A 62,262-nucleotide genomic window follows, 5' to 3' on the forward strand; every position below is an offset into this window, starting at 1 on the left:
GCAGGTGATAGTACCTACTTTTGCTGCAGAAGAGAAGGCAGTGTAACCACTCTCTGGAGTGAGTATCCCACGAGAACACCTATCTTCTTGGGGCTGGGGGCTCAGACGTAGCCCCAGGCCAGCGGTAGCGTGTCCGTGCAGGATTTCCAGCTTCTGTTTGACAGTCTAGGTGACCTTTAGTGCTCCTGCTATGCCTGTGCAAGCAAAGCTCCCCACTCTGAACTTTCTTTGATCCACACATTGCTAGGAAGAGGGAAGATGTTGTAGGTAAAGCATCGAGAAATGGGTGCAAAGGAGAAAGGGTCTGTGGCTCTGCCACCAAGTTCTTGTGCAGTCTTGTGCAAATCATTTCTCACATCTGTGCATCCATTTCCAATCTGTGATGTGAAAATAGCTGTACTTCATCTGACCCATGCGCTGTTGTCCTAAATTATAAAATCTTCCAAGGAAAAACTGCATATTCCCAGGTTAATATACAGAGTCTGGCCCCCTAGGGTGCTTTTTCTCCTACCCGTTTCCTCATGTTGTGTCTGGGTTTTGCAATGACTGTTGTGTAGGGTAAACCGTGACATCTTTGTGTTACGTGCATTTGTGTCCAGCCTCGAAACGTTATTTCATTCCCCGAGGTGTGTGCTGTTATCAGACAAATGAAATGTCCCAGTCCCCTGGTAATTATTCATTAGGTAAGATTTAATGCGTGCGTGCGTGCAAGGCTGGCAGCTACAAGTGGATCCCACAGCAAAGGTCTGTGAGCCAAGCTTATGTCAGCTTTAGGGTAGGGAAGGGAGAGTAACTGGAGTAAAAATAACAAAATGGTAAGATCAGTAGCAGTTTGCCCAAAACTTAACCTAAAACCTTTTCTTTTCATCCCGAGGCCAAACTTACTGTTCAGATCAGAAGGCTATGAGACTTGGGGTGGATTTGTACCCACATCTAGAACAAATCACAGATCTGCACTGAGGCAAAGCAACGTTTGAGACCCAAATCCAGCTCCCACCTGTGACTGTTTGTTCTACCCATACTTCCCCAAGGACTGAAAAATATTTTTAGCTTCTTGTGTTTCTCACACACCTGTTCCCTGTTTGGTACCAGGATTACTGTTTTCCTGTTCAGAAGACTGCCTCTGCAGTATTTTCTGGCTGAGTAAGGGTGGCAGCCTTGGTCACGCCAGTTTTGACCAGAGAGCATCTGGAAGTCCAGGTGAATATAGGCACAAGCTAAGGAATAGTACGCAAACACATGGTGGACATTATACCAAAGAAATCAAGTGAGTAGAAAGATATTACTTGGCTGACAGTTAGGAGTGGGGGATTGATGAGACGCACAAATCTCAGTCAAAACCCTGTTCCTCTGGGAGTCCAGGCCTAAGACTGGACTGGTGGTTGTCCAGATAGCTGTCCTAAGCTGGTTGGTGTAAGAACTTGACAATGGTGGGATAGGCTGGACTTGGAGGCTTATTTCAAATGAGTCAAATACAGCACAGATGCAGAAAAGAGCTGCTTGGGAGTTGTGGGGAGCAAACCTTTTCTTGCAGGCTCCAGTGGTGGGGACATAACAAACGGGAAGAGCACTAGCGACATTACAGCTCTCAGGGCTCTGGAAATTCTGCCCATTTGGCTTCTCTTGGTTTCCACCATCTTTTGTTCTCTCTGACTCAGTTGTTCACCCACATAATTACATAAGATATCACCAGCTAAAACTGTATCTGTCTCCTTAATAGATGCCTCATTATCTAGGGAGGGAAACAGAAAGGACAAAAGCTTTTATGGGCCAACAGCACTACTGAGATGTTCATGTACATTACAGGAGAAGGAAAGGGCGTAACCCATCTGTCCTAATTTACAGCCAGGTGAGCTGAAAGAGTCAAGGTGTAATGAAGGTCAGCATGGCTGGGAATAGGGTGGAGGCAGTGCAATGTTACTCTCTTGCCATAAAAGCAATTAATTCTCCAACAAAGTCCCTCTCTCATGCAGCAGAACAGTGAGACAGTTCTCTCTGTATTTAAAAGAAGTACTCCCACAGTTTTGATCTTTTCCACTTTTCTGGAAATGTAAGCTTGGAAAGAGGGTCTAGCCTCATCTGGGATGATGTATTGGGCCATGTGGTGCTGGCCTTGCAAAGCGGTGTAGGCAAGCCTGCTGTTCTCTGTACTGTGTCATTCTGGAAAAGTCTCCTAGTATTCTGGTTACTGCAGTAACAGCAACACGCTGCTGCAATGCCCGGGTACCCTGCCTGCTCGGAAATGCCATGACATCACTCCTTCTCATAACAATGTGGGTTTTTGTCCAGTTTTGGCCACACACAGGATATTTAGCTATGAGTGAAAATGAAAAAGCAAATGAGAGAGAATAAGGTGTCCTACCAAAACTCCAACTCCAAGGACCTTAAAATGAGGAAGTACGTAACCATACTAGCTTGAAAGCAACCCTTTATCCCTATATACTCTTCAGTGTCAGATATATCCCATTCCAATCAGTATATTGTGGCAACCAAGTGTAGACAGGTTTTTCTTTTATTGATGTTTAAAATAAACACTGGTTTCGAACTCAGGACAGAGCTGTATTGGTGCCAGGTATCAGGCCCGGTTTCAATAGAGCTTGTGGCAGGTATGTACTGATCTAACCATATGATGGTCGGTTTTGTGCTGCTGCCTATGCTGGCAGGAGACCAAAATGTTGCTGTGGGCTCCCCCAGCCATAAAGATCCATGAAGTTTTGTAGTTGTGGTTTCATTTAATTTCACTGTCTGACTAACCTTCTTCTTACTTGATTTTCTTTTATTTCCTCTATACGTTTCCCGCACTAAGATTCCAAGTTGCATTTTGAGAAAGTTTTAAAATTAACTTCTCCATTTATGTGAGATGACTCTGGTTTTTGGTAATAAAATGTGCCGGGGCAGGGGGGAGGGAAAGAGAAGACATCTCAGTAGGGGGTGAGTGCTGATGACTTTAACAAAGCCACAGTGTAATATGCTGTTCTGCTGACTTCTGCCTTCTTTAATTACCTTCTGAATCCTGAGAAGCTGAACCGTGCCTCACCAGCTCATTATGTCCCCCGGGTTTGCTCTCCCCAACAAATAGGTGCTTTCTCTGCAGTCTCTGGAGGCTCTTTGTTGCTGCTCTGATACATCAGATGTGTTTGTTTTGCACATTGATGTTTGTGTTTTCCGCACTGCTTGTGTTTTCCAATTCCTTGGAGCAGTGAGGATGCTGCTGAATTGTCAGAATCGCGGTAGGATGCTGACTTGAGGTTACTGTCAATGGCCTCATTATGTTAACAAGAGATATTTTAAGAAATACAAAAGACGTGGCATTTACTTTCTTGGGAGAGGGAGGGGAGAGAGAGAATGTGTGTGGATGAATGGACTTACACTGCAGGTCCCCCCCACTGTTCAGTTAGAAATGACTGACTGGCTCTCTCCACATCATTTTCTAGCCAGAGCAACAATGGCTCCTGATTTGTATCCCCAGGCTGCTAGCAGTGTGCTTGGCCCTCCCTGTGCATGCAAGGCAATGCGACCCTTCCTCCTGAATAGCTCCTCAGCTCTGTCTTGGGGCATCTGGGTACCTGAAATGGACACTGCCTTAACAGACACAGCAATGAGACATGCAGCATCACAGCATCTTCATGCAGATATAAGTCAGGGCTGCTGCGGTCTTGTTCCCTTCTTCGAGCCATCACTAGCATTGGTGTGGCTGGAAAGCCAGTCGGTTTGGGAAACTGAGCTGGGACAGAAGTAATGCTATGAGGAAAAAGTAATTAATTCCCTATACACTTGCCTTGTGGAGGAACACACCTAGGTGTGGCCAGGGCTAAGGAGAAGATGGCACCCTAGTCTTCTCTGCTCAGATGGGCTTTTTCCGTCCAGATATTCTTGAGGGAGAATATCAAAGAGAGGATATTGCTTGCAAATCTTCTGTCTTAAATGAAATGGACACCTCTGCACAGCCCACACCTCTGAATCAAAGGGAGCAAGTTCATTCCCTTCCTCCCTGTTGTCAGGCCGTTGGGAGGTAGTTGGCATAGCCCTTATCAAAGGAAATGTGGTCCTTTCCTTAAGCTTGTCTGCTCAGTGGTGTTGTGTAAACACAGATCAATAAGGTGACACAAATCCTATCCTATTACTAGTATTCAGCAGCAAATGAAGCACCCTTAAGCTTAGCATATTATCATTTCATGCATTTACAATTAAATACTTATGTAAGATTAATTACTTTCAAGGTGACTCTTTACAATTGTCTCCTTAGAATGGAGTTTGTAACCAGTCCGGTGCAGCATTGTCACTAGAAGAAATCACAGACAGTTTAACAGTTGGATGGAAAAGGTTTATTTAACAGACCTTGTGCTTCTTCTCTTATATTTCCTTTAAGAGAAAAATAACTCCCTAGCAAAGAGCACATCCAACACTGATAGTGAACTTGATAGAGAACTGTCTACAGCTGGGGTTTTTGCTTAATTTTTGTTGCTCCAAGTATAAACATTTTAGCACCCTGTTCTTCCAAAGCCCCTGAGTAGATGAAATGAAGCAATACTACAACAGAAAAGAGCTATACATGCTGGATATAGTGACCAGATTCCAGTACCTATCTCTGACAGCTTTTTTCCATACAAAACGCTGAGGGAAGGGGGAGGAAAGGAGACTCTAAATTCTACCACAAAACATCAGCAGCATATTTATTTATTTGTTACTCTGCCTTATGCCCAGCTGAAAGAGACCCACTCGGTCTAACAAAAGTGCTGGCCCCTCAACTGCTGGAGGGACTGCAAAGCAAAAGCCAGCATGCTGCAAGAAATGAGATACAAATAGAGTTGGATGGGATTTTCCCGGGGAAGATGCCACTGCCTGAGAAAGAGCCCTGTGACTCCTCCTCAGGCAAAGCACTGATCTTAGTATGAGAAGTGGACAGGTTCTCCAGTCTGCTATCATACCTCAACAACAACTTGGCCAGAAAGGTTACATGAATTCTATGGTTGTGCCTGGCCTTACAATATATGGACCAGGAAGCATTATCTTTAGAGGTAGATGCTATTTTATCCCACATGGGACAATCAGTTCTGGTTTTCTTTCCCAAGGCAGCATGCAGGGAGGTTGATTAGTGCTCACTGTAACACTGCTCACTGTGCTTGGGGGTTAAAGCAGAAGCAATAAAAACCCTCTAACTACACCCTCCAGAAACAACAACAAAAAGCTGAGATTTCAGGCTGGATTCTTTTTGATGGGTGGCCTGTTTCTGAATTTTGAGGCTTCCTAATGCCCAGATTTTTCAGTCCTGTGAACTAGAAAGCTGTGCTTTTACTTTTGGTATTAACTCTTGAGAGTCTTAGATATTGCTCTGACTCCCAAGGAGATGGGCTTCCTGGAAAACACCTTATATGACAAGATCTGTGGTAGAAGCCTCCTTGTTTAAGCTACTGAATTGTAATGCAGAAAACCACAGGAGTTAGGTGGGAAATGTGCAACTCCCCCGCAATCCTTTCCCATTTTCTAACGAGCTCTCATTTGCTCCCTAGTTACAAGATCACGAAGCAGTTGTCTTCTCATTTCTGAAATATCAGCAAACCCTCCTCTGCAAAACTGAAAATGTTTTGAATAATAAAATGAAGGGTGAGATTTTTTAAGCTTGGCTGGGGGAACAGAACAACTCATCCCCGCTACAATGAAAAGGGACTGGATCTCTACATCTCCTGGGCAGCCGTGCTTGAGACATCATATCTGGGACTTTTCAGTCTGTCACATGCCAAGAAGTGACAGCAGGAGAGGACCTCCGCTGTGAGTGCTCGCCATGCGCAGATAGAGAAGGATCTGTTTCAAAAACAAATGAGTTCCTGAGCTGGTCTTCTGTTAGTGTCTGACTGCAGCTTGTTCAAATGTAAGTCAGTCACCTTGGTTAACAGCTCTACCTGAGAGGCAGCTGTAGGACTGATCCGTAATAGGACTTTGTAATGCATTGGCAGCATTGTTTTATTGCAGGTTTTATTACACACAGAGTACTCGCATCACATCGAGTTTCCATAGCATGAGGTGTTTATCTCCTGGGTGAGGATTAGCACAACACTGTAGCATGAAGTCTAGTATAGATGAGTATATGGTTTAGTGTAATCCTCCTGAGGAGGACTGCTGTCCTGAAGGAATTCCTGGGAAGGCTCTCTGCTTGTACCAGGCTTTTAGATGACTTTCAGTCAGGTTTTCGAGGGGGCTTTCTGGAGTTGGTGCAGCTTTTCTGTGATGCAGTCTGTCTCCAAGATATCTGGCCAGTGATTGGGTCAGCAAAGACCATCATGCAGAGCTTAAAGACAATTGATATTGCTGTATGAAGAAGACCACACTGAGCCAGATGATCAAAGTATGACTCTGACAAGTGGCCAGCCCAGTACAGAATTCAAACAGGGTCCTGCCTGGACAGTTGTGTTTCCTGTTGGTGTCTGGCATATATAGACATTGATCCTCAACATACTCTTTGTTTTGCATTAAGGCAGCAGCAAATCATGTTCAGCACCGCTCCAGGCGTGCCCTGCTGTAGCAGGGTAAGTGCTGCTGCACTGTCCAGGCACTTGGAAACCTGTTTCCTAGTGTTTAGAATAAAGAGCAAACAGGAGCTCCTCAAAGTCACAGAAATTTGCATCCTATAACCTCTCTTCTTATTTTGTTATTAGCCTCTTGTCGAAATTTTCTGGTCTGGGTTATGTAGGAAATTTGGTCCCAGTTCACACATCTCAAGTGCAGAAAAGACTTTTGAATTAAAGTTACTAAACAAAGTTTTCCAACAGGAAAAGAAAGCCAGCAGTACCACTCTGTCTTAGAGTGACATTTCTAGACTAAGAAGGTCATACACAATGACAAAATAGAAGGTCCTACACAATAACAAAACAGAAATGATAGTAGCTGCAACAGGAGGCTTGACGGTGAGGAGATTCTAGAAAGCATATCCTTGGGGCCCTGGCAAGGATGCAAACTTCTCTCCCACACAACCTCAGTCACTCTTGAAAAGCCAAATTCTGGAATTTTAAAAGGAAAAAATATTATAGCAACAGCAACAACAAACATTAAAATCAGATGTTAAATGATTACTAATGATCTTATTAATATGTTTGTATAATTGGGAGGGAGAGAAGAGAGAAAGAAGCACTCAACATTCTTCAGGTTTATTTTTTAATTATTCAACGATTATCGATGGGACTAAAGCAAACTAACACCAGGGTTTTTCAGAGAGGTTTCACCTTTATAATGGAGAAGGCATTGTGGTGTTTGGGGGAGGAGGGCAAATGGACTCCTGCAGTACAAAAGAAGCCAAAATAAAAATAAAATGCCAAGATCTGTGGAAGGATAGGGCTTTTGCCTGGACAGCTAATTTTAGCTTTTTTTTCAGAGGCCAAATGCCTGGAGACATCTACAGCAGATCAAAATGTGTATTGGTGGGCATCCCAGCATGGTACCCACGGGGTGGTCACACACCCAGGCTGTCCTGCTAGCAGTGCTCCAGTGCAGGTATGTGCCATGTGCTCTGCTGGGGCAAGCAGAGATGTGACAACCACATGAATATGCTGCAGAGTCTGTGTATGTTTAGCTCTCCAATTCAGAAATAATCCAGAGAGATGATTGAACAACTGGGAGACATAATTGCTCTGGCAGCCCAGCTGGGCCACAGGATATTTGTGGGCAATGGGACTGCAGCAGGGAAATTGGGGAGGTTGATGCTTCCCCCTGTGCAAAACAGCCAGGGCACAACTCCCAGCTGTGTGTGTGCAGCACTCCTTTTGCTACTAGAGCAAGCTGTGAAAAGCGCTGGGCCTTGTCAGTCCTCTGTCAGTCATGAACTTCATCCTTCACCTTTCTGAAAAACCCTGTATTTTACTGTTGCATTGGGAACTGTGAAAAATGCAGGTCCCCTTTTCTCACAGCATTGCAAGTCTCCCTGTCGACCATCTGGTCAAACTATTTAACCCCACTCCCAAGTGTTAAGATTTCCAGGCTTTTTCCCTATTGACTCTGCTTTTTGGAAGTCTTAGAAGTGAAAAATGAGTCACTTTTTGGTGAAAATGTGAAGGTTGGCAAAGGTTGCTAGAGTCAAGTAGCAAGAGAATCACTGATTTACTGGGAAAGCCACATGCAGCAACTAAATGCACATAGTTAGGCAGCAATTTAAGCAGTTTTTAGAAATCACGTCACTTTGCTTTGTTGTCTGTGCTCTTCTATGTCTGGCTGGTTTTCTTCTGTTGTTAAGAACAAAACACACCTTATTTGCTGCAGAAAACAAAGACTCGTTTGGGATCATTATGCCTGGTGTTGTGTCCAGGCTGCTGTTTGCCACTGTTTCTTTTGGAGATGAACCTGGTTTGAGAGGGTCTCCCCACCCCGAGCCCTGCTGTCGTCCTGCCCACCAGCTGCTGCATGCTGTCCCCCACCCATGCAGGGCAGCCATGGGTGGGCCTGTGCTGTGACCCCAACCACTGAAATCACTGGAGATGTTTTTTAGGAGGTTATAAAGAGTGGTTTACCCTGGGTTCTCAGAGTGTCCCAGTGAGAGTAATAACCTAGCAAGTCAAAACAGAATGTTTTCTGCTGGATTATGAGCCCCAAAGCCAACAGAAAGCAATAGGAACTTCTCCCAGGAGTGGGGATGGAGACAGAGATGAGCAGGGATGGGAAGAGCAAGAGCATTTCCCGCTTTCAGTTGCAGCAGCTCTACCATGACGTGTCATTTCACCCTCTGTTGTGCCGTTGGGGTTGAAAATAGCCCTGCTAAGAAAAAAAAAAACAGGCTGTGGTTTTGGTTTGGATGGATTTTTATGTACGCAAACCTGGATTAGCTCCAAAGCACGGCCCCACCACCGCTTGCACTGGCCCCAGCAGAGGAAGTGATATGGGGATGGGGGAAGCAATGGGGGAAAGAATGAGCTGGCAAGGGGGCTGCTGAGCCACCGGGAGAGGGAGGGGGATTCCTCAGACCCTCTATCAGTCAATCGTGACATCAGCCGTGTCATACAGACCACTTTCCTGCCACAGAAGTGTGCAGCCTGCCTCGCCCCGCTCTCACCGGGGCCGTGCGTGGTTTCTCTGCGAAGCCGCAGGGTCTGACGCAGTCGGTGTGCTCTCCTGGAGCAGTCACGCTGCTCCGGCCCCGCTGCGGGGTGCTGCGTTCAGGAGCCCTCTGCGCACGCCCGTCTGACGGATCTCCCCTGCTGTTGCTGTGACAAAGACAACGTAGGCGCTGATGTGAGCCAGGCTGCAAAACCCAGCGTGTGACTTCCTCTGGAAAGTAGAGGCAATCGCCTCCTCCTCCTCCACCTCCGGTGACAAATGCGGTGACCTGAGGTAGGCCTTCTCCCCACTTGCATGAAGGGGTCCTGACCTTTGGGACTGGTGGTAGGGTCTCCTTCAGCTGATTAAGCCGAGACTTTCTGGAGGTTGTGCTTTAGTCAGTCTCAAGCTGTAAGGCTTGAGAGGAAACATTGGATGACGCATTAAAGCTTGCACCTTACAGGAGGTCAAACTAAGCGATCTGGTAGTCCCCCGGCCTTCATTTCTAATGTGGGAGCAAGGTCAGTTTTTATTTCACTGCTAGTTGCCATAATGAACTGTCCCCAAAACGTTTCTATCACAGCCCTCATTGCAATCCAGGCCTTGATGTAACTAAACTTTGAAGAAATTTGGCCCTACTTGTACTGTGGCTTATTTTGCTATTAAAAGTAATTTTAATTTGTAATTTGTGATTCGCGTTAGTTCTACCAGTCCCTGGCCCTGGTAGCATCAATGTACATCAGTGCAATATTTGAACATGTTTAGCTTTGCCTTGTGCCTGTGAGAGAGTGGAGTCCTTTTCACCCCGTTTGATGGCTTGAGAAATAGAGGCACAGACAGATCATTTTAGAAACAAGTTGGGCATTAACTAGAGCCCTGGGTTTATATCCCTGCTTGACCACAGACATGCTTTGTCACCTCACTTATATGTGTGTGTTTGGTTTTTAATCTGATCTTAAGCGACTACATATGGTTTAAGGTACCAGACTCTCACTGAGTTAATCTGAGGACATAGGATCCCAGACAGTTTTTAGTGGTATATGGGCACTCTGAACAAAGCATCAGATACTTTTTTGTGTTCTTAGGGGAAAAAATTGAGGTCAGAAACCAAACTTTCTCAGGAAATTAGTGGCCCAAGCAGGAGAGAGGAGCCAGGTTTCCTGAGCTCCAATCATTTAACCTTTCTTCCCCACCCACAAGCCTGTCTGACAGCACGTGCTTGGAAGGGTGCCTGTTTAGATACAGTGAGGACTTTTATTCTTCTCTCCTTGCAAGTGTAAACTTCTAGGAGGTCGTATATGTTTGCCAGGAAAGTCACGTCATTTAATATACCCACTTTGTGTACATAGACAAAACGTGGGGCCCAGGACTGAATGTGTGGGTATGAGGAGAGAAATTCCATCTGTGCAGCGGAGCAGGAGCTCGATTTTGGTTACGATTTCTCCCCACCAGCTGGTCCAGATAATTACATAACGTATCAAGCCAAGTAATCCCGCTTTGTGTAATATGTAAATTACTTTACAACCATCTCTTAAGGCAAAGAAGATATACACTGTGTGTCCTCCTTTAACTGTACTTCTTTTAAGAGTGCAATCAGCAAACTATTAATTAGTTGATTAGCTTAACAGCCTTAGAGGAGGCTGCGCCTGTTTTCCTTCTCCCCAGACCATGCATCCCACTCCTGGGAACTGCTGAGCTCTTGTGTCAGGATGAGATGAGAAGGTAAGGTGAAAAAAGATAAGGTCAAACAACCTCTGCTTCCCCACAGACAGACATCTTAAGTTATGAAGACAAAACCCCAGAAAAGGGAGGACTCCACAAGAGAGGGGCAACAGGTGGAGGAAACATGAAACACATCCCAGCAAATCCATTATGGACAAGAATTAGCACTTCATCTACAGCACATGACATTGTATCACTGTTCCAGCTGCTGAGGCTTTGAACCATCTTGTGAAACTTGTTCAAAACCCTGGAGGAGGATTTAGCTCTTAAAGCTCTCCAACCTGTTTCAGCAGGGGTTTGTGGGCAGTTAACAATTGTTGGCACGACAAGGCTGATGACATAATGCCTGTGCTGGCGTGAAGAAGACAGGCTGAGGTTGTGATTTAGGCCTCTTTTTAGGAACTATTATCAAGGGGCAGCCTGTTTGCCTTTTTCCCTGTAAAATGCAAAGCAAAGATGAAACCAAAGCGCACATACACACACGTGCATGATTGACTCATTTGGCTCTTGGTGCCTTATCCCAGACACCTGCTTCCTTGTCTGTGACACCAGAGGTGCCTTTGGGATTTCACGTACTGCAAAGACATGTCATGTGTTGTGTGGCATCCTCAAAAATCCCCATGCTAAGCAGAGCAAATGCAAAGATAGAGAGCAGGTGGTGTTGGAAATGAAGAGGCCAATGGGGAGGGAAGGGGTGGGGGTAGGGGAAGGGAAGGGAGGGGAAGGGAAGGGAAGGGAAGGGAAGGGAAGGGAAGGGAAGGGAAGGGAAGGGAAGGGAAGGGAAGGGAAGGGAAGGGAAGGGAAGGGAAGGGAAGGGAAGGGAAGGGAAGGGAAGGGCTTTTGAATGCCATTCAAGATAAGATGGCTGGATAGAGACATCATGGGAGTATTTCTCAGAGGGAGAGCAGAGCTAGTGAGAGACCAGAAATGCTGTGACAGGAAGCCAGTGCCGTTTGTGAGCTTGGGGAAGGAAGTATAAGGAGTGCAAGGTCTTGAGCCCAATGGTTCTTCCTTGTGGAAGAGAGTTTCCCTTCCTTAGTGGTACAACACACTCCTTCCTGCCAAGTCCCCAGACTTTAGGCAGTGACTATGCAACTGAGTGACCTTTGCAGGGAGAATTATAGATGGTCCCATCTGATAAGTGCACAGCAAGAGTGAGGCATGTCCTAAGGGTAAGGAGCTGACTGGCCACATTGTGGTTTGGCATCTCCCATGAACCCAAATGCTTCATGTTGAAATGAAATGGGAGCTCATGGGTGGGTTGCTGTGAGAGAGGGGGAGAGAGGAAGCATAGGTGTCCTGCTCTGGGAGGGAAGAGTCCAGATAAGCCTACAAGCGTTGAGTGTGGATAGTTAGCAGAGCAGTGTGGTGCTCCAAACCGCCTGCCGTGAAGTCAGAATATCCCAGCGGATTGCCAGCTGCCGAGAAACGCACTCGCAGTAACACTGGAGTCAGCCAGCCTGTGAATAAAATCTCCAGCTAATCATCCTTCACTGATAGAACTCAGTATGCATATCGTTGGGGGATTCTGTTTGCATAGATCATCTCAGTTGCTTAATCATATTTAATTTCCCAGGTTGACGTGCAACTTAATTTCCTAAAATATGTGCCTGACTATATTCTGCAGGTAACTATTCTTGATGTGCTTTGCTCCCTCAGTTTCTTCTGATGGGATGCTCTAGAGTAGGGACAAAATAAAAACAGATTCCATTCCATTGACATCTGCTTTTGTTTTAAACAACAACAAATTTAATTACAATCTAATTTAAATTTGCTTGTTACAGAAAAAAAAAAAATTGGCAGAATTAAATATTTTGTTTTAATAACTGGAAACATGAAGAGATCAATCACATTAAAAACGTAGGACAGAAGTTTTAAAGCAAAGAGAAATTTAATCTAAATGAAAATGTTGCAACTTAACACTTAAACTTCACTGATACTCACACAGTCTTTCTTTCAGGATATTTTTTTCTCCCATAAAAATTAATTTGACAGGTTTCAAAGTAAGTATTCTCCCTTATTTAAGAAAGTCAGGAAGGGGTGAGAGGGGTGGAGAGACCTTGAAACAGCAGCAGTTCTTCATTCCAGTTTCACTGTTGGCCCCTGCATCTCTACCCTGGATTGAACCAAAATCCCAATTATTTGTAGTGGAGATTCTTGTTGGAGGCAGATCAGGATTTATCCTTCCCAGTAGGAACCTATTTCAAAATCACATTGAAATCTGAGTAGAGGAAACAATCTCTAGTTTCAGCAATGGTCTCGCTTTGCAGGAGAGAGAGAAGAGGTAAAGAGCAAAGGCACTGAGCCAAGGCTCTGAAAAGGTGAGAGAAGGGCCCCTTTGTGTCTCAAGTGGACTTGAGCTCTTCTGAAAATCTGTTTGCAACCTTCGATGGGAGCTGTCAGCTGCTGAAGTAATTGAAAAGCTGTCCTAAGGTGCCAAAACTGCATTTAACATCTCTAATAGAAATGTCTGCTTTTCACATGTGCTGATTTTGCATGATGAACAAAGCCGTGTTTGACATCACCTGGGTTTCTGTAGTGGTGATGGGGGTCCTTATATCAGCATGTTTGTCACAGGACAGATCAGGGCATGAGCAGTGAAGCTCAGGGTCTGGGTGAAAAATATCAAAGGGTTTGTCACGCCCTCTTTGACAGCAGTTGCCTTGTCAGGGTGTGTGTGTCTGATAGAGACGTAGGGTGGCTGGCGAGGCTTGAAGCCTAAGGAGTCAGAACAGCCAAAGGGCAAGGGCTGGCTTACAAACAAGCCTCCAAATGCCTCCAAAGAGGGAACATGTGTCCTCTCTCTCTCTCTCTCTCTCTCTCTCTCCCTCTCCCCCTCCCCCCCTCTCTCCAAGCAGGCTCCTTGCTTTAGCAGCCCCATGCAGCAGCAGCTTGGCCTGAGCCTCAGAGAGGGTCCATCCCTGGCTGCTCAGAATGCTTCCAGGTCTGTGCAGACAAGACACTGAGCAGTCTTGGTCCCCTCTGCAAGTTGTGCTCCATCAGCAAGAGGGGAATGACATCGTGGGCAGAGAACCAAGCAATACAGTGCCTGTGCCATGAGATGGATGTGACCACTTGCTGGGGATTCACAATGTGGTATTCCCTGGGGCTGGAGAGCAGCACAGGTGATGGATCCATGACTCGTTCTCCATGTTATATCTCCTGTGCCTGTTGCACCTTCACTTATCCTTTTCCTCCCCATCCATAAAGCTCAACCCTGTAAATGTGGGTGCCCCAAATTTTTCTACTGCCACAGCAGTACGAGCATGGAGAGCAAGTCAGATTCTTCATGCAAGTAAAAGCGGAGGCTCCATTCTTCTGGGTCTAGATGATTCAGCTGGTGATGTGTCCCCCAGCTGTGCAGAGCGGGAGAGAGAGCAACTAAGAATCTCTGGTGAGCTGAGATTGACTTAGCATACTCTGCCTCCTCATAGCAATATTGGAAAGAAAACATTTAATTTAAGAAAATGTCCACCATCTAAATAATAGCCACTCTGGACTAGTTTAATTTGTGTTGTAGCTTTGTGTTTATTTAACATGTGACTTAATGCTACAGCATTCACTGCGCATGGGTATTGCCACAGCAACAGCAGTAGCACATGCCACATTTTCTGCCTCTTGAAATGCAAAGCCTTGTCTTGCAGAAGCTCAGACATGCCCTGGCTGATGGGAACCGCATCCTTTTGCACGATGGTTTAAAAATAACACACACACACACACAGAGTGGGCTCAGCCACAAGACACGCTTTCCCCTTTTTCTGCAGTTTCCTGAGAGCACAGCCAGATGTTTTGACACCATGTTAGGGATGTCTCAGGGAAAGGAGCCATAGAAGGGGTAGCAGAGGTGGGGCTGATCACAGAAGGTGGAGGAAGAAATTACTAAGCTTCTGTCAATTGCAGGAGGCAGCTCCAGTATCAATTTATTATTGCACATTTGATTGTCTGCTGCAGATTTCTGTGTCATCATTCTGGTGCTGAGTGATTGTATCTTCACTCACTGAAAAAAGATGGCAAGAGGTTATGGTGATTTGAAACCTGACTCAATGTTTTTAAGGCCTGACCAAAGTCAGAAGAAACAAAAGATGGTTACCTGCATCTGAATCATGTATTGCCACGGTTACAACAGGCAGGGCTCTTCTTTTGCGGGGGATGCTTGGGGCCATCTGTAGTTTCAAACATTGGTGACTTGTTCTGACTCTTTCAATCATAATGGTAGAAAATTGGTAGGTCTTTTTAGAGCTTGACCTTCATGAGTGTCACTATCAGAGACCTCATTTGTAGTCTCACAGACATTCTTAGTATTCAGTGCTATATGTGGTAACACAGAATTTACTATGCACAGCCTTAGCAAAATCTGGTTTAAGAAGCATTGATCTATAGTGTATTCCCTCCTGCTTTGTGCACCTGGGGCAAGACATTACCGGCCATGGTCCTCCCTTGACATCCTCGGGGGGTTTCTTCCACAGTCTACCAGATTTGAGAACACAAAAGGACAAAGAAGTGTTTCTCCTGGTCTGTCTGCTTGCCACCTTCTATATTTAAGTCCAGTTTTCTGGTGAGGGCACTGGTCAGGGCCATCCTGGATCATAACACAACCAAAGGAGCCCTGGGGAGCCACTGTCATCTTGGACCTGACTCACTCCTGGAGCCATCTCTCCCCTTGCTGCTGGGATACACCACATGGCTCTTGGCTGTTGAAGGTTTTGGTGTGTCACTTGTTGGCTTACAGCAGAACTGGCAAAGGTAAGAAGAGTGCTCAGAGCAGCTTTTGTACAAAGGGCCAAGTAGGAAAGGTCCGACCAGCTAGGATGGGATTCCAGGACCTGTCACATCTGGGGTGGCACATGGATGGTGATGAGGGAGCAGTTGTTATACTAGGGAGAATCAGACTAAATTATCAGGTAGCAGGTTTTTGAACAAAAAAGATGCTTTTTCACACAATTTGTCTTGCACACAGTGGTGAATGAAAAATCCACTGAGAGCTATTAAATACAGAGATAGTATCTTTTGTCCAGGAAGTCTCTGGTATTTCTGGGGAAGTGTCACTACAGGTTTTCCTGGCATTTATGTCTTCCCTAGGCATCTGTTACGGGCCGCTGTCAGAGACAGGATGCCTGGCTACGACAACGAGACAGGTTGGCTGCCCTAGGAACAGTCTGTCCCTGACATAGGTACAACACCCTGCTTCAGAAATCACCATCTTCCTGCAGCTCATTTGCAGTTTCCAGCTTGGGTGGAAGTTTTCAGTGCAGAATTTTGCTGGTGATGGCAAGGAAGCACATCCCTCGCTGAAATCTTCATGCTGTTAGAGTGGGATGGTTGGGGTTTGGGAAAATTTGCTGGACCACAGTGTGGACTATTTCTGCATGACCTGGTCCTGAGTAGGTACTGGCCAACTAGCCTGGTCCCTAATGTGTGAATGGAGCAATGTTTTGCTAATGTGTCGCTTTTCATATGTTCACACAGCCCTGGAGTCTTTAGACAATGTAAGAAAATGGCCCTACCTGTTTTGTCAAGGGCTGCACAAGAGTTCCCAGGACAGTGTTTGGAATTTTGCTAGATTTTCCAGCAAAACATATAGATTGCTCAGAATGGCAACTTGTCACTTGCATCATCAGTGCCACATGTTACCAATCAGATTGGTTTTCAAAATGAGACTGGTGAAAGAATTCAGAGAACTTGAAATGGCTTGTCTTAGCTGTCCTCCAACTTTTCTGGCCTTACATTATGCAAAAGAGTGTACAGGAAAGGGGAGGAGGCGTAAGAGAAAGCGATGTGACGGGTTTTGATGGTTCTGCGTATCAAACTTGTGTCCAAGATATGATGATACTCCTCAGCTGCTGGTGTCTCTGTCTGGCACTCTAGAAGTGCTGCTGGATCAAGCTCCAGCCTTTCACCACCAACCTTCAGAGCCTGCTCTTTGGAATAGAGTCATAGAATTCTGCAGTTTCATAGAGGCTGCAGCCAAAGGGTTTTCTTGCTGAACAAGAAAAGATCTCCTTTTTCATTAAAGAACAGGTATGTGTATGGGCAGGAGGTTGTAATAGTGCCACAACAGTGTTAGAGGGGATTTCCCATGGGGACTTCTGTTACCTGAAGAATCCTTGAAATTTGTGGTAGTATCTGTGGGCTAAGGACCATGAAGTCTCCGTGTGCCCTCCTTGGTGTCTTGATGTGGGAGTAAAAGAGCATAGCTTGTGCAGAGATGCTGTGGAGCTCTCTCACCTGCTCAGGGGTTCATTTCTTTGCTGTGGCCATGATCTCAGAGGCAAATCCTGACCAGCAGCACAAAAAATAACCAACTGCTTTGGGAATGTCTGGGGTGAACTCGCATTCTGGGGGGAAAGTATTATTTCTACTCTCTCCCATCATATAGGCATCAGAGATGAGTCAACCTCACACAAGATGAGTTGCACAGCCATAAAAATGTGAGCAATTTGGTTTTCATTACAGATGATTACTCTTCCCTAGAGAGCAACATTAGTCCCTTAAAGAACTAAGAACTCTTCTTGATGATATTTTATTTTGATTTCTGCTCCAGGCTCTCAGAGCTGCCGCTCAGGACTGTTGCTCACTTCACAAAAAGTTTATTTCTGGAGCAGCAACAGGACAATAACTAATTCCATAGGTAATCTAGAAATAATTTTCTTTTTACAAAAAGACACATTACAAAGGGAAGACTCAATCACTTGTGCACCCTATGGTATAAACTCAAACCCTCCTGCACCATTATGGTTTTGGATTCAGAGGGAACAGTTTGGTGCACACAAACACAAATTTGGCTCCAGTACCACATCCCTTCTGACACGATCATTTCTCCTGGACTTCTCTAACATCTCTGTTCTTCACAGGCTTTCAAGATGGAATTGACACCCCCAGCCTCCCTCACCAGTCCCCTGCATTTTGGGACTCCTAAAATATGGGCTTTTGAAGAGGAAACAAGCTGCTCCACTGCCAACAGCAGCTTCTGGTATTGCCCAAGGAGCAGCAGCAGGGGAAGAGCTAGCACCAATGAACCACCACTACTTTTAGACCAGCACCTACACAAGGTCCTGCATATGTTACTCTGCCAGTCACAAAACTGCAGTGGTGTCAGTAAAGTTTAAGACAGGTGACATGATACCTCATGAACCAAGGCAATGTTCTGCTGCAAGTGACATCTGCTGACAGCCTTAACTGGCAGCCAGGCTGCATCTCAAGTCATTTATATCTGATTTCCTGGCAGGGTGGAAAAGGTAAACTTTGTTTTCTTTAAAGAGAAAAGGGCTTTTTTTAATTTTTTTTTTTTTTTAATTTAGTTTGACAAGGGGGAAATAAGTGCTACATAGCCAGTGGAAAATCTGCTTTAAATGTCAAAGCATCTACAAACATGAAGTGAACACCTAAAAGCCAAAATGTGTGCTGATGCTCTTTTTCCAGTACACTTGGCCATCAAGCTGACCAGCATCAATTCGCTGACATTCTGCATTCCCAGATATCTCAGAGCTGTTTACGAGTGCCCATGGATGTCCGTTTGATTGACTAGTGAACAGCAGCCAAGCCAGAGAAACTCTGTTGAGTACGAACTGTTCCTTTCTCCTGCTCAGGGCTCCTCGTTAGAGAATTAGTCTTTAAAATGTTCCCTTTCTAAAACCAGAGGGGAGGAGGAGAGGGCTTTGGGGGGCAATGAATGAACAGGAAGCCAGTTTCAGTCATTTCTGTGCAGCATTGATTTGGCTTTTCACCATCATTGCTTGCACAGAGCCTTGGAGCAGATTTCTGGGTGAGCTGAGCATAGATGAGCTGATGGATCATTACTGGCAAATGCCCTGTGTAAATGTGATGGCTGATCAGCACAGGGACGTGTGAGCCAAGGAGGGAGCTGTGAGGGGGTTGCTTTGGACAGTCAAGGACTCCCTTCCCCACAACTTTTGCAAGGGTTTGGGAAATGAGCAGGGTTAAGGTGAGCGTGGCACGGAAAGGTGGCATTGGCAGAGGTGTGGGTTCATGGTGGTGGTAGCAGCATAACCCAAACTGGTGAGTGGGGTGTTTGTCCCACTCTCTTAGTAAGCAGAGGGGCTTGTTCCTCTGACCAGCCAACCATGGTGGGCTGTCAAGTCACACATGCTGCAGCCCATCCTCTGCTGCCAGGCTCATCATACCTGGCGTCCCTCCATCCACAGGTACCTGATACATTGCAAAAAGTCACAGCCCTGTCTCTTCAAAGCCCAACTGGGTGGCTATGGAGGGTAGAGAAGATAGGTCTCCTTCCCCTTCCTCCCATAAGTCACTTTCTGAATGTGCCAACGCAACAGGAAACCTGGCTTTGTCTTTGCAAATGGTGTTGTGCTAAATGATGCCTCTGAGCCCTCCTGCTCTCTGCTCCCCATGCCCCGAGTGCTCTGGGGTGGAAATGCAGGAGCAGTTCGAGCTGCAGCCATGAGCAGCCTGGTGAGACCTCAACAAACTCCCCCTAATTATTTACAGAGGAAACAAGAGGCTCCTTAGGCCTCTATGTGTAAGATGAACTTAAAGTTGTCTAATACCCACCTGCTGCTGTTTAATGCTGCTTTGAGAGAGCCCTTATCCATCATGAAAATGGAAACAAGCACTCAGCTCATCACAGCAGCTCCTGTGTGGAGTCAGCTCTCCCCCAGCATGGTAGGGCATGGTGAGGAGCCAAGCTGGCTTCCTGGCAAGGATGGGGAGGGAGAGGAGGACTGGGTGAGGCAGGGAAGAAGGACAGGCTCAGAGTCCTGCAACATGGCAGGAGTCAGTCTGGCTGGGATGGGGCTTGTGCTCTCCAGAAAGATTTTGGCCTGACAGCACAGTTTGTTGCAGAAATGTAATGGATTTACCTTGTTAAGGAAAGAAACAGGTTTTCTCAGGTCCCTTTTGCCCCTGGCTCTCCCACTCTCAGTGACACAGGAAAAGATGAAGCACTTGGCCACCAGGTAATTTCAGTTTCTGGCAGGTTGGCTGTTGGCTCTCCCACAATGTGTAAGTTCCCTGGGAACGTCACATGTCAGGAACGCATATCAGAGGAAGAAAATATACAAAGCTGGTTGAAAATGCTCCTGCTGCCTGGGTTGGGGTCAAAGCCCATTGCTTTGGTCACACTGATGTTCTCTGTGACTCCCTCCTGTGCTGCTTTCTTTACCACATCGAACACAGACTGCTCAGGCTCATTTTTGAGGCACATCCCCCATCTCCCTCATCTCTGTCTTCTGCCTAGGATGTCAGCTCCTACCTTCTTTGGCTGGTGATCCCATTACTCAGTTGTTAAATCCTTAAACTGTCAGTACATGACTTCTCTCCCAAGGTGCTTCTAATGCTCTACAACTAGTTTAGTGATTCTTACTGATTCCTGATACTGCCCGGGGTGTCTGTCTGCATCCATCTGTTGTCTTTTTGTCCTAAATTGTAAGCCTATTGAGACAGAGGCTTCCTGTTTCTTCTGCACCTGGAAAGCCTTAGGAGCAAAAGGAGAATCCCTTTGAAAGAGCCTGGCTGAAGAGCGAGGACATCAGTCCCACGCCATCGCTGTCAGAGGGTCAGGGAGCCGCCTAAACTCAGAGCACAGAGCTCAGCTCCACAGCAGGTGTTTCACTCCCAGCAGGTGAGAGCAGGCCGAGCAGTGGGGCCACAGCATTGACTTCCTCTGCTCCCCCTTTTCAGCTGCCCAGGCTGCTCCCCACTAGCAAACACCCGACCAAAGGTGCAGCACCACGTTTACCCGCTCTCGGTGTTGCACCGTGTCAGCCCTCCTGCACATCAGGCACGTCTGCATGCCCAGCTCACGTGAGTCACCTCTGTCATGGCTGTGATCTCGGGGTGCCCATGGATCTCAATGGGGCAAGCAGGCTGCTCTCTGTAGAGGTGGCATTGCTACAAGGGCACTAGCCTGGTTTCAGTGTCCTGGTTTTATTTGTTCGTCCAGTGGTTCCACCCTGCACCCCACCCCGACAGTGGTTAGCGCAGCGTTAATTACTAACCATGCCAGTGGGGATTTCGTTAGGCTGAATGACTTATAGATTAGACCGGTGTGGGTCACTCTGCCAGGGCAGGTGAGCTGTGGTTAGTAGGACGCCATGACACACTGCCCCGAGCAGCGGCCGGCAGGATTTGGCATGGCTGCGGGTACTGAGCTGTGCCAGGGCAGTGCTGGCAAAGCTGGGGCATGACCGGAGAGCCTGGCTGAGCGCCGGGTACATGTGCCCCTTACATGGGCCACAGCAAGCAGTACCAGCACAGGCTGCTATAAAATAACTCCCTGGGATGTACTTGTCTAAACAAGCCTCAAGGACATGGCTTTCCTAGAAGCTTCTAAACAAAACCAATCTCCCCTTTCCAAGACAGCCTAACTACGTAATGGTGATGTTTTTGTAGCTAAAGCCCAGGACAGGGGTTCATGCGATGTAGGTGTGGTCCTATCCCTGCCACTGCCTTTTTCTGCACGACCTCAGGCAAACCCCTCAGACTCTCCATGCATTAGTCTCCACACGGGTCTGGTTATGAGGGGGTCAGGAGGCTAGGGAGCCTCTGGGGCTCCCCCAGGGGAAGGTGCCCCATGTGTATGCAGAGGGGTAGCTAGTAGGTGATCCTTATCTGTTTCTTGGCTTTTCTTCTTCAAAATACTGGATTTGGCTGCCCAGTCGTTGCAGCTGGATGCAGCATTGCCCATCTGTGTGAGCTGTGGATCCTTTTCTCAGGGCTTGCCAGCCCAAAGCCCTACCCCTGACCGGGGGTCATTGAGAGGGTGACTCTGGCTTCACAGACTACCACAGGGCAACTGCAAAGCTCTTTCTGTTCTTATGAAAGTTAATGTAAAAAATGATGATAAGCTAAATCTAGATCTGTGCAGCAATTATGTGGGATTCCAGACCTTGCACCTGCAGCATAATACATAACAGAGCCAGATAACTACCTCGTCTAATGATTGCTCTGAACAGCATACAAATCACATTATGCAGGGTGAGCTGAAAGCCATTTTTCAGTCAAAGCTGATGAGCTTGCAAAGACTTTCATTGCCCAGCTCTCTCTGACTGCAGGTTTGTCCTCTTCTCCTTGGAATCCTTCCTGTTATTTTTCTACCTTCCTGTTGCAGGATGCAACGTTCATTACAATAATAGATCAAACTTTGAGTGGAAAAACTCTGCTTTACAGTTGTCTTCAAGATTTCCCAGTTTTGTTCCTGTTTACTGATCTGCAGCCCTGACCTCTCAGCTCACCCCGCCAGGTACAACATTGTAATAACATGGCAAAAACAAACCCAGGGGGCCTGTGTGCATACCCATAATTAGCAGAGAGTTTTCAGAGGATACTTTGATGGGCAAAAGATGGAACATGAAGCTTTTAATCTGCCCAGCACTTTTCAATCATTCTGTGTCTAGCCTTAACATCATTAGGTTTTTATACAGAGGGATATGAAATGATCTTATTCAGTGACCTCATGGTGTCTAAGAATAACCGAAGCAGATCCCCACATGTCAGGGCAGCCCTCTCAGGCGGACATTGACCTATTATGCAATGCGGGGGTCAGACACTGAGACAGGGTCCTGGAGAGGTTGTACAATTGTCTTCGTTACTCAAAACTTGCCTGGAGAAGACCCCAAAATGCAAAATTATGCCTGCTTTGAGTGGGGTTTGAACCTCGAGAGACCTCTTGAGGTGTTCAGAGATGCTCTTGTAGCAGGACTCCCTGCAGAAACCCTTCCTGGTGAGGACCTGCCAGCCTGCCAGTGACCAAGCTGGAGAGAGGAAGCTCAGTGCTGCACGAGCTTCCATACAAGGCATCAGGTGTTTGTGCAGTTTGCTGAAACACACACAGAGCTCCTGGGCAGAACTGGGGAGGGAACATTGCTCTGCTGCTTCCCGTCCCTCGTTGCATTCATAGTTAATACATAGTTAGGGGACTATTTCCAAACGCATCTTAAAACCAAAGTCCTGTTACCTGGAAGCAGACCTGAAGTCCTTAGTATTTAATTCACATCTAAAACACAAATGTGGACACTTAGTAATTAAATTCTTCTCACCTAGTATTAATCACCCAAACAAGTTGTAAACTAGTTGTATAAGTCCTCCTATAGTTAAAGGAGAGAAACGCCTGTAAAAGTCAGTTCCCCTTATCCTCTTAGCTGCTATCTTAAGATGGGATAAGTCATTCTCTGGAGTTACCTTTGCTTAGGGGCTTAGGTAACTGGGAAAGACCAAACTCCTAAATATCAAACAGGCACAGGCAGAAGAGGAACCCTACCCTGATGACATAGCTTCTCTGGGAACTTAACCCAAGCTTAACATTTCTGTATCAATTTCTTAACCTGAAAAAGTCAAGTGCTTTAGAAACCCTGACTACACAGCCTGCTCTGGCTCTCTGCCCCTGAATGCTTTTGAAATCTGGTCAGAGGTGGTCCCAGAAAGTGCTCCAGATTCTCTAGTGAGATATATGGGAGGAAGTTTTGAGGCGGAAGAGCAACATCAGTGCAAATTTGTTTGGAGAGGTTTTTGTTGACTGGATTTCTGTAGGGTTTTTGCTTGTTTGTTTCCTGTTACTCTTATGTTATCAGCATGAAAATATTAAATTATATGACCAATGTAGCCAGTAAGACTAGCCACAACTATTATATAACGTCTGGTTGCAGTAAACAGCTCAACGATTATTTCTTTGATTGCAGTGCAAACATATGCTGTGTACAGTATGTGGGTTACCAGGTAGAGTTATGTCATGACTCAGGATGAGCCAATATCATAAGCAACTGTTAATGAAGGGTGGGATTTGCTTTAGTTTCTCTGTATTGACCTATTTGAGTTCCTACTGAAGGTAGCAGCTGAAGAGGGAGGCCCTCGGGAAGGGAAATCTCAGATGATTTATGGTTACTGGGCACTTTCTCATGTCAGAAGGTGGGGGGGCAGGTGTGAGTGGGCCATTTATCACAGCAGAGGCTGAGCAGCACCTCAAGGGCGGGAGGAGTGGGCCTGCACTCCCATGAAAGGGTCGCCTTCATGCTCTTGCCTCCCTGCACCCCTCATTGCACCAGCCCAGGACCTGCAGGGATATGGGTGCAGGACAAAAAAAGATATCTATCAAGGGTGGTTAGACATAAGCACGGTGTCTTTGGCTCAGGAAACCCTTTGGCCGCAGAAGGGGAGAGCAGAGCGTGCTGGGGAAGCTTTGCTGCCTTTTCAACCTCACGCTTTTCCCTTAAGCATCTGCTGTGGGCAACCACTGGAGACAGGATACCAGGTTAGAGGGCTCTTTGGTCTCTCCCAAGAATGGCTGTTTTCATGTTGTATTCTGTTAGATAGTACGAGACTCCTTCTGTATTAATAATAAAAACCTTCAACTCACATATTTCCTTATGGAAAAAAATAGCTATCTTGGGATCCTGCTTATATAACTGCAATAATTTTTGTTCTCCACCCCACCAAAGAAAAGCAAAAGGCTTTTATGTTGTATAAGATATTAATGAACAGGGTTTCCTCTGAACAGAGGATGTTTGGAGCACTGCTAAAATCTCCACTCAGGAGAGGTTTGGTCCCTTGCTCTGGGGACAAGTGGTTTTACGGAGCCTTTCTGAGCCATTACAAAACCATATCCTTCTGATATTAGTGACAACTTTTACTGACTTATCCTCTCACTGTACCTATTTTATGATATGAAAATAGCACTCAGCTCTCAAAAGAGGAGAATTAAGAGGCTTTATGACATTTTAAAGGGAGGGACATTAAATTGTGCTCCCAGTTCCACCTTTCATTTGAAAAGAGAAAGCAGCAGAACAGTTTCCAGGAGCCACAGCCCAGCCCCATTAAAGAGGCGATAGCATGAGATGATTTAACCCATCTAAAAAGGAAAATTAGGCAAAGGTGGCAGAAACAGACAGGTAAAAAGTGACTTGCTGACGGGAAGGTAAAAATTATACAAAGTCACAAGCAGATTCAGGAACAAAGCACTGATCTCCTGACAGCCAGTCTACCCTCTCTGCAGATATTATTCATCAGGTAACAAAATTATTCTCATGAATCATTGCCTTGTAAGAAATTTTAGAAAGCTCACAGCAGTGATGGAGTGGTTGACTGGATTTTGAGCTTGCCTACTCAATCCTGGAAAAGCCCCACACAAAAAGAGGGAATCAGTACCCAAACACCTGAAATGCCCTGCAAGCAAACAGAGAGCTGAGAGGTGGACAGTACACTGGTCCTGGGATTTTTTTTATACTTTAAGAGATTTTCAAGGGTTCCTCTGCAACTGAGAAGCAGAAGTGGTTTGGATTTCCCTGTTTGAAACCTTCATGTCTATAGTCTAATTTAGGATGTAATTAAGGGATATTTTAAAGAGAGTACACCAAAAAGAACCTAACAAAAACTGATCTCTGGTGTGTCTAATGCTGGAACAACCTCAGGCGATGCCACAGATGAAATAGGAGCTTTCCACCTGCACAGTTTCACTGCTGTACATATTTATGTCTGGTAGGTAGCTGCCTGGTTTACCAGTGTGGCTCACGTACTGCTGGTGTGAACAGGAGCTGGCAGGGGCATGTGGGACACGTCTTTGTCCATCTGCTTCAGTGTGTGGGCTAAGAGGAGCTTGGTTCACTCTGCTCCACTGTGCAGGGGATGGCTTCATATATTCGCTGTGCTGGGACTGGGGGGAAGCAGGTAGCTGTTAAATCAGTGCAGCTTCAAAACTGCCCCTGAGGTGTCCATCTCCTGCACCAGCAGCCTCCTGGGTGGGAAGGATGGCTCCATGCTTAGCTCAGGGCTGGCTGGGACGGTGGGAGGGCAGATATCCTGGCTGAGCATGTTCTGCAAGAGGAAGATGTTGACCAGAGTTTGCTGAAGGGTGACCTAGAGCTATTCTGAGTACCCTGGAGACCCTGGAGTGCATAGCTCCAGCTTGGGAGGGATGCTGGATCCTTCCTACATAGGCATTACAAACTACCATTAGCTTTATCACCCTAAAATTCTTCACTGTACTATGCAAAGTTGATTTGGCGATAGCCCAGAATATTTTCCACATTCACATGTAATTACTAAACCTTCCCTTTGGATTCTTCACTGCTGCATATAAGATTTCTGTTGAGCATCTTAGGTTACAAATACCTTGAGACAGAAATGGTCTTTTGGGTCTGTGTTTATCCAGTATCTGTCTTCCTGCCAGTCTGGCCAAAGGCTAGATTCCCTTAGTACCTCCACATCACAGAGAAAGATTAATCATAACAATCCTCAACTTCTTGCATGTCTAGGTGATGAGTCCTTCCCACACCTCTGTAGTACCAGTGCATGCAGGAGATCCATCGGCAAGGTGTGATTTTACAGTGCCCCAGTACAAATAGTCCACAGACATTTTTTGTGCACATTAAGCACTGGGTATCATGCCACTTCTGAAGTGCAGTAAACTGTCTCCTATGCTGTGCTCGAGCTTTTCACAAGAAGAACTTTGCCAACACAGAGTGGTTTGTGCTCTCATCATCACCGGCCCCTTTGTACAGATGGGGAAACTGAGATGCAGGGTGGTGAGAAGACTATAACCAGCAAAGGACAGAGGAAAAAAAAAAAATCACTGTTCGGACCTTTATTCTCCATTCAGATCATGCTGGCTGCCCTGCAGCTCCCCATCATGGTGTCCTAAGTCCTGGAAGCCTCCCAGGTATAGTTTTGCAAGCTGCCTTGAGCTGGGTGTAACATAGCCCTTATCTGCTGCTGCAAGCGGGCTGGATAGCAGGATGTGTCCTCCTGGAGGTGTCAGGATTGACTCCCCACAGCTGTATTGTCCCAGCTGATAAGACCCCACTGGCAACAGAGGTGTCAATGGCGAGTTTGAGGACTCAAGGAATGAGAGACGAGGTTTGTTGTTGGAAAGTCCTAACACATGGACTGACTTTCTTGTAGGAGGGAGTCCTTGATGTGGGTGTTGCAGAGGAGCTGGGTCTGTTTTGGATTGCTTGAGTCACGAGGGATCAGTGCTTGCAGGAATAAACGTGCCAGTAGTAGCATGAGTGGGTGGGAGGGAAAAAATATTTGGGGTTGGTGCTTTCCACCTCCTGCTCTGGCCCAGTCCTGTCGCCTCCCCCCCACTGTTCCTCCCAACCACAGCAAAGGCTGCTTGGCTGCTGCTAAGGGGGAGCAGTTGGAGGCTTTACCTCAACACATTGCTCATGTGCAAATTAAGCAGCAGCATAAACAGGGAGGCGGCAGTAAATGTGCTTTGTCTGCCAGGACAGAGTCCCACCAAACCGAGTGGGAGCCAGGTGATAAATGCTCGGTCCTCAAGTCCTCGAGTCAGCCGTCTGGCAGCTCTTGCCAAGGAACCCAGCCTGGAATGTGCAACTTGACAGTTTGGGTTAATGGAGTCAGTGTAGTATCAGGCTTAATGCCTGGTTATGGCCTCCCATTTACTATTTCCTACACCTCCTTCTGGGGTGTGTCCGGATGAAGACAAGCAGCAGTGACCACTTTAAGGACTTAGCTGTGGTGTTGATGCATGAAGCTTTTGGTCATCCTGCAGGTCCTTAGAGTGGCTTAATACATTACTGGGCCTGTTTTTTTTGCCATTTCACTCTAGTTCATCTACATCCACCTCTCTCTTCCAGGATCTGGGGGTTTCTGTAGCGTGGGGAGCAGTCACCAGGCGTTGTGTTATGGGATATGGGTAGGAGCCATGGCCAAACCAGTGCAGCTGCAGTAGCTCCCTGTCCACCCTGGTGAGGAGCAGCTCCTATCTTTACATAAGGATGTGGGTGTCACTGGAAAATCAAAGGTCATCCCCTATTTTAGGAGGTGGAGGCTTGAATGGAGGAAGAAGCAGCTTACAGCCAACACCTGACTCTGCCTGTGTTTAATTATCTAATGTGTCAATGCACAAATATCAGTTCTGCCGACCTCAAACATGCAAAAATCCTGAGTCAACTCACTTCCCCTTGTCCCCCAGTGTGGGATTTCCATGCAAAGAGAATACACTGGGCTTCTTGTTTCCTTCTTATGTCAAAGCCTTCAGGGGCCATGGTTTGCATTCGTCTTTAATCAAAGCAGCTGCCTTGAGGTAACCAGTAGGACCACAGGAGCTGGGCTTGGAGAGCACTCAGAAGCTAATCAAAACCTCTGATTTCAGTCCTGCCAGCTGGGTCACTGGGATTTTGTGAGAGTCCCAGAACCTTGCAGCAACAAGAGGACTGGGGGTAAAGCACTGCATACAAGTGGAGATGCAATGATGAGAGCTTTGGGCAGGGGGGATTCAGTACGGCTCTGAACAACTCGCTGGTAAGGCTGCAGACTCTTCCACTTCATGGTCTGGTCACTGCTTCCCTGAGGAGGATGGATGAGATAATACCCATGGGTATCATGGCAGGAAGGCATCTGGATTTGGATGTGTTGGGTTTTTTCTAAGCAAGGATTCCTAACACTGAGGAGTACCTGGATCTTGTCAGAAACTTATCTCAAATGATCTGAGGATTCCTTTGATAAATGACCAGCAGAAGTTTACTGTAATGTAGAACAATTCTCTATAGAGCAACCACCTACACAGTGAGCACCTTAAATATTTAAATCAGATGTCTTGGGCTTTACAGGGACTCCAGACAGATGAGTCTTAGATGAGAGTGTGTGCAATGCCCAACAGCCCAGGTGACAGAGGAATGGATTTGCCCCAGGGTGTTGTCATGGGTGCTGAGGGTTTCCAGCCATACTCCACTGTGGGGGTTTCTCTTATGGGTTTTTTGTAAACATAACTTTATTTTTATATTTCCTTTTGTAGGATTGATGAAATCCCATTTTTTCGCACACCAGTATTATCTGATATGGCTCCACTGCAGTTAACATTTGCTCTTTGGGACTTTTAAAATAAATATTGCATTACTTTATCCCCCAGTCCCTCAACAGATCCATCTACATTAGCACCTCCAGGCTGGTTTAACAATGTGTTTTATCTGCAAATTCCAGTTTAGTTTGAATTTGCAGCTGACACGAAGCTATATTGCTGGTGATTTCAGAAAGAGCCTTGAGCAGTTTGAATGAGAGGGAACTTGTCAAGACACAGTCTTTGTGCTCAGTGCTTTTACGGCTCTGCTCTGTGTTAACCTGCCTACACTTGGACCACGAGCCTCTTTATTTCCCATGCCCTTTCACTGTGGGATTGCTCATAATGCTAATGGATCAATAGGGCCTTTGTACCTTTCACCTTCCCCAGGTGCTCTCCTTTATTTAATTCCAGCTAAAATGTTTTAAACAAAACACAGAGATTCAGCCCACCTGTACTGCTTGTGTAGGTGCTATGAATTAGTTGGCAGGTTTTAATCCAGTAAATCCTAGTTAACACTGTCCTTGTGCAGTAAACTGATTATGATAAATAGGCATGCTGTGTCTTAGCAGACGCCTGAAATCAGATCAACCAAATGCAGTTAGACTGGCCAGGCAACTTTTTTTTTTCTTTTTTTTTCCTTTTTTTTCCTCCCTTTTAACTTCCCCAGTGGTAACACTGCCTTGGCTTTGCAGCAAGGTCTGCTTAGGATGCAGTGATGGCAATTGGCTGCCATCCACCCACCGAGGTCAGATTAGAGGAGGTTCTGGAGGAATGCTGCGAGCTCACGTGAACCCTTGGCAGCTGCAGCAGGGGCCGTGCATCCCTGGCTGGGAGGAGGCTGGGGGACAGTGGCGTGAGGTGCATGAAACTGGGAGGAGGTGGCTGCAGTGAACCCAGATCATTCCTGCCACCCCCATCAGTAATACACCCTCTGCCCCTGTGCATGAGGCAGGGGACAAGTGGGGTGCTTTGCTGTCCCTCAGCCTGGTTTGCAAGCATCAGGAAGCCTCTGCCTCCCTAGAAAGCAAAACGTCCTGGTGCACCAAGGGTCACACTCTTGGGTTTCACCACTGGCGCTGGGAATGTCCGTGTGCCACTGCCCTGCTGCACAGCAGGACGGGTCAGGACATGAAAGCTGCCCCCATGAACAGGGAGACTCAGTGGGGTTTGGAATTCCAGAGCTTGAGAGGGACCTCCAAATCCAGCAAGGAGCTTTCTGGCTTGGGGCATCCCATCCCCATTGGCTTTTACAGCTCATGAGTGTGAGAGTATTTTCCGCAGTTCCTTGGGGGTGATCCAGGACACCCCAGGCCTGTGGAGAAGGTTTCCAGTCTCCCAAGTGAGTATTTCAGCATTTCTTCTCAATACAGGCTCTGTTGAGCAGTGTGGAGAATAAAGCTCCCATTTAGGATAGTGCTGCTGCCTAAGAAGCTTTAAGGATTGTTAAAACTCTTGTCTCTCAGGAAATAGTCTGGCTTCATCTGTTGCCAATTAGAGCCATGGGGCAGCGCGGGGGCCCCGGGGTGAGTGTTTGCAGCTCACCAACCTCGCTGCCTGCCTTCAGGGCTGTGCGTGGGGGTAACACAAGAACACAGAAGGGAGGGAAGCCCCCACCGCAAGGAGAAGATGCCAAAGCCCACCAACAGCCATGGAGCAATCAGGATGCGGAGGAAGGACTGGGCATCATTCAGCTCAGCACTGGCCTGAAATAGGGCTTCCTGTGCAAACATAAATGAGGGCTGAAACATCATTCTGCTTTTTAGTTCTGTTTGCTTCAGGGGTATTAAAACAGCCTTGAAATAGGACACAGGACATTGGCTGGCCAGTGGGAGAAAGCAGACCATGTCCCTCCGGCAGTACCCTGTCTATGGGGGGTCTGCCCCCGCATGCTCTCTCTGTCAGCGCCGCGAAAAACAGGGCCCTTGGGGTAGTTTGGACAGAAATGAGACCAACTCATGATTGGATTTGGGGCTGCTGGCAGCACTGTGGTGAGAGGATGGTCGTAACCTCTCAGCATGAAAGAGCGCCGAGGACTCGACAAAGAGGAAATGTATAACAAATTCAATCTTCTGCGAGTCTCCAGGGGAAACCTCCTCTGAAGTGGTTGTAATCCTGCTCTGGATTATTGCACAGCGTGTTGCTGGCTGTGCTCCTGCTGAGGGTGAGGAGGGAGCTGGGCGGCCACGTGCTACATGGCTGGACGTGTGACTGCAGGATGGCTCTCAGAACCAGAGCTGCGTGGAAAGCAGAATATCTTCAGGTGGAGGGCAGGGTTTGGTGGAGACCCGCCACTCCATGTGCCCAGTCAACCCTGCCCAGGCACATCATGCACGCATGGAGGGGGCAGTGTGGGGTGCTCCTGCAAGCCCTGCGCTTGGCAGACCAAGAGACCCAGCTGTGGGTTTGCTTCCTCCCACTGCGAAGCAGATGGTGGGGTTCAGTTTCCAAAGCCTTTCACTCCCCAAACCCCGCAGTGTTTTCACAGTGTTGACCTAAATTAGCGTTCAGCTCTCCCAGAGTGCCTCTGAGTGCTTGGACCCAACTGCCTGGAAACCAGGTACCCCCAGGAACTTGTTGATTTTGCTTTGTTGTTCATTTAGGATGCCATGTTTGAAAGGTGACCTGTGGCTTTGTAGTTATTTCCAGCTTTTGTTGACCTACCACATTCTTTCAGCCCCAAAAGCCCATGTTTCATCTATCTCCACCTACCAGTCTCCAGGTGACAGACTTGTCCCCTGGCAGGCTGCCCCTGGCTCTGCCAAGGCAGCCCTTCCTCTGCAGCCACTTGTTTGCTCCATCATACCTGCTTTTGGGGTCAAGTCCCCAGTTTACCTTCCCTGGGTCCTATGCGGCTGGTAAGTGTTGGCTCATCTGTGGTTTTGCTCTCCTGATTTTCTTTGTTCTTTACAAAATCAGGCATGCAGAAGGCTTAGACCACCCAGGAGATGGGCAGGCTGTCCTTACTGGTCCAAGTGCTGCTGTGGAGAGCCATCAGTGCAACACAAGGGGGCCCAAACCCTCTTATTTCTGCACACTTTGTGAAGGAGAGCTCCTTGGAGGGACATGGCTTTTATGGTGCATCACACTGCCCTGTCCACTGTGCTTTACTGAGGAGAGGGGGAAAACAGGGAGAGATCCTACAGATCAGGGAAGGTACTGAGGTGTCAAAGAGGCAGATTTGCATTAAACTCTGTAGTACCTGAGCGATGGTCAAGTGGCAGCATAGTCTTGATGAGTTAGGGAAAGACAGCCTTTGCAAGACATTTCTCTGAATTCAAAGGCCCTTGGGCAGGCTGGTCACAGGCCAGCAGAAAGGGGGTCCCATGGTAGATACCTAATGCCAGACTCTGCTTTGTCTAAGGCCCATGTGTATAAGGAACATCCTCTCATACCGTGCAGCTGGTGAAGTCCACATGAGACTTCACAGGGGCTTGAATGGAAGAGGACTCAGAAAGTCCTCACAGACAGTCTGGCCTAAAGCAACATCACTTCTTACCCTTGTTTTTAGGTAAATCCATAGAAGATCAGTGGGCAGGGGAGGGAACCGACAGTGGAAAGTCACACATGCAACTGAAAAACACAAATCTCAGCAAAGCCTGATTCAGGAATTACTGAAAGGGAACATAAGGCCTACTTGGGTTTTGTTGCTGTGTTTCTCTGGCTAATTAATTGCCCTAATGAGGGTGAGGCTCTTATCAGATCCAGGAGGAAGTCCACCTCAGGGAGAGTGGGGGAGAAAATGAAGGGTAGATTAACACATAAAGAGTGGTAGTGAGAGGTTAAGTTTGCTGTTGGCCACAAGCAAGTTCAATCAGGCTATGTCCTTTCCTCCTCACTTTGATGTTGAGGGGCAAATGCTGAGAGCTGTTTGCTCACTGCAGAGTCACTGGGAGCATTACTGAAAGCCAGGGAGGGGAGCAGCGTGCATGGCTCCCTCCCACTCTCGTGGTGCTCACCGGGAATGCCACATCTGCACCGGTGATGTTACCGCATCTCTTCTCACTGGGAACAGGAGAGAAATCCTGTGAGCTGAGGGGCTGGTGGTCCCTGTTAATAAACAGGCATGAGGAATATTTCTAGGCCTGAGCTGTGAAAGCAAAACCAGTGATGCCCAGGCTGGTCCTCTGTGCATGCATGTCCCGTACGTGTCCTGTACGTGCACACAACCAGAGCCCGACCCCGTGGGTTGCTTCCCAGCAAGCAGTGAGACTCCCTGGGCAAGGGAGAGCAAGAACCAATTCTCCTTCCACCCTCAGAGATATAAAGCACAGTTATGAATGGTGACAGAAGATGCAAGCTCGTATAGCTTTTTTTTATAAAATACTATCTGACTGTCTGACTACAGATCTCCATAGTGCCAAGACATACAGCTGTGGGTGTCGAATGCTCCCAAACCTGCTGATGTTTGTTGATGCTGCAGGTGTGCTGCACCTCAGTGGGTCAGGGGCAGAAAATGTAGGTGGTGAGTGGGTGTATAATGAAACCCCTGCACCCTTGCGCTGCTGTCGGATTGCATCACACTTCAAATCAGACAAACAAATCAATGGGCCTGCTGACTAATCTCCCCTCCCCATGCCTCTGGCTGCTCAGCCCTGCCGTGGGCTTTTGGCATGGATGAGCCCTGTGGTTGGGATGGGTTTGGTAGTAGCTCAAAATGGCTTGAATGGCAAGAGGAAACCCAAAGCTGGGGACCCTTCGCCAAAGCTTTATGGCCACAGTGTTTCAAGCAGAGTGTAGCAGCAGTGAGCGACTCTCTAGAGCATGTGATGTTATAGAATAAAGCGTGGGTGGCAGGGGATGTTAACGTGCTGGCAGTAATTCCTAGCTCTGTGACAATGCACCACTGATATCACACATGCCGGGCCAGATTCAGCATTCCTCCTCTTGCCTGATACCCTGATGAAAGCAATGAGAATTGCCATCTGAGATAATGACTGCAGGATCAGGTGGATGATGACACCCTTGCTTTTCTTATCTCATTATCTCTGGCACTGCCTCTCTCTCGCTCTCTGTGCGTCTCTTTCCACTACTTGTGATGTTTCATTCTGTGTTCACAAAGTGTAAGGAGAGCCCACTGGAGAGCTCTAAAATGCATATGATCCCTGAAAGCTCCCTGAGCTTATAGGGAAAACAATCTTCCACTTTGTTTCCAGCAATTAAATTTCATCAGAAGATGCCCAAATTCATGTAATGTCTTGCTGCTGTTACCCTGGGCAAGCAATTGCTAGATGGTCTATAGTTAAGAGCAGCGAGGAAGTGGGCTGTGCAGCAGCACATGGGAAGGGGGTCCAGGGAACCTAACGCAGTAAGATGTCCTTGAGATAGCCTTTGTTTGGGGACCACCTTCGTTAACACCTTTGAGACCCCATGCTTGACAAGGCCCGGTACAGATTACATGCTGAAGAAATCTTATCAAGCATGTTTAGCCAATACAAGTGTTTGCATGATTGCTGCTGCCTCTGCTCTCATGCCTTGCTAGGGCTTCCCACTGTGTGAGCCACGGCACCCTGTGTCTCTTCAGGGTGAGCTACTCCAGTTCTTTCCCAGCGGATGGCAGAGTGAATTCATCTCTCCTCCTGCACATCAGGAAGAAATGCGGGAAGCATGACCCGTGTACGCTGTTCAACCTCCAGCCTTCCTGCAAGCTGCAGCCTTGGGAAAAGTGAAACATTTTTCCCTGCCCGGGAGGACATGTCTTTGCTGCTGACAGTCACCCTGAATTAAAGTGGGAAGGGTTGGTGTTTGCAAACAACCCCAGATATGGCCTGGGAGGCTGATACAGCTCTTTAAGTAACACTGAGCACTAGATCAGCAATTAAATCATTCTAAATTTGCTTAAGTGAAATCAAAGGTGTCTGAAGTATCAGTCACGGCCTGAATTGAAAGATGTGCTATCACAGCTGCTGTCGCTGGAGGACCCACACGGTGGTCCCCCCGGGGACGTGTCCCCCTGTGCTCAGCATGCAGCCGGAGCACGTCACAAGCTTTGCTGCTGACCGGCCAGGTGACACAGAGCACGGCAGCCCCGGGGCAGGGACCGTGGACTTCCATGCCAGGCAGACTCAGCATGTGCGTTGCCTTTCATGGGAGGCCAGATCCCAGTGCAGAGGCTGGCTGTTGAAGGGGGACAGAGGAGGCAGAGCTGTGGAGGTGTCTTGCCGCAAGCACAGGGACATGAGCGTGGCAGCTGGCCCGGGGCAGCAGGATGCACCATCCCTCTGATGGGGAGGTCAACCTGGGCACACCTGGGGTTTGCCGTGTCCATCCTATCTGCCTGCTCACGGATCTCGGAGGCACCAGGCACACAGCTGACCTGTGGGTGGGTGTTAGTCAAAGGAAAGTTACCCCCTTTATTCTGTCTGCTGCCTAAAGCTTAATTGGAAGCACAAGCATAACGCAGTTGGGTTTTCTGTTTGTGTCTAGTATGGCAGAAGGAGAGTTTCTCCTACTCAGTGGAGGAGAACTTGCTGAAGGATTTTACTTTGCATCAACCCAAATCGTTAGAAATGGAAAATTAATCCAGATTCAGTTAATAGTTTGTGCCCTGGTGATCTCTCTGCCCATGGGCAGGCAGGAGACTTGTGTACTCTCACATTTGAACGCTCTTCACACCAGATGCAAGAGAAATGAAGTTGAAGAGCGTGAGCTCCCCAGAAGGGCAAGGTGGTCCCTAATTTGGGTGGAAGCAGAGCTGTACTTCAGAGGCTGTTTTAATAGCTGCTAGTCTCGAGTGAGTGCAACCACAATGGATATAAATACTCAAATTTCTTCCCATTTTTCTGTGTTGCCCAAGGATCTGAGCCACACTCCTCATGTTCAGGCCCCAGGGCTGCAGAGCCCCAGGTGTACCTACCACAGTGGACCAAGGGGAACTGCACCGATGGGAACCCGCCATGGACAAATCCTCCATTGTTCAGACATACTGAGGCTGGAGGCATTTTTCAAGTGTATTGGGTCAGCTCTGTGTAAGCCTCATCCTTTGAGGTGACAGTGGCAATAGTGAGATGGATCCTGTTTGTGTGGTGGCTTCAGGGACCACCACTCCCACCACAAGGGTTGGGGACATCAGTGGCCCCACTGTCCCTCTGCACCGCTCGATGCAGACCCTGGCCTGGGGACCAGAAGCTGTGGGATCCCTGCCTCGAGCCCCACACACGATCACACAGGGCAGCTCTGCTCGCCCCTCACTCTCTGCAGGATGGTATCTTTTTCCTTCTCTATTTCCCTTCTGTAAGCGCTTTGATCTCTCTGTGGATTCAGAGCAAAAGCCGGGTGTTCCCGTACACCTTCTTTTCACTTGTGTTGCAATTATCAGTTGCTTTGACAACACGTTAAGAGTTTGTCTTAAAAATACTGATTTAGTTTAGGGCTGGTGCTGTGCAGGAAGATGTCCTTGTCAGCTTTTAAAGACTTATAGGTGTAAAATAGCTGCTTTCCCAGGAGAGCACTCCCGAGCTCACCCATTAAAGGATGTGCTCTCCTGCCTACTCATTTCACAGTGATAAAAGGGCCAGTCTGAACTATTACAAACACAGCTTATTTGTAGCTACAATACGCAAGTAGCTAACAGGTTTCAACCAGTGTGTCTGAACACGGGACAACCATGTGATCCCTGCGTCTTCACATCATGTATGCTGTTTCATTGTTTTTAAGGTGTGATGATCTGAACCAGTGATTCTCGAGCCAAACCCTGTAACTGCTACTTGACTAGAGCATTTTTTGATTTGAAGACATCAAGAGAGGGAAATTCCACCACTTCCTTTGGTAGTTTGTTCCAGTGGTTAATCATACTTACTACTAAAAATGTGAGTCTCCTTTCTCACATGAACTTGGTTGACTTTTCCTTCCCATCACTGCCTTTTTGTGCTGGTGTTACCCAGTGTGTGCAGTGGAAGCAGGCCAGATGACTGAGAACATTTCAAGTTCAAATTCTAGTAATCCTGCAAAATTTTCTGTAGGACTGCAACTTATTTTCTCCACGGAAGTGATGGACAAAATATTCTGCAGCAGCTGGTGAGAAATAACTCTTCTGACTTGAAAGAATTGACCTCCACACTCTCCTCCCTCTCTGCCTCCGATTCTGTCGCAATTCTTCTTCTGCAGCTAATTAAGAGGGAATCCCCCGCTGGAGGAAGAAACAGAAATAGAAAAATCCCTTTTCAGGAATAGGCACTATGTAGCTAATCAAGCTGGGATTGCATTGTTAGGAGGAACCTTTCATAAATCAGGCCCACAGCAACCCACAGCAAGAGCATCTTTTTTAGTTCTGCAGAATAAGCTGGCTGACAGCTTGCTGTACAGATGCAATCCAGTTCTTATGTGTGAGAGCAGAAGAAAATGCCTCAATATGAGTTTAATTACAGTTGTTTTTATAAATCCTTTGCGATGCACATTTCAGCTAAAACAACCTTGCAATTAATCATGTAGACAGAAGCCTTCTGTAACCAAAATCTAACATCAAATCTGTCTCTACTTCCATATCCTTTCTTGAACTCTGATCTAAAAAGAGAAGAAAAAAGTTTAAGGAGCTGAAAGAGAGAATTCCTGAATCTGGATATTTTTGCAGTGTGATAATGGGGCTGAAGTTACAAGCTGGAGCTATTAGCATTTAACAGCAAGGAAATATCAACACAATTGCTGCTTGCTGATGGGCTTCATCTCCCGCTGACCTGTGCTCACTGGAGAATTAACGGGATGGTATTTGATGTGACAGCAATGCACTCGTAAAGTCTCATAATCCCAAATGTCAGGGTCAAAACTCATGTCAATCATTCCTTTGGTTTGTCTCTAACATATCCAGCTGACATGGGTGGGATCCTGAACTTCCTGGAAGGGAGGGAGGGAGTCATTTGCAGAAAAGTGTTTAATGAGTGTCCACCACAAGACAGGATTTATTTCTGGCTGTGTGGCCACCTCCTTCTGCACTGAGCTCAGCATGTCACATCACCTCCTGCCTCCTCGGATCATGTCTGCATGGTAGCCAACGTGAGAGACACTCACTGTAACTTCTCCCAGGGTGTCCAAAATGATCCGATTTAGGCTGACAGCTACAATACACAGCAATAAATATGTATTGTAATGATCCTGTCAGTCATGACTGGACTGGAGAAATGCTTTCTACCCAAGTACTGAATTTGCAGACAAAGAATGGAAGCTGCATAAATGGGTAAAATTGCCCGCTGGGAAAAATGGTCAGTGCTAAACCCTGGCCCCAATTAAGTGCTTTGGGGTTGGGGTTTTGGGTGGGATTTTTTTTTGTTTTGGTTGTGGGAGCTTTTTTGCATCTCTGTGTGCTTGTGTCTAGATACAACAGCCTAGAGGATGTCAGGATCAACCTGCCCAAGTCATTATCTGGTGAGCCAGAAAACTGCCCCATTTATGGTTGGAGGAAGGCATTTCTCACCACAGTTTCAAGACTCCCTCCAGATCAGATGCCTGCGTGGTCCCCATCACTGTCTGCCCTGAGCTCCTCCCTCTCTGAGATGTACGAGGCGATCTGTGGCTCCATGGTCTCACCTCCCCTCAGACAATGCCACAGTTTTTCCCTTATCTTCTTAATTTCAACCCTTTTCGTCTCTTTTAACTCAGAGGTGGTGGAACAAGGTGTCCTTTTCACCCTGCAGGAAGGCAGTCAAAGAGTCTTGCTGCTGTCACTGACCAGCATGACTTGTCCTGGGAGAGACAGTCCTGTGTTTGGTCACAGGTATCTGATGGCTTTGGGCATGGGAATCCTCCTCTCTCTCTGCAAGTCCTCACCTGCATTCAGAGGGATGTTTGGATATCCCTGCTAATTCCTGTCTTGGTTATCTTGCTGCATGGCAGGAGGCAGGAGTTTCTGGACTCTTTGGAGTGCAGAAACCATTTGGAAAGAACAATGCATTGTACGTTGTCCTCTGAAACAGGCAGAGCAGTGCCAGCATCAAAGGGCTGGAGGATCACAGGTGCTTTTTCCAGACATCAGGCCTCATTTTTCCTCTTGTGCACTAGGGTGGATGTGCAATGCAGGAGGCTTTAACTTAAATGTCAAGTGAAACACAAAATGGGTATGTTCATGTCTGGCTGCAGAGTATCTGGAGCGCTTCTCTTGTTGATTTATGCCACGGGAAATGGAGAGGATCAGAGCAATAAGGCCCCCAACACCTCCCACTTCCACGCTGTCCCAGAGCACCTCCTGATGAAGGCAGGCAGCCTGGAGACCCGCTCCCCTGTGCCCACAGCTGATCACCCCATTGCCTTAAAATCCAAAGTGTTTTAGACAGGGAGAGCAGGCTTTGGCTACCTCTGGCCTCTTCCCGGTTTCCAGCTCTTTCACAGGGTAAATCGAGCCTTTGTCCTGCTCAGCATCATGAGGCCGGGCTTCCCGCAGGCAGGGACAATGCCCTCTTGTTAAGGAATAAGGCTGTAGGGAGGAGGCTGAGCCTCGCAACACCTTCCAGCACCAGTGCCTGGGACCTGATCTAAACAGTGCGAAGGTGAGCGTTAAATGAAGGAAGGATGCCTCCCTGCTGTTCCTTCTGGGGAGTGATTGCCCCCTGGTATCTGCATCATCTCCATCTTGCAGGTTTCCATTCCTGCAGCAAGAGCAGCAGAAGCAGACACATTTACCTCTCACCTGGTGGGGTTTTTTTACAATCTGTGTATTACCTTAAAATAGAGCTGCCTACGCCATGCCACGGTGGATGGCCAGCATGAAGCAAACACACCGTTCCATCTCTCTGGGCTTAAAGCTGCAGCATGGAAAGGGCAGAAAAGGTCCAAAGTGTGAGCTGGTCAAGCTGAGCCCTCTGGAAATGACAGTCTAACATGTATCAATCAGAGTAAAATCCCGCAGTGAAATGTCTTTCCCGTCCCAAACTTACTGTAGGTCTGCCCTAAGCCAGGAGGACTCTTGGCCCCTGCAAGGAGCTCTGTGCAGCTCCAAGCCACCTTGAGGAGAGGGCTTGGGCAGGTGCTGGGAAAGGGGAGCAGATACTTAACCTGCCTTTGGGAACGATGCTGGGGGATTGCCAAAATGTGCAAATAGCTCTCCTGTGGTCTCCCTGCTGCAGTGAGGATGGTTTCTCCCCTCTTTAAATGCATCAGTAGAAAATGCATGGGCAGTCTTGTCACGCTGACCTTGTGACAAGGTAGAGTCACCATATGGTGCCACCATATGGGAAATACATGCTGAGCCGTGACTCTTCAGGCCTGTCCCATCCTGCTGCTGCATTTCTGCGGCTACAGCTTTCCTCTTCCTTTGCCCTCCCACCACAAGAAGGGAGCAGATGGAGGGAACCCCTGGCAAGCTCCGTCCCTTCCACATCCCTGGCTGCTTTCCCTCCCTGCCTCTGGAGGCTTGTGTTCAGGGGCATCACACCGTGTGTCTGCTTTTCGGTGGGACACCTATATGGTCTGATGGTATTTCTGGTTAGCTAGCAGCACATGATACACGGAGGTGCTGCTGCAATCCATGTGGTATGGGTAGAGAGTGCCTGTCACTATGCATCCGTAGCTCATCGCAGTGCCAGGCACAGCCCCAGGAGCAGGCTAGCAATATCACAGATGTGTTTTATTCCCAGGAGAGCTTTAGTTGTTCTTCATGGCTAGTCAGTTCCTGGGGTTGTTAGGATAAAAAAAAGAGCAGCAGCTTCATCATCCTGCTGTCTGTAGGCTCGAGTGGTACGACAGGAACACCACAGCTGCGCAGTGACCAGTTTCTCTAGGACTGACCTTCCTTGGTGGAACAGTTTATAAAGGCAAAGCTGTTTCGTGTATCTCTAAGCCCCATGGGTTCAGGTGCCCAAGATCTTTCCAAATCAGTCAACATAAATATTTTTTCCCCTTCCTGGTAGATAAGAGATGTGCTGTAAACAACCAAAATCTGTCAGTGATTCAGCCAGTGGAATATGTGTCAGATGTCCTGATTCCCAAAGTAGCACCGCTAAGGTCTGGGTGGTGGCGTGTCCCAGCAATCAGTCTTCCCGACGGGGAAGCTGCCCCTCAAACCACACTTCCCAGAGAACTGCCTCTCAGGGGAGCTCCCAAGAGGTCCCTGGGATGCAGGAAAGGGAATGTGCATGTCTGTACCACACTCCTGGAGGAGGAGAGTGGTGGGAACGAGAGCTGAGCATCACTCATGGAGGGTCACTTCACGACCCCCTCCCAAACTAGGCTTCCAGTATCACCACGAGCAATGCTGGACAAATGTTCTGTCAAGAGACAAATTGTTTCCCAGCTCATCCCCGTTGCATTCCCACCCCTTTTTCCCTGTGAGTCAACTTCTGCCTACACAGATGCTTTCAGATCAGCCTGAATGCCCTCTTCATTGCACGCTGATGGGACGGTGAGTTTGTACTGATGAACATTTTCTTCCCCTGGATTTCTACATTTTCCTGCATGTAGGCAGACAGCAGCATGATGCTGTGTGACTGAAGTCCCTGCTCACAGCTGATGGATAATAAAGACTTGCAAAGCTCACAGCCCGAAAGGTGTGTTTTGTAAGGCCTCCAGCACACAGTCACACAGCAAACATCTGCAGTGGTGTGAAATGTGACAGCCCCATGCTGATCTTCAGCCAGGGGTTACACTCTCCACCCCAGAGCTGGAGGAAGGGATGGTGCAGGATGGTCCAGTCCCTCCAGCATGATGACCTCTAGCTCAGCTGGGACCTTTCTGCAGATAACTTAGCAAAGGAAAGCATAGCAGAACCTTCTGAGTGCAGGAGGAATGGAGCGAGCAGCAGCTTATAGGGTTAGCATTTTCCTCCTGCTCTGGAGGACTGGCTGTTACTCGCTTTATCAGGACTGTAGGATGGGACTATCTGGCAGCCATAGGCTGTAAGGTAGCCCTAGAGATCCTTCACATGAGCAGTCCCTGTCAGAAGGGGCATTCCCCAGGAGGAACTTGGGAAGGGATAGGGGAAGGGCCTAGCTTTGAAATTTTTTCCTTTTAATTAAATAAGAGAGTCTTAATAAACCTGGAAACCCCCCTTTTAAATTTAATACACCAGCCTCTTCCAGGCCCCCAAGCCCTCGGGAAGGATATTATAGGAAGTGAGATTAAATGCATTTGAAGTTGAGGGACTAGAGAGATGGGGACACAAGGCCTGTCTGCACTTGTGAAAGCCAATGCATCAACTGAAGGAGCTCATTTGAAAGGAAGCCCATATAGGAACAGGCTCTTTCTCAGAGTAGAACACCCTTTCCCAGGAACGTGAGCTAAATAAAAGACAACTTTGTCCGTACTACAAGGGCTTTCTGGGGATGCTGTTTGCAAGGTGAGAGGCAAGGCAGTTTCTGTTACAAGAGTTCCTGTGCAACAGGCTGTTTGTCGTATCAGCAGAGGAAATCAGCTATGTCACCCCACAGGCTCTTTTCTGTCAGTAGGAAACTGTGGCGAAGACTCATACTATAAGCAGCAGCATTGTATTGGGAAGAGTTTCCAATACAAAGTTGACTTAAGTCAAGGTGCTGCTCTGGTTCAGCTGTGTGTGTCTGATAATACATATACAGTATAAGTCAGGTCCTGCTGGTCTCAGATCATGCTCTCCCTACAGGACAAAGGTGAGCAAATGCATGGCAGGTATCATGCAATTTTTTAACTGTCCTGTTTTTAAATGAACAGCATTTTTGTTAGTATTTACTTCAGCTTAAATATGGCTATGTACTTTATGGGGTTAGGGTATGATACCCTCTTACTTTGCCTGTGAAATACAGGAATGGAATGTAGTCCTACTGGCACGAAACAGTTTGGTGCACAGAATGAAAGCTATAATGGGCTGAAAGTGATGGAGAAGTTCTGTTTTATCAAGATGCTCAAGTGGGCTATGCCATCAAAGGGCTACAAAGTTGAAGCCACATCCTGCCGACTTGGCTAATCCATAAAAGAGCTTTCAGTGTTTTCCCTTGGAGTAACAGCTTTAAATTTTAATAAGCTGTAGTGTACTTTCACCGGATGTCATAAGCTGATACAAAGTTTAAATGGGGTTAAGTAAGTAGGAGCCTAGGAGAAATTAACATAAAAGATGTAAATTATTTCCTCTTTTCTACAAGTTTGTTTCACTGGGTTTATTTTGGAAAAAAATATTTAATTAAAATTCTTTTTTTCTTTTCTGAATGATTCAGATGTCTGGGGAGGGAGACAACACTTGAAGGAACTGTAAAGCAACTTCAGCAGAAAGGACACTCAGTAAAAAGAAAGAAATTAATCAAGTTATTAATTCAGGTTACTTTGTCATTTAAAAGATTTTAGGATAGTTACCAAGACACAGACTTGTGTGCCTGAACGTGATCCACACAAGCCTATAAAACAAGGACTTGTAGGAAGATTCCTTGAAAGGTCATCCAGTCCACCCCTACCCCAGGGCAGGATCAACTCTGCATAAGTCTTTCCAGACAGACTTTTGTTCAGCCTATTCTTGGGGCCCTCAACAGTGGAGAACCACAGCCTGCCGCGGTGAGCAACCCCAGCACCGGCGCTCTCTGCCGCCGAGAAGCTTCCCTCCACCTACCGCAGATGTGCCTTCCTTCACTTTAAGACCATTACCCCTTGTGTTACCGCTGGTGAAAGAAGAGGTCTGGTTTATCTCCTTCCTCTTCCCAGCTCTGGATGGCATGTTTGCAGGCTGATGTCACCACAGCCTCCCCCAGCCCACCGGCTCCAGCTGCTTCCTCTTTCCCCACAGCTGCCTTCTAGATACTCTGCAGCAGACCCAAATACCATCCCAAAATACTGTTTAGGGTGATATCCAGAGGGTAGACGAAAGCCTAGATCTACTTTGTGTTTGTTTTCTCTTTGCAAAGGTGGGATAAAGAGCTGTTCAGGCATGGGATGTGCAGTGCCACGCTTGTGCTGGAGTAAAAGAGGGAGTTTGTAGTCTGCATCATGACCCACTGGTCACCCTGCCTGTGCCATGCCTGGGGACCCCGGAAAACAAGCAGGGGCTGTGGGGTGGGTGTTTTTTCTGCTACTGGAAATGCTATAGAAAACAGGGGTGTAATGGTTTTTACTGAATGTGTTTATTTTGTTTGCTTGTATCTGTGTAGCCCACGGAAATGGCTCCAAAATGTTCTGAGGTAAAAGCATGAGCTACTCCATCTTGAGCTTAAAAAGTCATTTCTGTGCCCACAAGCTGAACTCATTCTCAATGGAGTGAGCATACTAACACACACTGTGCAGTGGATTATATTGATGTGATTATACCCTCTAGGCAACAACCTGGTGCTTAAGAAATGAGTCAGTCAGAAAGACCAAGGCAGAGGGAATCAGATTCAACGATGTTAAGATTTGCTTCCAAAAGATCTGGACCAAAGTAACCGGTGTTTCTCCAAGATATGTTTGTCCTGACAGTCAATTAAACGGCACACGGAGGACTATTTTATGTCATTTGATGGCTCCCAACAGTCTAAAGAAGCAGTAACCACACACAAGGACTAAGATTCGCAGCATGGGAGGCTGGTTGGGTACCGATGGGCAGGGGTAGACAGGAGATGTGAGTGAAAACCCAGCCGGGCTGACAATGGCTGTGTTAGTGGGGGGAGATCTGCCGGTTCCTGGGAAATACATCCGGTAAAAGGGAAGAGACAGGACAAAAAGGCAAGAAATGCGTGTGGGGAAACAGCAGCAGGAAGAGGAAAGAACAAATGAGAACTGGCAAGTTGATAAAAGAACAAAAGGGCTTTGTCTCACATTAAAGGCAGCTAACTACACAAATCATTTTCCCATGTAAGCAGTTACTGCAGCTACCCCAGGGATGGTGTGTGGTTGGAAATGGGAAGATGGGTTCTTTACATTTATAACTGGCTCTGGCAAGTGCTCCATCAATATGGCTCATGATGCTCTGGGCCATGTCAGGCAAGCGGAGAAATTGAAACTTGATTGTGCATATAGCTGGAATCCCTGTTTTAAAAATTGCCTGTCCATCTGTATGCAGGAGTAAGTAATCAGCTAGTGGAACAGAAAGAACAGTGGCTTCTAAAAGGAGACGGGAGGTTTGGTTTATTCCTCTTTTACTCCTGACAGCAGCTGTTGACAGCAGCTTGCAGCAGTCAGTGGAGTCACGTAGGCATGAGTCAGGTAAAAATCAGACATAACTCTGAGATTCCCTTTCAGACTGATTTTCAGAAGTGCTGAGCGCAGGCAACTCCCATTCAAGCCAACGCACCATTTAGCTTAATTCTGTTTTACAGCAGCAGAGCTGGGAATATAAACCAGGTCTGAGAAACACTGGGGCCACAATAAATTGAAATTCGGTTGGTTCTTAATAATTTTATAGGTTGTTGCATGCATCTTTTTCTAATTATTTGGGAATAGTCACATAGGATTATGGATTTGTTATAGAATGTAGACTTGAAGTGAAAAATGTATGAACTCTTTTTTTGTTGAAAATGCCCAAGCAGTTACCAGTCTTTTTATTAGTTTCTGGGGGAAGAAAAAAGATTCCAGCTTAATATCAGATCACATCTATGGGGCCATAAAGTGAAGAGGGTGGTTGTCCTGCCACAGAATCTGTGTCTGATAGTGCTTTTCACCCTCTAGAATCAGCTTATGGCAGTGGGTTATTCTGTTGAGACAGAGAAATTCGTAACAAAGCTAACGTTCATGACTCCATCTGTTTTGTTAGACTTTGTCTCAGGAGTGACCAAGTCATGACAGTGAGGAGGTCTCAGTTGACAATCTCCTATTGCCACTACTCGGCTGTCCTTAGCCCTGAGTATAAAATTACCTGTCTTCCAGCTCTCCATTTACTGGCACAAACTTATCTCACTGCTTGTGCTGTAAGTGTTTTGACATCAGCCACTCCAGAATTAGAAACTGATGTTATGGAAAACTTAATAACATTAAAGGAATGCCAACCCATCTTCTCTGCTGCCTTGTGCTACACTTTGTTTGTCTGAGGATTTTCTCGCATTTCACAACCGACCAGAGGATGCGGGTCCAGGATTGTGCCCCAGCAAGGATATGATGCAGCTCAAGCCCCAGACGGCATTTAGGTTACTCTCTATACCACCTTCCTGACTGATCTCCTGTGCGACCCTTGATCCACCTTCCCCTGGGTTTCCTTTCCAGCTGCCAGGGCTTGCTGGCTTTCTCTCACCTTTGGTCTTGCTGAGGTTTGGGGTTAACTCTTTGGGGTGACAGGCACACTCTTAGCACTCAGCACAGGGCATACCTTGTCTCAGCTCAGGCAACTCAAGCCCTAGAAACTTGGCTGATCCTTTCTCTTTTGCTGCCCAAGAAATGGAGTTCATTTATTCACCTAAGCCCCTTTTTAAAGCTCATTTTGAGTTTTATTCTCTCCAAGAGGCAGCATGTTGTTCTTGAGCGATGCCCACTGGATGCTACCCCATGGATGCTGTGCCCTGGAAGCTTTTACCTGGGGTGGGGGTCCCTCAGGAGCTGGGGCCACCCCTCACCAGCTGCAGCAAACAAGTTTCCCTTTGCAGCACTGAGAACAGGCAGAAACAAAGAGCCCGGAGAAGGTAGGGAGGGGAGAAGGGAAGAGTGAGCTGGGTTAGGGGAAATACAGCCTGGAAGAAAAGGAAAGGACCAGCTGATCTGAAAGCCCCGATAAAAGCCCGAGACAAAGGACGAAAGAGCCTAGGAGATTATCAAGGGGAAGCGGGAGGAGGAGCAGAAAGATGCAGCAGAACCTAAGTGGGAATGATGTAAAGTACTGCAGGGAGGAGGGGAGTTTCCTACCTAAAGCAGAGAGTGGCTTAAGTTACTCAACAACCTCCATTTACAGGAATCGAGCCCCTTTCTCCCTTCTGGCTGGGAGCACCTGACAAATGAAGGAGCTGATCCAGGGAGGAAAAGTATCCATTTCCATCCCACAGCCCTGACAGCATCAGCCCCGATTGCTCATCTATTTCCAAGTACAACCGAGTCATTTTGCTGGTGGGCAGAGAATCAGGGACACTCTGCGGCCAGTACCCTGCAGTGGAGGAAGCATTAGTACTGCTGTTGTTAGCCTTGTTATTTTCTTCTAATAAAAAGGTGGTCATGACTCACTCCATTAAGAAACAAAAGCAGAGCTGTAATCTACCGAAAGGCAGTTGTTTGGATGCTCAGCATTAGGTGTGTAAAAGGAGGAAGGTCAGCTGCAGGTCAGGTCTGGTGATATACACCCTGCTGCCAGTACAGGCCAAACTTCAGGTATTCCCCAGAAAGTTTATTTTCTGGGCTGGTACGATTTGCCCCCTCTTTCAGACTAGCACTTCAGCCAGGAGGAGTGCGGGGGGAAAAACTTCTCTTTTCCACCCCTCCACATTTCACTTGGGTTTCCTGAGAGGAAATGATGCTCTGTGTGCCTGCGCTGGTCCCCTCCTTCCTCCCGGGAGGGAGGAGCACGCTAGCATCTGCCCGCAGCCCCTCTTCCCTGCCCTGTGCCACACTGGGACCAGTTCGCCAGCTGGGCTGTTACTGAGAGCCGAGCCCCCAGGGAGCCAGGCTGCTTCTCCGGGAGGAAGAAGTGGCTCCTGAAGCCGGGGGCTGGGAGGCAGGAAAGACAGGTTGTGTTCAGGCAGCGAGGAGGTTTCCTGCGTGAGCGGGAATAAAGTCACTGTACCCCTGTCTGCACCAGATTCTCCACCTAGTGAAAAATAAAGGGGAGGAATCGGCCTGCCCATGGGATGATGTGAAGGTGTTCGGCACAGCTGCAGCGATGCTTCTCATGGTGGGGATCCAGTTCTGGCAGGGACCGCAGTGGCCCACGGGGACGTCTAACGCAGCCACACGGCTCCGGCAATGCCCAGCTGCCTCCCAGGGTGGGCACAGAAGAAGGGAAGGAGCTGGCGTGACAGCAGTGGCCAGGTGAAGACAACACCCCCGCTAAGACGCTCTGTGAACATCTGCCCCTACCCACAAACTGTTTCTATTCTTGTTCTGTCTCATACCCTGACTGACTCAGAGGAGGGGAGCGAGGGGGATCAGGTTAGAAGGAGCCAGCCGGGGACTGCAGGGGGTTTGAAAGAGGAAGAGGAGGAGGTGCTTCGAAACTAGGAGTTGCTATTCTTTCAATCAGCTTGAACATTTTCCTCACACAGTCTTTCCTGCTTCTCTGTTTCAGCTGCAGGCAATTTGAGGCAGGGACGACACTTCCTGCCTGCTGTTGAGGTGAACATACTTTCGGGGCACCATCAGAATAAATGACACCCTGCTCTTAGAGAGCTCCACTGTAATCTGCCTGGGCTCTAATGAGCTTGGCTGGAGCTCATCCTTTTGCCTAACTTTTTCCAGGAATTTCCAGTTCTCTTTTTGGTCACTTTGCAAAACTTATCTACAAGGAAAGGGCAAGTGTCAAATTTCCTAACTCCTGTACGTCTTAGTGTCATGACTTCTGGACACAGGCACAGCCTGATGTCCGTGGTGTGAGTCTTGCAGGTCCTTGAGGCACAGTCTTGCAGCCTAGAAGTTTGCCACAAGGGAAGGGACATAAGACCCCCCCAAAGAGCCACACCAGCAACTTTTCTGTTGCAGGGGCCCTACCAACTCTGACCCCCCTGCTCCAGAGCACTCATTAATTCTGAAAAAATGGCACATCTTGCTTTGTATCAAGCTGTTACCCCTTGTTTCCTGCTTTGCTGCCAGGCTGTAGACCTTGGGCCAGGTAACCGCATCCCCGGGGGTGCTCCCCAGGCAGCCCACGCTCATCCCTCGGCTACCGGAGCTGCCCTGATGCAGACCGCGGCCCAGGCAGGAGCCCCAACTCTTTCCCCGAAGGGGCGGTGTCTGGGAACCGGCAGCTCCCATCCCCTGAGCAGCAGTGCCCTCGCAGGCAGGTGCAGGCAGGCCTGCCTGCGCTCAGTCTTTGTTGGGGGGTGAGGACATACACAGAGAGGGGGGAATAAGGGGAACTGAAACTCCCTTGGCAACCTGGCGTGAGAAACCTGCCCCAGCGCTGCCCGCCCGCCCTCCCCCCCGCCAGGCACGCTTCCCGGCTCTCGGCGCTGGCCGGGGAGGGGGGTGGTGATGCTGGGATGAGCCTTCAGGCCGATGACTGGAGAATTTTTGCGGCGTTTTTCAGCTTCCTCTGCCTCCGAGCCTGACTAACGCTGCCTGCGCGGCCCCCGCCCGCCGCGGCCAGGGAGGAGGGAGGGGATCCCCGCCAGGGGGCGGTGCGCCGGGAGGCGCGGGGCGGGGAATGCCCATATTTGGAAGGCGGGCGCGTCACTCCCCTTATATGGGCAGTGTCGTCAGGGCCCGGCCTCCCATTCATATAAATGCCCGGCGGCGCCGCCGGCCGGGATTCCCTGCCGGGGCTCGGCGCTGCCGCCGCTCCTCCCTCCCGTCCCCTCCCGTCCCCGCGCCAGCACCGGGGCTCCCCGGCGAGTACCCTCCTGCCCCTGTCCCCGCTCCGGCGGCGGGGCGCGCGCCAGGGCCGGCATGAAAGTCACGTCCCTCGACTGCCGGCAGCTGCGGAAGCTCCTGCGGAAGGAGCCCTCCCGCTGCCTGGTGCTGGACTGCCGGCCCTACCTGTCCTACTCGGCCTCCTGCCTCCGCGGCTCGCTCAACGTCAACCTCAACTCGGTGGTGATGCGACGGGCCCGCGGCGGGGCCGTGCCGCTCCACTTCGTGGTGCCCGACGCGGCGGCCCGGGCCCGGCTGCTGGTGGGGGCCGAGGGGGCGGCGGGGGGCGCCCGCCTGGCAGCCGTGGTGGTGCTGGACCAGGGCACGGGGCACTGGCAGAAGCTGAAGAAGGACAGCACGGCCCAGATCGTCCTCAACGCCCTGCTCTCCAGCCTGCCGGAGGCCGGGGCCAGGGTCTGCTTCCTGAAAGGTGAGGCGGGGGGGAGGGAGGGAAAGGGGGGAGCGGCGCGGATCGACCCTCAAAGCCCCCCCGGGCGGCGGCGGCCCCGCGGTGCTCCCGTCCCCTCTCGTCCGCGCCTCCCCGCCCCGCAGTTAACCTGATTATCGGCGGAGAACGGGGAAGTAACGCCGGGATTTCGTTTCTTTTCCACCTACTGGAAATAAATCCCGGATAGGCTCTGTGGGCTGAGCCCAAATGCCTTTCCGCTCACCCCCGCCGCGCGTTTAAGAGGCTGATGAAAACCAAAGAATATTAGGGGAGAAGGGCTAAAGTTGCAGATTATCAAAGGGAGAGGGGGACGAGAGAGATCAGGGCTGCGTGGAAAATAAAATCAGCCCCGCGGGTAAGAGGAGAGCCGAGGCAGCCGCTTCTCGCTCTCCGCCCGGTGATACGGGGTGGCCCGCGTTGGGCGCCCGAAACCCGGGGATCGGGGCCCGCTCCGCCACCGGGGGCGGAGAGGTTCATCGCTCCGTCGGGCACATCGAGGCTGAGAGGGGAAACCCAGAGCCGAAACTCCGGGACTTGTCGGGGGACAGAAACACCTCCTCCTCCCCCCACGTGTATTATAGCCCTTGAATTGAGGTTCTTTGTTTTCCTTCCGTGTAACCCGGGGATAATAAAACGATAAAAAGAAACAGCTGCCCGCCCTTTCTCTGCCCTCCCATCCCTGCCTCCCCTCCATTTCTCCTTGCAGCGCCTTTGTCCTTTTGCCCTCGCTGTTTTGGCAGCCCCCTTCCCTTCCCCGGGCCTCCCCTCAGAGGGGCAGTGCCCGGCCGGGGCGCTCCTGCCCGTAGCCCCGCACACCCGGCTGCCGGGGCCGCGGGGCTCCCCCGAAGTAGGAGTTCCTAAACACCCCCTCTTGCCATACCCCGAGGTCATGGGGGGGCATAAATGGAGGAGAAAACGAGGCGATGTTTCTTGAATAAACTCTGCTTCTGTGTCCTCACCAGCCAGGGTTAATTCGCTATTATTAAGCCTTTTATCACACTAGTTTTTGTCCTGATGTGCTAAATTTGTGCCTCCTATAACCAATAGTGCCCCAAGGGCATCCTCGCTGGGGTAGAGACACCTCCAGCCTGGGTATTGCCCGGTAGCAAGGGGGAGGGAGACTCCCAGGGCGGTTTGCCACCACCAGCCTGCCCTGGGGTCTGAGAGTTGCCCCAAAAGCACCAATTCTGCTGGGGCAGGGCTGCTTATGCTGGGCTAGGCTGGGCAAATTCTTGGGGACCCTGTTAAAGTAGGGTTGAAGAAACATCTCCAGGGTCATGCTGGGAAGTCTGTGGCAAAGCAGGGGCTGAATTAAGCTCTGCCGACTCTCAGCCTGCTCGTTTAGCCACAGGATTGTCCTTCCCTCCTCAAGTAGCAGCCCCACACTTTGAAGTGGTGACTCTGGCTGTGGGCAGTTTATCTGGGGTGCTGTTTTGATGTAGACTCTACTTTGTACCTTTTGTGTATTGCATAGTGTCTTATCTTGAAAGCCTGTCGATTTGAGGCTAAAAATATTCCCCCTTAGTGGATGAGAAAGTTTCCTCCTTTTTCTGCTGCTGTTCCCCTTTGCTTTGCTGGAAGGGCTCTGGGTTGCAGGATCAGGCCCATGAAGTCCACAGCTCCGTTTCAGATCTGGTGTGGCCCGAGGAGCCAGTGACTCAGTGGGCAGCGCTGCTGATTCACCAGGGCCAGTGACCCCCTGGAAGCTGTTGTGGTCTGGGGGAAGATCTCTGGGGATATAAATCACCCTGAAGCACTGGGTACTAATCACGAGAAAGTGTCCTTTGGGGGTCTGTAGCACTGACCTTGCAAATAATGGGCTGTAAAACCATCAGAAAAAAACCTCCTTTGAGAAGTTCCCCCTTATAGTCCTGTTCTCCCTAGGTGTGGGGGAGCTGGGAGGAGGTGTTGACTACTTAAGGGCTAAAGTGGTCTTGCCTTGGAAGCTGCCCTGATAAGATATGAGCAGGTTACCTTTGCCGCCCCAGGTCACCCAGTGTCCTGGGGATCTGGCCCCAGGCAGGGCCACTAGCACAGAGCAATTGCAAGTCAAATCACATGCCAGCCCCCATTCCTTCCCTCGCTTTCTGGCTTCCAGAGGTGGCATGTGTCACATCTTTTGTCTGCGTAGGTGCAGTTTCATTCTGAGCTCAGCCCCAGCATGGTGGGGAAGGGCTTGCAGAAAGATAAAATAACTGAACCTCCCTTGGTGCTGACAAGGATTCTATTATTTATTGATTAAAACCGAAGCGCAGCCCACCTCTCTGTGATGAGCAATCTAGTATTTGCAGAAATGACCTCAGGGAAGCTAGGTTGAGTGGGGAGGGGGAAGAGAGGAGATTGCTGGAGGAAGGGATGAGAAGATGACTCACTGTAAGAATGGCCTGCAAATATCCTGATCCCCAAGGCTTGTAATTAACCATTCACCAGCTGCATGCATTAGCTGCCCCAGAGACATGAGACATGCATGTCTGTTCGAACACATATGCTGACTTGGCTCAGACAGATTTCTGCGTTCATTCAAGAGTAAAAAGAACAACATGGGGTGTAAATGGGGATAATGCCTATTTATGTAAACAGAACATATTTTTCCTATATGATGGCAGTGGTTGGGGGCAGGGGGGAGATAAGGTCAACTATGCAAAAGAGGATTTAAAAGTCCACCCCATGAAGGGCAGCTGGAGATCAGAAGAGCAGAGGAGTCTGGAGAGCTGCTTGTGTGTGTTGGCTTTTCACACTGCCAGTTGTTAGGGATATCATTTTATCAACCCAGTTGTTGTGGATATCACTTTATCAACCCCCCCTCATGGTCTCCATGGTCACTTGGCTGCTTGACCCACTGCCTCACACTCCAAGCTCCGGGGCGAGCTGGCTGAATGTGGCTGGGGCCCAGGGAGTAGGAGGAAAGGTGCAGGTGCTGAGTGCCAGTTGACTGCAAAATCACCCTCCTGCCCTCCGTCATGGAAAACGGACTTTCATCGCGTTTGGGCTTTGGATTGTGCCGGCCGCTTGCAACTCGAGGACCCCACGGCAGGACTGAGTGGGCGACAGTAGCACGTCATGAATTTGAGCACACATCTGCTCAAACATTGCAGACAAATGAGACACCTGTGTTACAGGGCTGAAATGTCAGAGGTAGCTGTAGCGGGCAGCCCTGGCAGCGAGGGCGGCAGGAGCCCTGCGGCTGCTCAGATATTCAGCGCTTCCTTTGTTTCGAAATCCTTCCTTGCACCAGGGCACCGATACCGCTTATGATAGCTTATCGGGGCGAAACAGTTGCAGGTGAATGAATCACATCGGAGGGTTTGCTTTCCGAGCCTTGTTTACTTGAGGGCCACACTCTGCAGGATTATTGAATCTAGCTGTTCAAGAGCTTTCGCCATTCATTTCTGTTCTGAAAAAGCACAGGTGGCAGACATGTGGCACACCACTGACGTTTTCAGGCTGCTTCTGCTACCCGACTTATTCACATTCATTTTGGAGATCGTATACTTCTGTGCAGCATATTCCCAGCCTGGAAACAGGCAACAATTTAGCTGACAACAAACTTTGAGTAACAATGTAATAATAGGATTAATTCCTTTTCATTAGCAGTGCAATGAATGAAACGAATGCAGTACTTAACCATGCAGAATAGCTCATATGGGGCTATTCAGTTGTCAAATGCTGTCACAGGATTTCATTAAGTTTTATAGCTGTAACTTAATAGATTGGTTTCAGTGGGACTGTCTTCGTTACTTTGCTGTCTTGTGCATTGTGGTGATTAATGACACCATTGCAAGCATCCCCCTCTTGTGCTTATGTCCATTCAAAAATGCAGAAAAAATATTTCTTATGTTGTCACAGCATATAGAGTAATGACAGATTTAGAGAGGATGACGCCTGAGTACAGAAATCTGTGTCAAATGCTGGAAATAGTGCTCATATATAAAACCTGGGGGAGGGAATTTAGTCGCTGCTGTACTGGAGTTAATGGTTGCTAGACTCAACAGAATTACATTTGCTAAGAGTTTTAATCTTGATCCACCGACTTTTGGCAAGTTAATAATTGTCAGTGGTATCAAACCCATTTCCCCAGGGGAGCACTATCCCTCCTTAACCCCCTGGGGCCCATTGCTGGGTGGCACTATCCCACTGCATTGCAATTGCTGGGGCTTCATTTCTCCTCCACTTTAATTAAACCAGTTTTAGGAAGCACAAACATTGATGGTTTGGGGTTTTTTTTTTCCTTCCCTAGGGGGATATGAAACCTTTAACTCGCAATATCCTGAGTGCTGTGTGGATGGAAAACTCCTTTCCCCAGAGAGGACCGAGGCAGAGAGAAACCTCACCAGCCACTGTGAGAAGCAGAGTGCCAACCACAAACCCGCTTATGACCAGGTATGTGTCACGGCTGTGGTGGGTGACCTTCCCCTTGGGTCTTTTCCCTTCTGCCCCTAGGCTCTGTTGGAGGCTGGCAGGGTGCTGGTGGCCCTCGTGCTGTCAATAACTTGTCACAGTCCAGGTTGGCAGCCTGCGTGTCGAATAAGATGTCATGTGTGTGCTGCTGGTCAGCATCGCCTCCACCTGGTTTCAAAATTAGGCAACAGAAGGAGGAAAACCACCCTGTCTAGCCTCAAAACTGTATTTGTGACTGGTCTTTATCACACAGCCAGGCAGCATGAGCCATGAGCAGCTCATACCTCCCCAGGAGACTTAAAGCAGGCAGGGGAAAGGCTGCCAGGAGTGTAAAGTTTTTCAGCAGACGAAGGAGCACGCTTTGCCTGTGCCTCCTCTGAGACCCCAGGAGGGATCTGAGGCTGGCAGAGGGGGCCATGGCTGTAGGGCCACTTCTGAGAAGAGGCAGTGGCTCTTCAGAGCCACCCTTGGGCAGGAGGACTGGGGTTTTCCACGGGCAAAGTCATCACACCCCCGTGCCTGTCTGGCCCAGGGAATCCGTGTGCTCCAAGATGTCAGCCTGTGGTCGGGCTGCTTCCACCGGGGTGTGCGTTTCCTGGCGCTGGGGGAGCCCCTGGGTGATGTCCCTCTGCTTCCCTGGGAGCACCTCCTGCCCAAGGCTCTATCCTGCCACTCCAGGTGGCTCCTGGCTGTTCCTGGGATGTGGGACCTGCCAGGTGGGCAGCTCGGGGGGTGGAAAGCCAATTTTTCACAGCTGCGGGCTGGCAGCAGCTCTTGTGCATCATGGAAAGTTACCCGCGATCTCAAAAACCTTTGTGTCAGATGGTGGCTTTTTTCTTTTGTGGTCTAGTCACCCAGCCTTTGCTTGCGCTGAGGGAGGAGGAACTGAGATGACATCTCGGTGCAGGTGACGTGGCGAGTGCTGTGCCCCAGGGAGGTGCAGTGGGACAGGGAGCCTTGCTCCAATTTTTTTGCTTTGCTTTGCCTTTGGAGGTCTGTAAGTGAAGGGACTGAGCTAGAGCAGCCTCTTCCTCTGTCCTCCTCTTCCTCTCTGCTTGGGTCTTCCTTCCCTCTCCCTCACCTGTATTTCAGTAAAGCCTCAGAGAGAACAGCCTCACATATGAAAGCACTTCAGGTGCATCCTGAGGGGCTTTAAAGAAAGCCAGAAACATCCTGCATGCACGTAGGCTGGATCTGACTTTGTACCTCGCAGATGTGAGCAAGAAAATGAAAACCTTTTTCCTGCGTGGGCTTTGCCATCACAGTGATTCACTGGCCAGCAGCACTGGGGTCCAAAAATGCCAGCGAGGGAGGGACCAGGCACCCACGCAGACTCCCTTGCCTCTCTTGGGTATCAGGATTCAAATACCCTTGAAGAGGAATTACATGTTTCTGCTCCTTCTCTTCCAGGGCGGTCCAGTTGAAATCCTGCCTTTTCTCTACCTTGGTAGTGCCTATCACGCTTCCAAGTGCGAATTTCTCGCCAACCTGCACATCACGGCCCTGCTCAATGTCTCCAGGAAAAGCTCAGAGTCATTCAAAGACCAGTATTGCTACAAGTGGATCCCGGTGGAGGACAGTCATACAGCAGACATCAGCTCACACTTCCAGGAAGCCATCGACTTCATCGGTAGGTCCAAATTAACAGACTTCCAGATCTTCATGTATTTTAAATTTGGATCTTCCTATATTTTAAAGATCTTCATTTATTTTAACATACATATTGGCAGGAAGGACACATCATTTTCTGCATGTTCTCAGATGTCACAGCAAAAGTTTAAGCTCCCTCCCTTCCCCAGCATCTCTCCTGGCAGAGGGATTTCCCCAAGGAAGGAAGGAAGAGGGACATTCAGAGTGATGCTTGCTAGCTGATGCCTGCAAGCAGTTGGTGCTAATTGCTGTAAGGGGTCTCAAACCAGAATGCACCCAAGGACATAATTTTTGTAACAGTGATGGTGATGGGTACATCTGGGACAGGGCAGACAAACCAGCAAACACCTGTGGAAGCTCCTTAGGGACCCTTCCCCAAATTTTTGTTCACTTGCACAATGTATCAACATATGCATGAGATTCTCTGGAAATAGGCGTGTACTCAGAAATTACATGAATTTCCATTTCTTTTGTTGTATATAATAAGTGTGCCCTTGTCTTCCGGTATGCACGTTAGGTCGAATGATGCCCTGTGCATCCAGCGCTGCAATACAGACTGCTTGCCTTCTAAAACTTCAAACTAAGTCTTAGAGGGGGTTTTTTTGAGACCATATTTACAGTAACAAGAGCAAGGTTTTTGTTGTTCTCTCCAGGCTGGAAGGCCAAGGAAGAAAAATGTTTTTTCTTGACTGCCATCAGGCAGACAAGGCAAGTGAGCTGGTTAGCTTTATTCTCTTTTCAAAGCAAGCGTAGGTGTAACATTGACACAGCAGGGAGCAAAGAAGTGTGGTTGAATAACACTAAAGTCTATTGATTTTTTTGTAAAGGAAAAAACATATTCGTTCCTTGGACTTGTATGCCAGACCCTGTAACAGCCAGGTGAAGCAGAGTCAGCTTATTGCCTTGTTGTGCTGAGATATCCCAAAGCCAGAGTCTTGGAAATCCACCATCTCCACTTATGACAGAGCTCTTTCTAGTTCTTCTTTCGATTATGCTGGTGTCTCACCCTTTAATCAAAAAAATATGAGGAGGCCTTTAGAAAACTTTGGGCCATCCCCTCCCAAATCTTCCTGCGCTAGGCTGGGTAGATGAGCAGCACACCAGCCGTGCCAGGTAGTGCAAGGGAGTGGCTCCTTTCTGAGAGGCAGAGGGTGGTTTAGTGGGGTGGAGCAGCCTGAGCCTGGGTGGAGATGGTGTTGAAATCAGTGCTGTTGCTCTCCAGGAACATTTGAGAGAGAAACAGAATAAAACCCCAGTTACGGACTCGCTGGACTCATTGCTCAGCTGACTTTGAGTCCTTTGATAGTGCAGGCAGAATTGCAAAAACCTGATCTGAGAGTGCCCTATGAGTCCTTTCCCTTCCTGGGAAGGGACTTCTCACACCTTTCAGGGAAATGCTAATTCACAGCACTCTTCTGTCCCATCCCCAACCCCTTCTGATAGTTGTTGAGTCACTTGGAAGTTTCCCAGATTTTGAGTATGACTTTAGTTTTCACTTTCTCTTAAAATTGAGTGTGTGGTGTAGATGCTGGGGATGACTCAAATCCATGTCTTCCTTATTTTGTGCAGTAGTTAAATATAACCGGTTGTGGTGGCACCAGTCCCCCAGCAGACAATCGAAGACAGGCAAATGATAACTTGCTCAGCTCTGCGTTGTTTCACTGAGCACTACACTCAGTGCAGTTATCCATAAATTGGAACTTGCACATATTGCTCAAGGCAATAGAGCAGAGAACATCTATTTTTGAACTGTATTTTTGTGTGGAAAGGACTTATTTTAAACACATTCTCTTTAATCTAATAACAATCATTGTGTTGTGTGAGTAACCACAGTGGCTCCTGTTGTGTAAAATGGGTGCTTTGCATAAGCCTTTTATATCCTGACTTAAGTCCAAGCATCCTTTAACCAGGCTGTAATTAGCAACTGCCTACCAGTCCCTGTGTGCTTTGTGGTGAGGCCCCAGGGAGTGAGCTCAGACTCTCCACCCAAGGGTACCCACCAAGGGTTCAGCTCCTGGTATCGCAGTTTGCTGCTAACTGGTTCAGACTTTAAAGAAAAGTCCTGTTTTTCTAGCAAAGCAGATGAGAGGAAGGCATCCCTGCAGCTTTTGAAAGACCTGACAGTGGGAGGGCTGGCCTTGGGTCAGCACTCTGAGCCACAGGCAGAGAAATGCAGGTACAGCAAACGTAAGAATTGCCCAGATACCTGTTCTCTGTCTCAGTGCTCTGCAAAGTCAGTTGTTCCAAAAGAGGAATAGGCATGTGGGAAGGAGACAGGGAAGGACTTTCCTAAAAAACACAGAAAGAAACAAATCAGGATCCACAGATTCTGAAACCAAGTGTCATTTCCACCTCAGGCTGGATTTTGTCCCCCTTCTATTTTAATCTCCATGTTACCCTTAGTACCCAGCAGAAGAGCAAGCCTCTCCTTGCTGGTGGACTGGCTGTGTGCCATGCTCCACCTCCAGGTGCACATCACAGTGTCCTCTCTCTCCATTCCCAATGACAACTGACATCTGCAATGACTTTTTTCCCCTAGATTATGTCAGACGAACCGGGGGCAAGATCCTGGTGCACTGCGAAGCAGGGATTTCACGCTCTCCCACCATCTGCATGGCATATCTCATGAAGACAAAGAAGCTCTGCCTGGAGGAAGCCTTTGATTACATCAAGCAGCGCCGGAGCCTGATCTCACCAAACTTTGGTTTCATGGGCCAGTTGCTACAATACGAGTCTGAGATCTTGTCTTCCACTCCCAGTCCCCCCGTCGCCTCGTGCAAAAGAGAAGCTGCGTCTTTCTTTGCAGAAGAACTGACGTTAGGCAAAAACTTTGAAGGCTCATGTTTCGCCTTTCCTACCTCAGTGTTGAGTTCTGTGCCCATCCACTCTCCCGTCCACCAGCTGAAACTCAGCCCGATGACGGCATCTTCATCCTGCTGAACATCCTGGGGAGACTGGAGCTGGTGTGGTCCTCTGATCTGAACTGTGACCCTAACAAGAACATTTCATGAACGTGCAATAGAGAAACCTCATTGACTTAGTCTGAGATGGAGTGGTTGTCGTGGGTCATACTTCCCGTATGCTGTGACTGTAAGATGCAAGTGCTCTAAGTGTGGCAGATTTTCTGAACTTTTATTGTCCTTTTTTTAAAGAAAGAAAAAGTGCTTTTTTAGGTTTTTATCCTCAGAGTGTGCACCCACTACTGTATTTCCAGATTCTTGGGGAGCAATGAGAAATCTGTTTATGTTCTCAGTTCCCATCTCCTTCCCTTCTTATTTTTGAAAAGACCCTTATTTAAAGTTTCAAGCAATAAACAGCAGCAGCAGGGAAGAAAGCAAAATGAAAAGCGCCACCTTTGCAACCGCAGAAGTGGTGGGAGTGAATATTCATTCTGCTTTTTCTCTGGCTTTCCTCTTGCCCTCTCCTATGTCACATTTCAGGGAGCAAAGGGCTGGGGTGGCGGGAGGAAGCTCTTTTTCCCAGGACACTGTTGCACAACCAGGTGAAAATCCCTTCTCCTGTTCCAGCCTCTGAAGTGTCAGGTATTGACCACAGTGTAACTGGATAGCAAACCAGACCGTGGATCCATTCAGGTGTGGCATTTCCTGTACTTCTGCATTTGCCTTTGTACTGGATGTGCTTTTAACTAAAGCAGGGGATTTAACAGAAGCTACCAGGCTACCCTGCTGAGCTATTATCCTCCCATCTGTTATTTAAGAACAGCCCTAGAATACTTGAATGTCTCCACAATCCTCATCTGAGTTACTTCCCATCAGATAACACTGTAACTGCTGGATCTTACACCAAAAAAACCTGACAAGCCCAGCTCCAAGCCAACTCTTCCTCCATCCCTTCCCAAGTGTTCCTGATGTGTATTGTGTGTGTCAAGTGGTCTTGTTCAGTGTTGCGTGGCTTGCTTAGTGTGTGTGGTCACCCCTAGCCAGCCTTTGTCCATGAAAATCAGTTTCTCTCTTGCTGGCGTTGGCTTCTGTGTCTGCAGGGAGTTTGGAATGAGTGTCTCTCTTTGTCTGTTGACCTTTTTATTTTTTTTTAATATGTAATGTGTATGGGAAATGGCAATAATTTCCAGGAGATCTCGTGAATGTGAAAGAAAATCTGCAATGGTTTTTATGGAGTGTAAAAAATAATAAAGGAAAAAAAAATGCAGGAAAAGAAAGCTGTTTGTGCTTGGAGTGAGCCGCAAAAGCGCTTTGGCAGAGCTCGGTGGCAGAAGAGGTCACCTGAGAAAAATGCCATGGCCCAAAAGTGACGTAAGGAGGTAGAAGAGGAGGGTAAACATCACTGGGCTCTGCTGAAAGCTTCCAAGGTGCATCTGTATGTCGAGGAGAAGGTGAGGGGGAGGACTGTTTTAAACAGAATGACATGAGTCACGGTGGCGTCACTTCCCAGCAGCCAGGCAGGCACTTCTGTTTTGATTCATGCATGTTTTATATAAGATTTGCCATCTTGCTGAAGATGAAAATCTGAACTAGGCATGGCCCCCACTTCCTTCCCAAGCATGTGCCATGGGATGCTGCAGGCCCTGGTTCCTGGTGTGTTGCAGGCCACCCACGAGCGTCACACCAGGGACCAGGGCATGTGGGTAATGCTCATATTTTCACTTTTTTTAATGAAAAAAAATAATTTGAAGCACCAGCATCTCTGAGCCATTTCATACCCCTCTTCAGCTGGAAGTTTTTAGGCTCTTTCTGGCTCACCACTGCAGCACACTTATAATCTGCATTTTCAAGTTAATGAGTAGATGTCTGAGTTCCAAAGCATCTATGCCCTGTGGAGTTTAACCATTTGTAACTTCTTACCCCCAGGGAAGCAAGTCTGACAGATGAGAAGCTGTCATTGGAAATGAGCCTTGGATTTCTTCCCTGTGTCAGGAGGACAAGGCAGCAGCCCTGCTTGGGCTCCGGGAAACCTGAACATGGGAACCAGCAGCTGGGGAGGTGAGGCAGGTGATCGAATAAGAGCTGGTCAATTAATTTTCTGAGAGATCTGATTGCTCTGGAAACCCTTGGCCAGCTGTAGTGAAAAGACCTCTCAGCCTCCACAAGCTCCCCCAAGCAGAAAGGCTGGTAGGCTTACCAAGAGGGGCTGCATTCTGACCACAGAGACAAACAGAACAGCCAACAGCTCTCATTAAAGCAGCATAAAAACCCTTCTGGGGGAATGACCAGCTTTGTTTCTCAAGGATGAGGAAGCTGAAACCTGCAGAGCTGATGATATTTGCCATGGGAACCTGCAGAGCATGAGGCTGTGGGCTGAAGGGGTTAACAGAAGGACTGCTGGCCTTGGCAGATTTGACCACAGCAGCTGGAAGAGATCACAGGCCCAGCTGAGGAGCCAGGTATTTAGCAGAGAGGCAAGGCAGCTGCTCCGCTTTTGGAGAGGGGCTCTGATCCTGGGCTTTAGCACAGCATGTTGTTAGACAGCATTGGCAGTGGGAGATGTTGGGCTGGGATTCTGCAAGGAAGGAAGGGCCAGAGCCCTGTGAGAGCCTGAAAAGGGGTTGTCATGCCTGGGCACAGGAACCAGGAGGTTTGTGCTCCTGCCCAGGGCACCATTCTCCTCTACTTGGCTGGTCCCAACTCACGCCAGGCAGAAGGAAGCCCCAGCATCCAGGGCAGGGTGGGATGTAAATGCTGACTCCCAGAGGGATGTGGTCCCATGCTTGTGCTGGTGCCTGTTTTTCTGTTTCATTAGTAAGACCTCTGCCCTCCGCTCCTATCTTGACCAGCTTGGCAGATCCCACCTTTCTGAGGGGACATCACAGCCATTTGACCGCAGGGTTCTGGGGTGAGAGTACGTGCTCTCCTCCCTCCTTGGCCATGCTGCTCTCATGGGCAGGGAGGAGCTGGGGACCCAAGCACCAGTGTGTGAAGGTGAGTGTGACAAATCAGAATGGCACCTACCTGGGAGATGGGATGTGTGAGTTTGAACCTGCATGGGCAGGAACCCTGCTTCTCTGCTTCTAACCACCAGCACACACAACAGCTACCTCCATCCTTAGGGAAAGGAACAGCTCTGACAGTGTTTTGTGGCTTGTGCACTGAGCAAATTCACCAAATTGGGTAGGATGGAAGATTTAGGGGGCTTTTACAGCCTAGATGGGCTTGGTTTTGGGTAGCTTACTCGTAGAGATGGAAGTTCAGATCAGGCAGGTGTGTGGGTAATGTCAGAGCTGAAGGATGGGGGCTGGACTGACTGGTTCAATGTGCCTGTGTCCATCTGTCAGCTAAGCTTGGTGGAGGAGTAGGGACCTCAAAAACAAAGTTCTGATGGAATGTAGAAACGTATGTAACTGTAACAGCAAGGGGAAGGCTATAGCAGGATGCTTTCAGACATCAGAAAATGTGAGGGAGGGAAAGATGCCAGGAATGCCGTACCCTTAGGCAAAACTTTGATTAGAGCTTATCCTTTATGATACCTGAATGCAAAGAAGATGAGAGGAAATGTCACAGAAAAGGGGATTTTGCAGGTTCTGTTGCCCATGGAGGTGCTGGTTCAGGGCTGCCCTGTGATCTAAGCATCTGTCTCCATTGATGCTCCTGATGGTGTACCCTTATGTCCTGGACTCCTCGGTGTCACTCGGGAGCCATTTCAGATCCTGGTGTGGGACTGAAGAGGGCTTGTGCCATGTAGCTTTTGGTCCCTTGCTTTTAGGCTTGCAAAGAGCAGTCATCTTGCAAGCATGAGTGCTGTTGCTCAGCCCCTGTCTCTGCTTTGCACATGCTGACTTTCCTTTCTGCCTTCAAGACAAACAAAGTCTTCAGAAAACTGCCACAAAAAATACATGTCTTTACATGGTTGCAAATCAGATTGTGAAGAGATCTGGGGTGGGGGTGGATGGGTGGGTGTTGTCCTTAAGTGTCCCTATGTGTTCATTTAGTCCATATATTTGCTGGTGTGATTT

General features: G+C 48.3%; 1 protein-coding gene across 1 annotated transcript; it reads left to right on the forward strand.

Annotated features, from left to right (window-relative positions):
• Nucleotides 1-48,755: 48,755 nt before the first annotated feature.
• On the forward strand, nucleotides 48,756-58,523 carry DUSP5 (dual specificity phosphatase 5). The gene is made up of 4 exons (XM_074874043.1): nucleotides 48,756-49,271; nucleotides 53,527-53,669; nucleotides 55,098-55,317; nucleotides 57,877-58,523. The coding sequence occupies exons 1-4, from the start codon at nucleotides 48,878-48,880 to the stop codon at nucleotides 58,275-58,277; spliced, it is 1,158 nt and encodes a 385-aa protein (XP_074730144.1). The 5' UTR covers nucleotides 48,756-48,877; the 3' UTR covers nucleotides 58,278-58,523.
• Nucleotides 58,524-62,262: the final 3,739 nt, after the last annotated feature.

The sequence above is a fragment of the Strix uralensis genome, chromosome 7 (genome assembly GCF_047716275.1).
Source record: "Strix uralensis isolate ZFMK-TIS-50842 chromosome 7, bStrUra1, whole genome shotgun sequence".
NCBI classification, from domain to species: Eukaryota; Metazoa; Chordata; class Aves; order Strigiformes; family Strigidae; genus Strix; species Strix uralensis.

Coding starts and splice junctions, on each gene's coding strand:
- DUSP5 (XM_074874043.1), top strand. CDS start 48,878: ATGAAAGTCACGTCCCTCGACTGCCGGCAGCTGCGGAAGCTCCTGCGG. Junction 49,272..53,526: donor CAGGGTCTGCTTCCTGAAAG/GTGAGGCGGGGG, acceptor TTCCTTCCCTAG/GGGGATATGAAACCTTTAAC. Junction 53,670..55,097: donor ACAAACCCGCTTATGACCAG/GTATGTGTCACG, acceptor CTTCTCTTCCAG/GGCGGTCCAGTTGAAATCCT.